The 72,089-nt window shown below is 35.1% G+C and overlaps 4 protein-coding genes and 1 long non-coding RNA gene across 8 annotated transcripts in view; 2 read left to right on the top strand and 3 right to left on the bottom strand.

Moving 5' to 3' along the window:
• LOC125646548 (ATP synthase lipid-binding protein, mitochondrial) overlaps window positions 1-15,933 on the bottom strand; it is a 38,006-nt gene extending 22,073 nt beyond the window's left edge. Inside the window, exons 1-3 of one of the 4 annotated variants that reach the window (XM_048872903.2) lie at window positions 15,697-15,933; window positions 15,417-15,496; window positions 5,730-5,792 (exon numbers count right to left, since the gene is read on the bottom strand). In XM_048872903.2, coding sequence (XP_048728860.1) covers window positions 5,730-5,792; window positions 15,417-15,458 — 105 coding nt within the window. In that variant the 5' untranslated portion in view covers window positions 15,459-15,496; window positions 15,697-15,933. Of the gene's footprint in view, window positions 1-5,729; window positions 5,793-15,416; window positions 15,497-15,620 lie in introns of all 4 variants that reach the window. The other 3 variants (XM_048872901.2, XM_048872902.2, XM_056139581.1) reach the window with 3 other exon arrangements.
• A 21,632-nt stretch (window positions 15,934-37,565) lies between these two features.
• LOC125647148 (uncharacterized) lies at window positions 37,566-48,787 on the top strand. The gene is made up of 7 exons (XM_056139579.1): window positions 37,566-37,687; window positions 38,397-39,731; window positions 44,453-44,920; window positions 45,142-45,612; window positions 45,889-46,015; window positions 46,319-46,449; window positions 47,591-48,787. The coding sequence occupies exons 3-7, from the start codon at window positions 44,819-44,821 to the stop codon at window positions 48,458-48,460; spliced, it is 1,701 nt and encodes a 566-aa protein (XP_055995554.1). The 5' UTR covers window positions 37,566-37,687; window positions 38,397-39,731; window positions 44,453-44,818; the 3' UTR covers window positions 48,461-48,787.
• Window positions 48,788-49,090: 303 nt separating this feature from the next.
• On the bottom strand, window positions 49,091-51,609 carry LOC125646541 (ATP-dependent DNA helicase RecQ-like). Its single transcript, XM_048872889.2, has 3 exons — window positions 51,231-51,609; window positions 50,522-50,681; window positions 49,091-50,099 (listed from the first exon to the last, which is right to left on the bottom strand). The coding sequence occupies exons 1-3, from the start codon at window positions 51,571-51,573 to the stop codon at window positions 49,361-49,363; spliced, it is 1,242 nt and encodes a 413-aa protein (XP_048728846.2). The 5' UTR covers window positions 51,574-51,609; the 3' UTR covers window positions 49,091-49,360.
• A 772-nt stretch (window positions 51,610-52,381) lies between these two features.
• Window positions 52,382-53,588, bottom strand: LOC130046762 (uncharacterized). Its single transcript, XR_008795764.1, has 2 exons — window positions 53,441-53,588; window positions 52,382-52,775 (listed from the first exon to the last, which is right to left on the bottom strand). It is a non-coding gene; the product is annotated as an uncharacterized LOC130046762 (long non-coding RNA).
• Window positions 53,589-69,021: 15,433 nt separating this feature from the next.
• LOC125647147 (uncharacterized) lies at window positions 69,022-70,536 on the top strand. Its single transcript, XM_048873832.2, has one exon. The coding sequence runs from the start codon at window positions 69,022-69,024 to the stop codon at window positions 70,534-70,536; it is 1,515 nt and encodes a 504-aa protein (XP_048729789.2).
• The last annotated feature ends 1,553 nt before the right edge of the window (window positions 70,537-72,089 follow it).

The raw sequence follows: 72,089 nt of genomic DNA, 5'->3' as shown, positions 1-72,089 counted from the left end.
TTTATTAAATGCTGCGCATGCGCAGATAGAAGTTATTTCTGCCGCGGCAGCACTAACCCCTAGGAGGTTATTTCTGCCGCGGCAGTACTAACCCCTCGGAGGTTAGTACTGCCGGGGCAGAAATAACCCCTATCTGCGCATGCGTGAATTAATAGTGCAAGTCCAACATAGATTGAGAAATAAAAATAAAATAACACAGACACAAACAAATGCAACATCAATAGATTACAAGATGCAAATAAATGAAAACTTGTGTGCATTACAACTTTTAACACAGGCATATAGAACTGTCACATTTCAAATAACTGTCAGATTTACTTTAATTTTAATAGGGATAGGCATGCACTGTGCAAATTTCAGACAACCCAATATTAGTAAACAAAAGTTTGGTTAGTTAGGTATGTTACAGTACCCGCAACGTTATTCTTGACATTCCTATCGTGCTCTATCGTGTGTGTATCCTATCGTATCGTGTATCAGGTTTTCCGTTTTCTATCGTGTTTTGCATTTATCAGGTCTATCGTGTATCGTGTTTTGCGTGTATCAGGTTTTCCGTTTATCGTGAAAATCGTTTATCGTGTAGTTTCGGAAACTATCGGGATCTTATATAAAATCTAATGAAAAAGTACGATACTTTCCGAAACCTTTATTCGTTTTGTTAAAGAAGCTATTTTTAGGAATCGAGGAAAGACGGTATATTTGAAGGAGAACATAAAGTTGTCGATTTTAAGGCAGAAGAAGAGCTATTTGTCTGTCCAGAGAGAGAGTGAAAAATTATCACAATTTAATTCTAAGTAGTCTGGAAAGTAGGACAGTAAACCGAGCACAGTAAATCTGAAAGCTCCTTCTGAAGTTCATAAACATTTGTTTCTCTAGAAACAGTTATTTGTAATTAACACTAACAGAAAAATAGGGAGTTCCGATTTGAAAGGAAAAATCAGTAAATTACATTGTTTATCACATACATGTATATTTTAATAATGGTTCTTTTTCTTCCGATTTTTTTTTCACGTGTATGCTACTTATATAGCAACTGCTGAACTTGTACGCGTCCTTATATCTGATTTTGTGTATCACCCGTGTTTTGACAGCTAACATTCTCAGGGACATTGTATTTCACACATTTAGAAGATTAAGTTTTAAAAGGGTGCAAGGGTGTTGCATCCCCCAAAATTCTGCTCAACTGGGCACGATTCCGCTGTCATCGTTGTTTTTTTTTTTATATACCTTGTACATGTACACATGTACCAATACTCGTACGTGTAGATACTGGAAATTTATGTTGGTTTTGATGATTATTTGAATTTTTTTTACACACTAAGCGTTTCAAAATTGCGAATTAAAAACAAGCCGGGTTTTGTTTATGTTTTTTAAACAGTATATTTATGTTTTGTTAACAAAATATCAATTCAAATAAATATATTCCAATTACTTATGACTATCAATTATCAATCATAGTGTAAAAATATCTAACAGGTGTAGTGCGGTTGATTTTTTTTAAAGCGGTCGTTATGAAAATAACTTGAGATGTTGAATGAGCCGTGAACTTAAGAGCTTGATGCAAAATAACCCCCTCCTCGCTACACGCACAATATTACTTGGTTTTATTTCATACTCAAGGTAATATACATTAGCATAAGAGAGCTACTGAAGCATGATATCACTACATTATATTACATTTAGTTAATTCCCTGTATAATCTATATATTAAACATTAGGTGACAATATAAGTTTTAGAATCATTGGCTGATAAAATTCATATAGATATCAAATAATGAATTCAATGCCGTATATATTTTATTATTTTTTTTTAATTTTAGCTGTGATGGCATTAAAAAAAACAAAAAAACGTACGACCGTGGATTAAAGAAATTATATGGTACAAAAACCGATCAATGTTTTAAACAAATGTTACCGCGACGGGGACAGGTAGCTGATAGTCATCCCGCGATGAGAACGCGGTTTTCCTGAGTTACCTATAGAATACCGCGTTAGATTTTTTCCCATCGCGAGAATGCGGGAAACAAGAAATCCGCTTTGTCCGTAATGTAGGTATATAATGAACATTGAAATCCTTCAATATTATTATCAACATAATGTAAACATAATGTAATTATGTTGTAGGTATCAAAATTTCGTTCCGTTTAAACCGTTTCTAAATTTACAACATTTCTATCAGGTTTTCCGTTTATCGTGAAGATCGTTTATCGTGTTTTGCGTTTATCAGGTCTATCGTGAAGATCGTTTATCAGGTTTTGCGTTTATCAGGTTTATCGTGTATCCTATCATATCGTGCGTGTATCCTATCGTATCGTGCGTGTATCCTATCCTATCGTGTGTGTATCCTATCGTATCGTGCGTGTATCCTATCCTATCGTGCGTGTATCGTGTTCTATCGTTTATCATGTCAAGAATAACGTTGCGGGTACTGTAGTTGTGACTAATGTAAATTTACCTACAGTTTAAAGATATTAGTAGTAGTTAGTTGTGACTAATGACTTTTTCCTACAATCTCATAAATTCCAATAATTAAAATAATTCCATATTTCAATAATACTCTGTTTAAAGATTGAGTCTTCAAACTTTCAGGAATGATAGATGGTAAACTGTAGTTGTGTAATAAAAGGTTTATCATTGTCATCCGTCGCTTCTGGCCGTCACCGGAAGTGAACAAAAGAAATGTCAAATTTCAAAATTATGCTTTTGAAACAAAACTTGCATAGATTAATTAGGTCTCTTCCGGCATTTCAGAATATGTTAAACTTACAGGAAGTTTAACCAGCAAGTTTCGGTTTTTAGAGAAAATCTTCGAAAAATTGGTCTTTCTTTGTCCTCGTATATCTTGCTTATTTATCAACATTTTAATACGATATTTACAGATATTATTGACATTATCAATCCCAATAGAACTCTATATTACTATTTCAAAATTTACTTCCGGTCGAAAGTTACGGCCGAATTTCCGTTTTTCAAATGACATTTTGTCCGGGCGTTTTCTCATAAACGATTAAAGATTGAGTCTTGAAACCTTCAGGGATGATAGATGGTAACTTGTAGCTGTGTATAATAAAGGTTTATCATTGTCATCAGTCACTTCCGGCCGTCACCGGAATTGAACAAAAGAAACGTAAAATTTCAAAGCTATGCTTTTGAAACAAAACTTGCATATATCAATTGGGTCTCTTTCGTAGTTTCAGAAAATGTTAAACTTGCTGGAAGTTTAACCAACAACTTTCGGTTTTTAGAGGAAAACTTCAAAAATTGTCCTTACTTTGCTATCATATCTCTCGCTTATAAAGCAAGTGGGTTTTTTTTTTATGATTTTCACATATATAATTGACATTATCCATCTTCAGAGTATAGTGAATTATTGTTGTGATTTTTTTAAATTCACTTCCGTTCGTTAAATATCTACGATTTCCGGGGTTTTTTTTCTCCAAATGTTTTCTCATAAATAATCAAAGATTGAGTCTTGAAGCTTTCAGGAAAGTTAGATAGTGATTTGTAGATGTGACATACGTGTTTCAATTTTTTTGCTGTCACTTCCGTCATCCGCCGGAAGTACCATAAAAATGTAATATTTCATTTTTTAAATTCTAATCCTCATAAAATTATTTAATAGAGTGTAATAAGTCATACCATTTCCACCGGAATTTGGTTGTTCGAAACTGGAAGTTGGTTGTTCGAAACCGGAAGTTGGTTGTTCGAAACCGGAAGTTGTCCAAACACTCAGTATTTTTTATGGAAATTTTTAGTGTAGGTTCCTACGTGGTCCAATTGGAATTTTTAGCCATTTTATGGACTCCCAAGATACTCGAAAATGAATGAAACAAAACCGAAATTGTTTATAATTGATAAATCACGTCTTACATGTACGTGTTTATTTCTTTCATGTATAGTCGTTCTTCACTAATTGAATTCTTCCTGTCAAGGTCCTATCTCGTCAGAAATTAGACGGAAGACCTATTCGTTGCTCGCAACGAGATCATTTCTAGTTACTATTCTTATTTTTCTCCGGGAGTGTTCTCAGAAAGTACAAAAGGGAAGAATATGAAACTTTCCAGGATGATAGTATAGCGTTTGTAGATGTGCAGAACGATAGTCATTTTGTCCGCACGTGCATTGCAATTTTGGTACAAAGTTTACGAAATTCAAACGGGATCGATATGAAGCCTTGGTAGGATGATAGTATATCATTTGTAGATGTGAAAAATGATATTCATTTTGTCTGCACGCGCGTGCATGCGTATGCATCACAAATTTTCATTTACTAACTTTGTAATCAGCCTAACTTCTTTGTTGTTCATCGAAATGGTTTGATATTCATATCATAGGTAGGTATTGAGATCCTTAACTGATCTGCATGATCAAAATTACCAATCTACACGCGCGCTTCATTTTGATTTGATAATACTAAAACGTCTATAACTCTCTTATGAATAAAGTGAATGAGTTGATATTCACGGCATAGGTAGATAATATGTATATCTACATATTGATGTAATGAAAAATGCCAACACACACGCGCATGCATCGTCTTTCAAAACTTAATTTTTTAAAGGACGATAACATTTTTGTTTTTAATCAAATTCTTTTGATTTTTAGGTTCTAGGTGTGTCTTGGTATTCCTTCCAAATTGCTCCCAGTTAGGTTATTCACCTGTATTGATGTCGCTAGATCTATCGAAGCGTGATCAGTCAAGCGTCTCTAATCCCCAAACAGACCAGGAAATTTACGTGGCAACTGCCTCAGGCAGTCAAGGTGTGAATGGCTTATTATTTTGAGAATCACTATTGAATAATTAGGGGTTTATTACGTTTTTGTCGGAATTTTTACAACGCAATACCGAGTCCCGGCATTTTAGGACAACGTAATAACGAGGTCTATTTTATATAGGTTTGTTAAGAAATGGTTTTGTGCTTTGAAATTCCAACATAATATGCGGACTAACGTAATAAAGGGGGAACGTAATAACGGGGTTCCACTGTATCTAAAAATTTTAACCCCCTACTTTGGCCCCATCTTACCCCTGGGGACCATGATATTTACAAACTTGAATCTGCACAATGTCAGGAACCTTTTGTGCGAATTTACACTTCTTTGGCTCAATGGTTCTTTTAAAAATATCTATTAGTTATGTAAAACTTTGATCCCCTATTGTGGCCCCATCCTAGCCCCAGGGGTCATGAGTTTAACAAACTTGAATCTGCACTGTCAGGAAGCTTTCATGTAAATTTCCGCTTTCCTGGCCCAGTAGTTTTGAGCAGATTTTTATAGATTTTCCCTATATATTTGTATGTAAAACTTTGATTCCCTATTGTGGCACAATCCTACCACCGGGGGACATGATTTTAACAAACTTGAATCTGCACTATGTCAGGAAGCTTTCATGTAAATCTCAGCCTTTTTGGCCCAGTGGTTCTTGAGAAGATTTTTAAATGACGCCACCTTATTTTTGCGATTATCTCCCCTTTGAAAGGGACATGACCCTTGATTTGAACAAACTTAAAGGTTACAGACAAACGGACAGACTGACTGTGGACAACAGGCGATCAGAAAAGCTCACTTGAGCTTTCCTCATTTAAGCTAAAAAAAAAAGTTAAATTGTTAATGCATGTCAGACGCAGATCAATTCCAATATGCCACCCGAGTGTCTTACTTAAGGTCACCTGAGTAGATCACCTCAGGTGACCTAATAAAAATTTTGCATGATGTCCTCAACTGCTTACCTCACATCTTTGAGCCACAGCAGCATTGGCCAGTGGTCTTGACACTTGCAGAGATGCAGCTCTCTGAAATCAGAATGAAGTACACTTCAGTGATGGTGAAATACATGGATCATCTACTAGTCAGGAGCAACCACAAGCAGGGCTCAAAATTAGCGAGAAATACTCGCAAATTGCGAGTACATTTGAAAAATATAAAGTAACAAGATGTGTTTTTGAAACATAAATGCCCCCGATAATGGCAAATTCCGAAGATGGCCAAGGTCACAAGGGCAAATATCTTGGTACCATCGTTTCTCAATATTCAACAACTTTCTAATCTAAATGTGTCCTTCCGACGCTCTCTTACAATGGAGGTTAGGTCGTGTGCCACCTGTAATCAAGGGCGAGTAATTTGAAATATTATTTGCCATTACGCGAATGCTGAAATATTTCATTATTGTGTTAACATTAGGATTATGTACAATACTATATTGTTCTATAATTTACTCTTCAGAAACATGCTATTGCTACGAGAAGATTGTTTTGTTAAATGAATTTTATTTTCTTAAAAATTAGATGGGTGCGCACAGTGATTTTTAAAGACCCATTTTAGGTTCGAATATCGACCCTTTCCCCTTCCAAAAATTATGAATTTCTCCCCCAATTTAACTTGCCCTTTTCCCAATTATAACAAGAGGTACTGTGAGCAATGCTCACTAAGAATACCACCCGCTTACCCCAATCTCCCAAAGGGTGTTGGTGTTGTTAATAGGTATAAATTACCTCTTTCCTGAGTGTAAAAATATGGTATGCCTTTGTAGAAGAAAATGGAAGATATAGTCCTAACACAAATCCATGGTATAAACCTATAATTTTGACCTTGAGATCAGAGGGCAAGTACGGTCTGACATTTACTTTTTTGAGCACTAGACCAGTTGGGCTATTTCAAATGATTTTTGCTAGACCTGACCTTAAATCCACTAGTCCTGACCAACTTTCCAGAAAATGATAATTTTTCCATATTTAAATGTACTTAAATTCAAATGACAAACAAAGTTTGCATGAACAAAAACGTACTTAATGAAAATGAATGATGATAGTAACGTAAGAATTTTCGTTACTATCATCCTCGCTGTTTTTTCAACGACGAATTTTCTGTTCATATGAGCCGTATAAAAGATAAAATAACACCTGATCATAGATAAAATAACACCTGATCGTAATTGTTGCTAGTGTATGATAATTCTTACCTACATATCATTCTCAAATAAACAATACAAATAGATATAATAAGTAAACGTGGTCTTTCCGGAATTTCCTTCCGCCATCTTGGGATAATAGTAACGATCGTTACTATCATCAGTTTAATACCAGTGAGATTTCTTAAATTTCTTTTGAAGTGTCAGACATTTGGTCTGACACTGTTAGAAATAGTGTCGGCCCAAACAAAATTTTGTCAGTCCAGAAAAACAAGAGGCCCATGGGCCACATCGCTCACCTGAGTCACCTTGGCACATATCTGAAGACTTTCTATATATATTTGCATGTAAAACCTTTGTCCCTATTATGGCCCAAACTACCCTTTGCAAACTTGAATCTACACTGTCAGAAAGATTTCATGTAAATGTCAACTTCTTTGGCCCAATGGTTCTTGAGAAGATTTTTAAAGCTTTTTCCTATATTTGTATGTAAAACTTTGATCCCCCCCCCCCTCCCCCCCACTTGTGGCCCCATCCTACCCCCCCGAGGGCCATGATTTGAACAAACTTGAATCTGCCCTATGTCAGAAAGTTTTCTTGTAAATATCAGCTTTTCTGACTCAGTGGTTATTGAGAAAAAGATTTTAACTATATATTTGTATGTAAAACTTTGATCCCCCTTGTGGCCCCATCCTACCCCCGGGGGCCATGATTTGAACAAATTTGAATCTGCATTATGTCAGGAAGCTTTCATGTAAATCTCAGTTTTTCTGGCTTAGTGGTTCTTGAGAAGAAGATTTTTAAAGTTTTTCCCTATATATTTGTATGTAAAACTTTGACCCCCCCCCCCCCCTTGTGGTCCCATCCTACCATCGGGGGCCATGATTTGAACAAACTTAAATCTTTCAGGTAAATTTCAGCTCTTCTGGCCCAGTGGTTCTTGAGAAGATTTTTAAATGACCCCACCCTATTTTTGCATTTTTGTGATTATCTCCCCTTTGAAAGGGACATGGCCCTTCATTTGAACAACCTTGAAAGCCCTTCACCCAAGGATGCTTTTGGCCATGTTTGGTTGAAATTGGCCCAGTGGTTCATGAGAAGAAGATGAAAATGTGAAAAGTTTACAGACAGACGGACAGACAGACAAATGGACGCAGGACAAAATGTGATCAGAAAAGCTCACTTGAAACAATTTTATTTATAATCAACTACATGTGTAATACACCATCTCCGCTGTAAGTTCATGAATTCTTCTTTCATACCCTTTCTCATCTTCCTTGCACTCTGAATCTTCCTCAATTCACTGAGTCACTTTCTTGCTGTATTTCTCTCATCCTCCACTTCTCTCTCACTCTCCATTTTCTCTCTCTATCCTATGTATTCCTCTCAACTTCTTTCTCATCTTCCCCTGCAATCGTTTAAACTATTCTTTCTCTCATTTTGGCCTGGGTATAGTTGGTCTCGCGAATTTGAGTAGATGGTGTCACCTAGCAGTAGGTAAAGCCGCATCAAACAAAAGTCATTGTCTCCCAGATTGCCAGGCGGAGATACAATCGGGTTTTTTTCTCCTCATAGTTCCTCACGTTTACGTTTCAATGCCTTGCCGGATTTAACATCGGTCTGAAAATTTATGGGCCACATGGCGGCCATTTTTCCGGTAAAAACGGACTTTAATCCCAATCTTTTATCGGCCATCGGGACCGACAATTAAGTAACTTGCGTCGGACATTTACTACTTTTATCGGATAAGGCCAACGACAAAAATTGTTGAGTTTCCACTAATGTTCCAGGAAAAAATAGGGTAGGTAGGTAGGAAATAAATCTTATTTTTTTTTAAATTTTATTTTTTCAAAGTATGCGAAAACATTGTAAACTCTAACAAGTTCAATGATCTATTGAATTTTATACTTTCAATATAAAATTTTGCTTAAATTGCATTGCAAGTAAACTTTCAATCTTAGCATTTCACCTGTTATTGGCTGAGGATTATTTCCAGATGTTTTAGAAGAAACAATATTTTTCAATGAAACACATAGCATAAAACACAAATTAAAGTTAACTCCTTTATGCCCCTATCCTATACAAGTACCAGATATATATATTGTTTCTACACTTACATTGGTTGTCGGAGCAATACTACTATTGGATATGTTTGACAGGAAAATAATGTGATGATTTTGAAAAAAATATTAAATCATTACCAAACATGAGGCCCAGGGGCCTTATAGGTCACCTGAGTATCATGTAACAACCTTCCAATGTTTGAATTAGGTTTGTGTTTAAATATAAGAATTTTACTTTTGGATGGAAGAAACATTGAATAGCTATGTGGTCATGAAGTACATGTTTCATTTTTATGTTCAATCAATAATCCTTTTTAAAACAAGAGGCCCATGGGCCACATCGCTCACCTGAGTCACCTTGGTCCATATCAGAAGATTTTCCATATCTATTTGCATGTAAAACCGTAGTCCCTATTATGGCCCAAACCTTCCCCTGGAGGACATGGTTTTTGCAAACTTGAATTTACTATATGTCAGAAAGCTTTCATGTAAATGTGAACTTCTTTGGCCCAATGGTTCTTGAGAAGAATATTTTTAAAGATTTTCCCTATATATTTGTATGTAAAACTTTGATCCCCTATTGTGGCCCCATCCTACCCATGGGGGGCATGATTTTAACAAACCTGAATCTGCACTATATCAAAAAGCTTTCATATAAATCTCAGCTTTTCTGGTTTAGTGGTTCTGGGAAGAAGATTTTTAAAGATTTTTCCTATATATTTGTATGTAAAACTTTGACCCCCTATTGTGGCCCCATCCGACCCCCCGGGGGCCATGATTTTAACAATTTAGAATCTGTACTATATCAGGAAGCTTTCATGTAAATCTCAGCTTTTCTGGCTCAGTGGTTCTTGAGAAGAAGATTTTTAAAGATTTTCCCTATATATTTGTATGTAAAACTTTGATCCCCTATTGTGGCCCCATCTGACCCCCCGGGGGCCATGATTTTAACAATTTAGAATCTGCATTATATAAGGAAGCTTTCATATAAATTTCATCTTTTCTGGCCCAATGGTTCTTGAGAAGAAGATTTTTTAATGACCCTACCCTATTTTTACCTTTTCTTGATTATCTCCCCTTGGAAGGTGGCCTGGCCCTTTATTTTAACAATTTAGAATTCCCTTTACCGAAGGATGTTTTGTGCCAATTTTGGTTGAAATTGGCCCAGTGGTTGTTGAGAAGAAGTTGAAAATGTGAAAAGTTTACAGACGGACGCCGGAATACGGGTGATCAGAAAAGCTCACTTGAGCTTTCAGCTCAGGTGAGCTAAAAACCTAGGTCTGAGACATCATAAAGAAAAGGGTTATTTACTCCTTAGATAAAACCAATATAAGAAGATTTTCAAAGAATTTCTACATTTTCACTATATGACCAATAGAGCCCCACCCTAACACAAGAACCCCTGCCCCAGGGGCCATGAATTTCACCTCTTACGACAAGCAAGGGGGTACTGAGGACCTATTCTAACCCGAAACCCCACGGGAATCCCAACACGGACATTGAAAGTTAATGTAAATATATAGTATGTGCATGTATTTATTATATATGCACATACTATATATTTACATTAACTTCCAGTGCCTGTGCCTCCCTATACTTCATACAAGAGGCCCAGGGGCCTTATAGGTCACCGGAGTATCATGTAACAACCTTCCAATGTTTGAATTAGGTTTGCGTTTAAATATAAGAATTTTACTTTTGGATGGAAGAAACATTGAATAGCTATGTGGTCAGCCCCGCCTTTGCACCAGAACCCCTGACCCAGGGGCCATAAATTTCAGTTTTGAAAGAAGCATCCTTGATCATCATTATCATACTATTAGTTTGTCTACTTAATACCCAGCAGCAGAGGAGAAGATTTTCAAAGAAATAAAATGCATTTTCACTATATGATCAATAGGGCCCCACCCTAATACCAGAACCCCTGACCCAGGGGCCATGAATTTCACAATTTTGAAAGAGGCATCCTTGTTCATCATAACCATGCTATTGGTTTGTCTACTTAATACCCAAGGACAGAGAAGAAGATGTCGCCGATGATCGATTGTCGGTCGTTCAGAGACCTACGATGCTATTAATCGATTACAAAATAAAAGTCGCCGACATCGTTGACCAAACAAAATCCGGACATCACTTCAACAGAGAAGAAGATTTTCAAAGAAATAATGCATTTTCACTATATGACTTATAGAGCCCCACCCTAGCACCAGAACCCTTGATCACTGTACCTCTTGTTAAAAATTGTGAAATTCATGGCCCCTTGATCCAACTTCAACTTTGTTCAAATTTTATTTTCTGTATGTCAAACCCGATCAAAAATATAAGCAAACAAAATGGCAAGAGATATGAAGGACGGTAACAACAATGACATTCAACAGTCAAATAAAGGAGCCTATCTCTGATATCTGCGATACATTGAGATTATAGATAAATTCCATTACTTGATATATTGGAATTCTGATTTATTTACCAGTGAATAAATGGAACAAAGAAAAATTCTAATGTTGTTTCCATAAATTTAATTATTCTGTTACATCTAATTTGAGGGGAAAACACTTAAATGCCAATTCCGATTATAATTGATTATTAATCGATTACATGTGTCCGATTATTGCCGGTAATCGATTATGGTTTTTGGTCCGATTACCCATCACTATGTCAATTTGTGCACGATTTCTTGTTTGATAAGATATATTTAGCATATTTACAATAACGACTAGGTTTTCCGAATTTGATCAAAATGTTGACAATTTTTCCCAATTCGAAAGCCTTAACAAAAATGTTGAAAAATCACTGATCCCTTTTCTGCTATTCCTAAGTATGCATTTAGATTTTATACAGTATCAGAAAACTTGCATATAAATACTATATACTAAGTTTGGTCGTACCCTGGGGTCAAAACCCTTACTCTGGGGAAGATCAAATTTACAACTTTGGTAAAAGACTACCTGCTCTATCCATTTAGTTTCAATTTAGGCCATTAAAAAAAATGGTTTCCACTTTCCAGACCTACCCAAAAACATTTCTGCCGACCCCAACACATTTTTTTCCCATTCTCAAAGATTTTGCAAACAACAAAAGTATATTTATTGACTTATTTACTAAGTTATTCATTATGCACTAATACTAGACAGATTCCAGAAACAGTTTTTGTTTACAGTAAAGTGAAAAAATGTATTGATTCATAATCATCATATAACTTTTATTTGATTACTAAATAATCACTATTTTATGCATAGTAGAATACTAAATCCAGGGCTTGAAGTTAACTTTTTATGTCACCAGTCCAGACAGATGGGGTATAATTTCAACCAGTCCGCAGACAATTTTACCAGTCCAACAGTTTTCCAGAAATAATTAAACATGTTATTAAAATGAAATTGAACTCAATATGCCTCAGACAAGTGGGATTTATATTTACGAATCAGATTCGTCTGATATCTAAAGATCGAAACATGCCAAATGTGTGTATAAAATTTTATAAGTATATTTTCCAAAATGATGCTTTAGAAAATTAATCAGTCCCATCAGACTGACTAAAACAAATATCAGTCAGTCCGCTAGACTTTTAACCAGTCACAGACTGACGGGCATATGTTGATTTCGAGCCCTCAAATCATTAGAAAATTCAACCTATAAAATAATAACAAGAGGCCCAAGGGCCACATCGCTCACTTGAGTTACCTTGGCCCATATCTAAAGACTTTCCATATATATTTGCATGTAAAACCTTAGTCCGTATTGTGGCCCCAACCTACACCCGGGGGCCATTGGCCAGTCTTCACGAAAAACTTTGTGAAGCACAGGCCCTTCGGGCCTCCCAGTATAATTTTGCAAGCCCGAACAATATTTTAATGGCCCAAAATGTATTTTTCTAATTTGACCACTTGTCATTTGCAAGGTGCTGCATGCTGATTCTACACTATAGATACATGCATGTGCTACTGTAGGAGAATACACATCAAGATGATCATAGTTAGAGAACAACTGACATTAAAAGGATTATATTTTATTTTTCAACATATTAATCTCGCAGATGACATCAGCAGCTCATGTTCTACTTTGTTTTGTAAACACCACGTACAAAACATTTTGTTTTCTGCAGAATTAAATCTTAGCAAAGGCCCACCCTCGGTCCATTGGGGCATGAATTTTCGTTCTCTTTTGTCCTTGTACGACCGGTTATTTTTTTTTATTTGGATCTGATGTTTGTGACTGCGAAATACGCTTCTGAGGTTTTGAATTTCACAGACGAGCCCCCTCCCAACACGGGCACTGGAAGTTCACTAGTGTACTATATGTAAATATATAGTATATGCATGTATTTTTTATACATGCACATACTATATATCTACATTAACTTCTAGTGCCCGTGCCTCCCTATACTTCAGAAAAGGCAGCATGGTTGATCTTTTTTCGATGCAAAATTTCACTGCAAAGTCATGACAAAGTCCGAGTCAATCTCATGCTTTACTTGTAACATATACAAAACATACAATAAAACATTTACAGGCCCAACGGACTCCTGGATTCAGTGTTTTCCATTCATTTCATTTGAACAGGCCCATTTAGAATTGTAACAGGCCGGGAGGGGGGGGGGGGGGGAGAGATGGGGGGATTCCCCCCATGAAATTTTGGAAAATTAGACACAAAATCCTGCATTCTGAGGCATTTCAGGGGGCAAAATGACCCTTGTTCATATGCCACATTTTAACCTACATTTTTAAATATATACCAAAGGCTTGAACATTTTTAGCTCAGACAAGTTAGTCACAGTGGTGTTAAATACACACCTTTCCGATGTTTTGACTGGAAGAAATCATGTAATGTATTCGTTCGACGCTTCATTATTTTTCACTGCCATGTGCTTCTCACGCGCAAGGTGAGAGTTTAAAATATCGTCCAATCAAAATCGCCGTTTCAAAAAGCTCTCAATAAAAACATAAACAAGGAAGAAATATAAAAAGATATTTATAGCCAACCAATTGCTACCGCATACATTCTTTGCAAAGATCGATCGTGTAAATCAACATCACTGAAATTGACAACATATTATTTTTTGATTTTTTTATATTTGAACCGGCCAGAAAATCGTTTGAAACGGTCAATTTGGCCAGCAGCCGGTTCTTAGGGAAAACACTGTGGATTAAATATTTTTAGAAGCCCGATCCCAATTTTACTTGCCTCAGGCCACCGGTTAACGTCGAAGACTGGGCCATGATTTGAACAAACTTGAATCTACACTATGTCAGGAAGCTTTCATGAAAATTTAGCTCCTCTGGCCCAGTGGTTCTTGAGATGAAGATTTTTAAATGACCCTACCCTATTTTTGCCTCTTTGTGATTATATCCCATTTGAATAGGGCATGGCCCTTTATTTGAACAAACTTGAAAGCCCTTTACCCAAGGATGCTTTTGGCCAACTTTGGTAGAAAATGACCCAATGGTTTTTGAGAAGATGAAAATTACTGTGAAAAGTTTACGACACCGACGACAGACAACGGACAAATTTTGATCAGAAAAGCTCACTTGAGCCTTTGGCTCAGAAGATCTAAAAAAGGCATCTTGGAAATTTAGATGCAATGCAGTAATATTTCATGTTGTTAAATTTGATTGAGATCAAACTGTAAACTGTATTCAAAACAATTCCTGCATACTCATAAGTAGTTATTCCAGCATACTTTGTTTAGAAAGACTGCAACCAACCAACCCCCATATACCATCCTATTAAGATGGATTTTTCAGAGTTAAATTTTGGTCAAAAACTCTATATTTCCAACTTATATGAGTGTCCTAAGAAATTTTTAAACAACAAAAACATGGATGAAATAAAATAAACAAAATAGTAACTGTTTAATTTGTTGAGAATAAAAAGTGAAATATCAATGTCATATCCCAAGATATTATAGAAACACAGATAAATACATAAGGGTATTGATATAAAATTGATTTGTTGGGGGAAAATATCAAACATCGCAGCATTTCTCAAAATATTTGAAACACAGGTAAAAACATTAGAGCATCGATTTGAAATTGTCAACCGATTCTTGAAAAAAGTTATACGGACTTATAAATGGGTCAATGGCAATTCCCTCCAAAATAACCTAATAACTATACAACAGACTTACAAGCAAATCGACTTATAGGCGAGTATATACGGTAATGATTCTTAAATGTACGGAGAGGACACTCAGGAGAGTGTCCTTAAAAACATACCAGACGTCCTTGAAATCTAGAAATCACTTTGAAAAGTATATGCACAAATTATGTCACAAACAAAATAAATTTTCAAGTCGAATTTTAATTTGATGGTCATTAGTCAATAGTGTTAGTCCAAAAAATAATGAAGTGGTACATAATCTATCGATGTCAAATTTCCATGTCAAATGGACTTTTTATGTCGCACAGGACGTAACTGAGTAACACACATGTGCACAGATTACTCACCATACATCTTGCACTGCATGTAACCAGTCTTGTACCATTCATCTTGATGATCTTTTTGAAAAATACAAGCTTGCCGGTCTCTGTAGCAGAAAAACAAATGTCATTTAGACCCAAAAATCCTTCTACATCTGCTGATCATATTCAAACTGCCACGTTAGCACTTCATTTGAAAATACAATTCCCATCACCAAACCACACTATTACCTTAGCCTAACTGTACAGATGCCCTTAAATTCTCAAAAGTTTATTTCGATTGCATTCGCCCTTGAATCTTCCTTACCTGTTAGCTACAACCAACACTCCTTTCCACGCATGTGCAATGTAACGGAAGTCAGTGCGTTGTTTTGGGGTGGAAGTCTAATCGGCACCTGGTCATTTTAGCACTCACCAATACAGTAATTCGACACCTTGCCAAATAACTCTCAGCATCAAATGTTCATTTTGGCTCTTTATTCGATATAGGGATGTCTTTCATATTTAACGACACCACTGGAGTGACAGCAATGCTCAATCTTTACCCAGAGTTATCGTTCCTTACGCTCACTTTACAACGTGTAGCGAGTATGCGAGCGGATCTAACATCTAATTTTAATTAGATTGACCTTTTTCACGTGCAAACGGTTAATAAATCAAAACTAAGAACTGGTTCATAAAATATCAGCAAAAATGTAGGACCAAGTTCTCAATATAAGAGCTCAAACACCAAAAAGATTTACTAAAAATAAAAGTTAAAGATATGAATGATACTATTATGCATAATGAAAATAAAATGTCTATACACTCAAAGTCAATAAAAGCGTGCAATCGATGTCGCCGGCACTTTATTAGAAAATAAGCTATACCAAATCATATATTTTGTGTGCTATACATTCTTGGACCCATAGCCTCCCTAGGCATGGTATACTTTTTATTTCCCCTTTACTTATAAACTTGGTAGGAAGCGTATATACCCTAATTTTGTAACGTACGTGACTGTCGCCGACTCAATTTTTAAAATTGAACAAGCAAATATAAAAATCTGAGAGCGTGTTTTTAAATTTTCTTTGCGTTAATATCATTTGTATTTCCTAAATTTTCATTCAATAAAAGTTTAACAACTTTTGCGTATGATTTTAAGTAGTGGTGTATATATTACTCCATGTCGCCAGATTATATTATGTGATCATAGGGTCAATTAAACACCCAATGTATGGACAAAGATTTCGTATTATCTTTATGTTTTTGATCTATTTTGGCGCTAAAATATTCAAAAACTGTGTGAAAATATTCATCAAGCGATATTTGGATGTGACATTGAGAAGAAGTCATCATATTCTCAAAATTTTGAATTCTGATTTTAGAAATGTAACATACGATACACTAATTTTTTTTTATGAAAACGTATTTGCAGAGCAAATGTTACCCCTTTTATGAAAATCTCGTAGTGTATAGAGAATGAAAATATAAACATTTCTTTTGCAGAAGTCATTGGTTGGTCTGAAATTTGACAAACGTGTCAAGATGTAACATTCGTGATGTAACATTCGTTACCGAGAAATTAATTAAAGGGAATGAAAGAACAATTTCCAGCGTATTTTTGCTCTCTCTCTGCATGATGTGGTATACGACATGAACGTCTACTATGAACATTTGAGTTTGAAAGTCAATACGTGTTAAACTTTGAGAATTAGGATTAATTTTCTCTTACGGTAAGTACTGTTACAACAACTGCAATGTTTGATATACAATATTGATTAAGCAGATGAAATGTTTTGGTCTGAATTTGTTCTTCTGATATCAAAGAATGTATATCGTATTCCAAATATCTCGAAATTCTTCTGGTGTAAGAATTACATTGAGTAGAATGCTGGTAACATACGTTACTCAAAGTAACGTATGCTACTTAATGAAATGCTTGATTCGACATCAAATATTGAACTACATATTGACAAAATATCATCATTAATGATATGTTTGTTGAATATCAACTATGTTATGAAGAAACAAATGTGTTATTGTTCCCGTATTCACTAGCATATATACAGATATCCTCTGCAAGAAATACAGGCCATGTTTTCCTCTGCTCCTGTCCTATTTATGATACATGTAACTATGCAACTCTACATTTATCAATTTGCTAGAATTCAGCATCTTTTCATAATATATCTTAGAAATGAAGGGACTAATCTCTGATGATTGTTCTATGCAATCTTATAGAGAAATCATTCAAAAATATTTTATCTGAGTGTAACATGTTACCACAAATTCCGTTACGTAATATTATTCTACTTGTTTTTAATTTTTTATTTATTTTTGTCAGAAATGGCGCTTGTGAGAGTAGAAGTACAGAATAACTACCATGAAAAAAAATGTATTAAAACATAAGAACAACCATGAAAAAATGTTTTAGAAATAATATTATATGCTCCCCTTGTGGCAATACTGAAAAGGTAGAATGTCTGTATAGACAGTGAAAATAAAGGTTTAACTACCGGTCAAAGGCTACCATAATGTTACATGTAAGTTTTGTCTCTCAAAATACTTATAAGCAACTGGTCATTTGAGTAATTTTGTATGACCTTTGACCTTGTGACTTGGAATCCAATGGGGGTCATCTATTCATAAGGGGCACCAGTGTTTCAAGTTTGATGTCTATCAAGGAAAGATTTCTCAACGGACAATAGCGTATGTCCAGAGTAGTTTAACCGTTGTCCTTTTGACCTCAAAATTAATAGGGGACATCGTTAAATATTCATTCATAACACCGCGTGGTGGATTATACTGACAGTTTCTATGGAAAGGTATTCCAAAATAAGCAACAAAAACATAAGATTCGGTATACATTTAATTAAAATGTTGGGAAATTAAACATTTTCTTTATATTATTATTGTAAACAGATTGTTAGAAATGGGTACATATGATTCTTTCCATTTTTTGAATAGAAATGATGTGTTTATAGTAATGAAAGGAAAAATAAGAAACATACGTTACTTTCATTGTTTATTATAACAAAGAGCAATCCAGGTTTCAAAACATGTGTCTGTTATTTCTATAAGAATCATGAGCATTTAAATAGCGAAACATCAATCTATCACTTTTGTTTTAATCGCATATTTATTGCAAATTAACAAATTCAGAAGAAAAGACACATTTGGTAAAAAATTTTGCTTGTCTACGTTATATTTCTATTAAAATTGGTATTTCCATTGAATTAAGTGATGTCGTTATGATTTTGCAACATCAATCGTAAAGAATAACTGATGGTGGCATCGTTTTGGCACAATATTTTCATGGATGTACTGTTGTGTAAGTGTTGAAACATACGTTACATAATTATAGCGCTACTTCATTTACATACAAAAAAGCTATCGTTCTATATCTATTGCTAGTCTTTTGTTTTCATGTTTCATACATATTGAACTGTTCGAGAATATTTGTTAATCAATTTTATTTTTTGCCATTTCAAAGATATTGAAAGTGATATCTAGTCGTTTATTTTGCGCTCTTAAAATCTTATTGCTGACTTTTACAGCAGATAATTTCTTGTTGTGTTGATTAAATATTTTCTTTGAAAACCTGTATTTATTGTCTTTCGCAAATTAGAAAAATATATGCTCAGTCAATTCCAATACAAATTATGGAATAATACATGGAAAATTAATGTTTATCTTAAATATTATCATGTCAAGGACTCAGTAACGAAGGTTACATGTGAGAAAAATCTTGAAAAATATACCATACTTTGACCTACTGTAAAAAAAAATCTGTCATACTTAACTTGAAACAATTTTAGGTGAGTGTTCAACAGATATTTACCATTAATAAACGCATGTTACCATATATATTTTGAATGGTCGATAAACTATGATTTTGAAACCCTCAATTGCACGCTTTTATTGACTTTGGGTGTATAGATTTGGTCTCAAATTTTCTTTTTATCAAATCTAAATACATGAAATAATGAAAAAGTGTTAAGAAAGAGGTTTTATATTTCAAATACACTGTATGCACGAAAAATGTGTCATACAGACACTTCGAATTCATGCCAAGAAATTCCTAGCAAAATCTCCGGTGTAGAAAAACCGTTATAAATCAGTGACTGCAATTAAGAGATAAGCGACGGCTACTATTAATCAGCATGTAATATGGTCCCATTGAAGCCAACGAATTCAAACCGGACGGGATTTCTGTAAATAACTTAAGAGTTAGACCTCTGTATACTAATAATAACACGTGCTACTATTAGTATACAGAGGTAGTAAGTTATTTACAGAAACAAGTGCCTGTGCTGTATGATCAAAATAGGTCCACAAGTAAAGCTTTTTAAAAAAGCTTGCCGTCTTTAGCAGCAACTCTATAGAGCGAAGTTGAATTAAATGCCCCTTGTCTTCATTATTGAATTGAGCTAAAATAAATAATCTCACGGACATCATGCCTACAAAGCTGTGTCCTGACTCCCTTTGTAAAAGTTTGTATTTATGAAGGGTATATGTCTGGAAATCAAAATCACTGTTCCCTGTATTAGCACTGATTAAAGCCTCTATATCAAATGAAACTGAGATTTTCAGTGTGTATATCAAAATATTTATTTTTTAACAAAGTTATGAAACAAAACAAACTAAAAAGATTTAAATTGCTCAAATTTGCATAAAAATTATTCTTGCATATTGTACAGTACAACTGCTTTAGAAATTAACCAGGATAAAGACCTGAGAATATTGTAATAGTTTTGCCAAAAAATATAACATAAAATACATAGAGTTTGATGGAAAAGATTAATAATTGTTATTCAAATTTGAGCAATTGTAAGGGAAAAAAATATTCTGAAGGAATAGGATAGTTTTAGAACAGATGTGTTGAAAAAAACAAAAACTTTAAGTTTACCTGATACAGACAGGGGTAATTTTAAGCAACATAATATGTAATAAAATGTTACTATCCTATTCCTTCTTAAGATTAGCAAAGTTCTCAAATGCCACTGATAATACAAACAAAAATGGTTGCATTCGAATCACTGATTGTCAATTAAAATTATCCCAAAACACAAGCAATCAAAACATAAAACGGCGAGTTTTTCTGTTTGTATGCAAAAATGAAAACATTGCTGTAAATGAAGTAACCATAGAAATGCTTTGTATTAGTTGCTTTAAAAAAGTGATGTGTCAATTTCATGAATTGCATTTTTCTTTTGTTCGTTTTGTCGATTTTTTTAAGATTGAGGTGGCAGGGGACAGTTTCTTTGGTTTTGAAACATGTGGATAGGGGGTATACACCAAAGTCAGATTATGACAGACTAATGAAAAATCATATTTCCCTTTTATGTCAATACTTGTATTTCATATTAGTGTAGTTAATAAATTATGACCCTAAATTACATGTAATCTATAAATACTGGTGCTGGTGCACAAAACATGCTCTGAGCAGGTTCCCCTTTTTTGCTTTGATTTTCCCTCATTTGGGCTAATCCGCACCACCCCCACACCATCACAGTACCAAACATGGGGATTTAGACACTGTGCACAATCAAGAACCCTATCTGCCCTTCTCAAAAATCTATCTCTCATATGGGGCCATCCACCTTCCCTCACAGCTACAGACCTTTTGCTAGACCCTGCATGTTTTCACCGGAATTTCTTCAGTAAATGACCACGTGTCTTAGTTTCGTATTTGCACCCATCTATATGCTAGGAATCATGGTGACACCTACATGTTGTATATCAACATTTTTACTAAGCACTCAGCTACATTTGACATGCATCCTAAAATTATTGTATACATTTTTACACATGTAATATCACTTCAAATACGGGGTAATTCCATTTTTTGAAAAAGTTGACCGGGCCGATAGTGCGAAACTGTCCCCTTCTACCTGAAAATCTTGAAAAATTGTTAAGTCGTACGAAAATTAGAACACCAGAAAATTATCTCCCTTGCCTTGAAGAGCATTTCAACCAATGAAATAATTGAAAATTTTCACTTCATGCACTTTCTACCAATGAAAAAAGAGAGGAAGTGCAAAGTCCGAAGACTGTAAAACACTTCAACTCTGTATACCGTCTTCCTTGGAAGACGGTAATAATTAAGAGTGTTATCGAAGAAAATTATGTTTTGGGTTAATATAGTTTTGAGAAGGATCGACATCGTAATATATCAGCTGGAAGAAATACATAGACTATTAAAAAATCATTTTCTTTGTGTTTGACAAACTAGTGTTTTAGTTTTAACTCCAGTTACAGGCCCGTCGTAGGAAGCAATTTCACTTTGGGGTGGGGGGGGGGGGTGGGGGGGGGCACCACACCAAAGTAATTTACGACAACAAAGTGATATCGACAAAACCATTAGTAAAAAGATAACCGCATAAATATGTGCAAGCATTGAGGTGTACGTCATGTACATAAATCTAATCATGTACATAGAATCTAATTAGTTTCCCAGAAAACCCCTCAACTTTAATTTTAGGTTTTGTTTGTTTGGGGGGGGGGGGGGGGTTGGAGGGGGTGTTAAGGATTTTTTTAAAATCTTTTTTTTGTTTTTTTGTTTATATCTTTATCATTTTGTTATCAATCATTTCTGAGTCCTAAGTATTTAGTACTCGGTAAACTTTCCAAAAATCGCCAGTCTGTGTTCACTTTCACTTACGAACTCCTCAACTATTTTTTCTGGATTCAGTTCATCAGTCTCATTTTTTATGAACATGCAATAAAAGCAAATTGTTTGTTCGTATTTGGCTCATTGTTGATCTCAGTGATGTTTTCAATCTTTTCAAGGCGCTGAATGAGCGCTCACTGGTAGCGTTAGTTGCAGGAAGTACCAAAATTAGTTTGAGAATTTTGAGGATCTCGGCAAACATACTTTTTTCATTTGAATGTCTGAAAAATTCAACCACACTTGGTATATCTGGCGTAAAGTCTTTTGGCAAAACAGTCTTTAACATTATAAGCTGACAGTGAAGATCCTTTGGCTTCAAATCTGTATTATATAGGGTCGTGACAAAATTGAATTCTTCTTTAAACGTTTGACCTGTGCAAGCCTTAAATACGAGGTTTTCAAGATTAACATAAGCTTTGTAACCTGGTTGGTCAAATCTAGATTTTATGCCAGCTAAAAGCAGATCTAATGCCTCGTAGAAATCTTTCCTATACATATCTGCACACGATGAAAAAGTATGTGCTGCTGTCCCATCTTCAAGTTTACGAGGAATTTTGCGTTTTCTAGGAAGAACAGGATCATCGATGTTCATCTGGTTTGCTTTTTCAACAACTTCCTCGTAAAACTGAGTGAAGATTGTCTCATCTCGGAGACTTTGCAAAGCACTCATTGTCGTTGATGCCATTTTTGACCATCACTCGCCGAGAGATTTGGAGCCTGCCAAATTATCACTATAACGTAAAAGTTTTTCACTCAGTAAACATCCAAAGAAGAAATCAAACCTGCACATATAAGCAGCCACTCCCCTAATTCTGTTTCTCATTTCTACCTCACGCACGTATTGGAGGCTTTCATCCCAAACATTTCTTAGAATTTCATAGTTTGACAAAAATGCTCAAAAATGTGTCAGCTTTTATTGTCCATCTTGTGGGACACAAAACCCTTATTCCCGCTGACGTTTTCTCTAGATTTTGGGCATTTTTTAATGTATTGAAAATCATCTCCCTTCTTGGAGATTCTTTAATCAACTTTGTTATATCCTTTACAATGTCCAGGGTGTCTCTAAGCAACTTACATCCCTTAATAGAATCACTGCAAGCTAGGTTAAGAGCATAACCATAACAGTGTATGTAAAGGACTCTGGGTTCAAGTGCATGAATTTGTGTTGCAACACCTGTCTTTGAACCAGCCATAGAAGCAGCCATGTCATAACACTGGCCTCGTACTTTGTTGATAGGCAGATCGAACCTCAAAAGGGCATCTTTAATTGCTAGGGTTATTGAATTAACCCCAATGTCAGAAAGACAGTACGTCCCTAATAAATCTTCATGAGCGGTAAAATTTTGATCAACCCATCGAATGCATAAAACAAGTTGCTCTTTGTTGGAAATATCTCGTGTTTCGTCTGCCATTATTGAAAAGAATTCAGACGATTTGATGAAAGCAACAATTTGTCGCAAAACCTGCAACCCCATCACCTGCAAAATTTCATTTTGTATATCTGGAGCAACATACTTATTTGTCTTGCGTTGTAGCCATTCCTGAAGCATGAGAAGTTGATTAAAGTTCGAGTTTTTCTCGTCTTTGTCACCCCGAAGAGCAATTCCTTGTCGAGCAAGAAACTTCAAAATGTTTGTGATTTTAAGCAAATTCTCTCTGTTAGACTTCTTCTCGACTTCGTGCGTCTTTGAAAGACATTCTCCAACATCTTTAAACTCCTCCTTTATCGTAAACCCCCTTTCCATTGCCTCTTTATCGCAATCACTTTTCTCGTGTGCGGCGAAATTTGTGGTTGCTTTTTTCCAGTTTTTAAAACCACTTGATATGAAAGCTTTTTCTTTCCTGTGACAACTGAGAGTCTTCTTTTGAAATGATTTTATGCAAGGAAAACAGAATACAACATCTTTGATTTCTACATAATGTAACCAAGACCACCGATCAAACCAGGAGGCATTGAAAGATCTCATCTTTTTACCAAACTTTTTTGCTGGAAAGAAAATATTCCGTGGCTGATTTGGGGTACTACCGATATCTGGTGTATGCCATTTTTCATGTACAACCTGGGCCTTTTGAACTGGTATTTCTGAGATACCATCTTCTGAAGAAGAAGAAGAATCAATAAAGGAAGCAACCTTAACATGTTTGTCTGTTTCTTTGTTTGCAGTTTCCCCCAATTTACCTGTTTCAATAGGCTCCTCATTTGTGTTAGACTCCAAGAGTGGGGAAGGACTATCTTGTGATTGTTTTGGTTCAAATGAGCGATGAGGTTCAGAATCCTCAAAGGATAACCTCGAACGCTTTGAAAGAGGTTCCTCATGCTTGTGAATACAGGCAACAAAATGATTAGGTGTCCAACCATCTATTTTTGTAGCAATTGTTTGAGTCCACATGATGTGGATAGCATCCTGATATTCTTTAGCATCAGCACGGTCAAGAGGAACAATAAGCTGATTATGATCTTGTCTGTTTACACCAGGGTTTTGCACCTCAGGGAAAATCGACATGATTGGTTTCTGCAAAACGTTAGAAGCTACGAACATATGTAAAAGGCTTGAATAGTAACCCTTCTGGGTTGTTTTTATTGTTTCCTTTTGTAACGAAGCAATCAAATCACCAGTAATTAAACACTCTTCTGACAGGGAACTTTCAAAGACATATTGAAGTGAACTTTTGTTTGTGGATATGGTCACAAAAGTGTTTTCATTCGTGTAGCGCTTCAGGTTTGAAACAAGTTCAAACACAATTCGTACTCTCATTTCCTTAAAATTGTCTTCGTGTCACAACACAAAAAAAGGAGAGAGTTCTGAATAAACAATTCCCATCACCATGTAACTGAATCGGGATAAACTCAGAAGGAGCATCATTTGGATAAAACTCTGAGGAAACGGCATCTTTTCGAATATTCGAAGTTGGGATATTAGGTATGCTTGTTGGAAGAGGATATTTCTTAAAAATTTGCCCTTTGAGTCTAACAAGAAAACTTAGTGCTCCCCATCCCTTTTTTCCTGCATTCCTTGCTTCTTCGTGCACTTTTTCGAAAAATGCCTTTCTTTCGTCCGTCTGGGCATACATTGTGAAATATAATCAAAGTTAAAACTGTGCGGAAGGTTGATCTTACACTGAAACGATAGTGTCTACTCTTGGACCAAGAATGAAACAGGTCTTGACAGCCTGAGATTTTACAAGCTTTGAAAAAGTTGTTACACGTCATGACCTACGTCACATTGGGGGTGTTACGTCACTGATAAAAAGTATTTCACACATTGTCGGGTTTACCTTTACCATGATAAAAAAGTCAACAATTCATCATATTAGCTTTACAAAAAGATTTTAAATATATACAAACGTTGAACTGGTATTAGGGCAGTTGGGCATAGACATTTTTGTATCAAGACGAAGTTCCTATGAACAAGCTATCTAATGAATTATTAGACCTTGAAAGTTAGTCAAGGTCACACATATTAGATACCTTTTGATCAGTCGTCCCTTGCGAGCTTTTTTCACTCGTATGAGTCGTCAACAAATACCGGTAAAGGACTTTAAACGACACTAGTGCCGGGCACTTGGCAAAGGAACAGTCACTACATATCTTAAGTTTGACGCCAGATGCGGAGCTGGGAACGAGAACCGAACCATTACCTCATGATTACGACCTTTTGGATGATGCCCTAAGAAATGTTAAGGCATTAAGTGCTTTTCATAATATTTTTTTATTTAAGCTAAAGGACAGTCACACTGACTGACTCTGAGTCTCATTGAATTAAATGAACTTTCTGCTTAAAAATAATTATACATTACACTATATGTGAATTTTACTATATGAATCGTGCCCCCCCCCCTACCCCACCCCCCACCCCCCCCCCCCCGGTTCCTACGGCCATGAGTTAATTTAAACCCGATAAATTTTTCCTATGTTGTATAGATTTTTTATTCCAACTCGAAATACTCGAGATTACCCTAAAGTGGGTCGGTGTAATGACCTGATAAGTGTAATGTCCTGATTGACCTGATGGGCAATAATTCTATTTACTCTAAAGCATATTTTAAAAATTTGATATTTTAAAATTTGATCTAATTAAATATACGTTTTTCTTTCACAAAATGCTATTATTTTTTTAAAAAATATATGCATTTTAAAAATGTTAAAATATTTAAGAGTTTTTTTATGACATTTTTAAAAACGGTTTCTATGCGAGATTTGTGTATTCCATTGAAATATATAAACTCTGAAGTTACATATTTTATCAAAAATACGTCCGAAATACCCAAGGAATTGAACATTTAAAAATACAAGAAGGGGGGGGGGGGGTACCGGAAGTCCTGTCCACAAGCACCTGTGTTTGATTCAAGTGCGTGCATCTTCCACATATTTTTTAAACCATTCAAAAAGGACATTCGGAATTTACATGAAAATGGCGTACATTGAAGTAAATATCAAACCACAGGCAATTGCATCGCTTGGGGTCGAATTTACTAAACCACAGGCAATTGCATCGCTTGGGGTCGAATTTACTATATAAAGACTCTTTATATAGTAAATTCGACCCCAAGCGATGCAATTGCCTGTTGGTTGCTACCTATACATAAACGTAACTTTGACGTCACAGTCGTACGTTACACTATAAAACGTGAACTTTCAAATGCATCTAAGATATAATACACCAATCTCTCACCAGAGGGCGTTACGCTACGCTCCACAACACCTCTGTTATCGTCTAATTTACAAGAATTTTGTAAAACAGAGCGTCTTTGAAAATAAAATAAATCTGCATCATTTTCATAAATAAAACATACATTTATGAGTTAAAAACACATTGGTAGGTATCGAAACGTTGTATTACGTTAGTGCAGCCTCCATATTTATGGAACTATTTTGTCTTGTCAAATGTATTATTTCACTTTCACTTAGTAACTATGGACTCTACATTAAAAAAAAAATAGCGAGATTATAATGATGAAAATCTGACATTGCACAAAGAACAGAAACGTGCCTTTCTGTTGGAGTCAAAGACGTCATTTTGTCCATGCGAGATCATATGGTTAGCCGAACTATTTATCAAACGATAACAGAGGTGAAAGTGAAGCTTGCGTAGCGCGCCCTCTGGTGAGATAATGATTATACACATCTAAGGTATTGCACCACTATCAATTTCCACTTACATGTTATGTATTAGAGTGAATAGGACGTTAATGATACCAAAACTGAATCTGTGGTGGAAATATAAATAACATATTATTCAGGGATTCGGTTCTGGCCTTTTAACACTCATCCACGGGCGCGCTTCCGGCGAAGAAATGCATCGATTTGATGCAATTCTTGCGCCGATCCACGTCCGAGTCTTCTTACCGGTTACGGAAAATGACGAGCGCGTGATCCGATTGGCTGACGTTATGTTGATTCCATAGTCACGTGACACGGCAGAAAGATGGCAGTCTAGACGGTCGTCTGGGTCGACTGCAATGTTGTTTACAGATTTATATGGTATGTAATAGTTTATAGAGGTTAGTAGGGTTATGAACTTATAGAAACTACTTGATGAAACATTTCTAACATTAAGATATGTTGATATTTATTGTTTTCCGATGTGAAAACGGTCCGAACTTACAGTTACTAGGCATCACGCGCATACATGCCAACTTTTGAAAATTCCCATGGGGGATTTTGCGCGGTTCGACATTTTCAAGATCGTAAAATTCACGACATTTTGTCGTGAACCTGAATTTTATGTCATTTCCTTTGATTTCTGTATCATTCTTTATCATATATGAAACATGATCCTGAATTTTACATTTTTCATCCTGATTTCTCTCATTTTCTTTTAAATACAAGCACATGAGCCTGACTCAGATTCTATAATAAAAACAATTATATAGTTCAAACAGTTTAATAATAAATTATATGAATAAATAACAGTGGCATATGGTACATGAAAACAATATTACAATGTCTAGCTACTATTGTAATTCCAGCAAATAAAAGGTAATCATCACAAATTTATATAAGACATATCATGTAGTTACTATTAAAATTCAATTAATTTAAATAAGTCTGAAACAACAAGAACATGCAAAACAAAAACAGAGGATACTCTTCAAATCACAGTAAAGTCACAGTCAAACAGTTTGTTACTATTTAAGAACATAATACATTTTTATCATCTTACCCTCATCCTGGTCGAGTTTTGAACTGGAGAAGAAGTTTCTTGCAGACGGTGTAGAATTCTGCGACTTCAATGTACTCTGGTGCAGAGCTGTGTTCATATGCTTAGTCACGTCATTCAGTCCACCATGGTAAACTTTGAAGTCTCTGTTGCAGACTCTGCAGAATGCGTGAGATTGTCCTTGCTTTGACTTCGTCAGCCACCCTGTAAATCTAGCGTCAGCCTCCCATTTCTCCAGGTATTTCGATGCTGCTTTACTCTTCTTTCGTGGTGGTGTTGCACCCATGTTGATTGGAAAAGTGAAGATTCCAATTGATCTCCCCCATACTCCCGATTAATTACTATCAAAACATCATTCCTGCTCGTAATTAACTTAAACAAACATCGCAGTGCACCACAATACACACAGGTAATCATGTTTCCGATCGTCCATGACACGCGACTTAAGCTTGACGAATTCGGGATATTTCATTGGTTGATAATATGAAATCTCACGAGATTTCACGATTATCCCGCTTTCAAACTCGTTTTCAATCGTGAAATCGGAAATTTTGGTCGGAAAAAATTTCAAATCGGGATTTTAGGGTAATTTTGCTTTCCCGATCGGGAAAGCGGGACCGGAGGGTAAAATCGGGAAGATCCCACCTAAATCGGGAAAGTTGACATGTATGCACGCGTAGTATTGTATGATGTAATTGATAGAATTTTCATCATTACACCCTTTGAATGAACTCAAAGTTTCGATATCACGGAAGTAACGTATCTCGTTCTTATTCGGGAAGTGATCAGGATCCACAGATTTGCTTCATTTGATGTTCAAGCGCATATTTGGTAGCAATGAACGCCTATTTCATGAACACAGAGCTCAATATTTTGCAATTTAAACACTAAGTATTTTGCTCTTAGATCAATGACCAAGTTTTTTATTCTTTAGAAAGTAGTAATTTTCAGGCTAGGATAACCAAAACTCTAAGAGCATAAATAATTTAGTACAACAACGTTGTGAAAATAGGACAGATCACAAGGTTATAGAGTATCTCGTCAACAATGTAGGCCTAATATACTATGTAGATACAATGTAGTCATTAACGTCATTTGTTAATCGAATAGCACTATCTTTTCAAAGCATAGTTTAATATTACTTGAAGAAGAAGAAAGGGCAATCTAAAATACATGGAAAAGAAAACAAACCCATTAAAATTTTATTTCATGTTGGTTTCATGATAAACTTCAAATGGCTATTTGTTAGCTCTGCACTGCAGCTCATTTCATGGGACATGCATCCTCAAAATATTGAAATCTGGTCAAGTATCATAGTGGCATGTAAGTACATGCAAATCAGCTTAAAGTGGCTAAAATAATGTTATTTGGGTTACTTCATGTACCTTGTATTCTCTATACATAGATTACATGTAGTTTTACATGTTCTACATTAGTCCGAAATATATTGACGTTTTCCTGGCTTTTTTTAATGATTTTGATATTTACTGCACCAGGAAAGTAAATATCAAAATCATTGAAAAGGCCAGGAAAACGTCAGATATTTCGGACTAGTTCTACATGTAATTAACAAATTGTACTCATTTACAGGTTTCAGATACAGTAGATCACGCTTCTTCTCAGCACCATGATACATAATTATGGAAAAATACTTGCAGATAGAGAAATAAGTCATTTTAGAGACATCTTTTACACAAAAAACACAGTTAACACCATTTTTGTGTTTATGGGTAGGTACTGTTAAACAATCCACCTCCCTTTGACATTTGGCTGAATTGCATGGATCCTTTGTTTTCACTATTAGGAGGGCATATAATAGAATATAAGAAGAGAACAGGGATTCAAAATCTTGTTGGGTAAGTTGTTTACTTAATTAGAGCATATTTCAGGTCTATACATATACAGTATGTAAAGAAGTAGACAGTGAAGTGGGAAATTTTCTTGATTTTAAGAGGGGTTATGTCCCTTTATCTCTCTTTAATCTATATTTTTCTACACAGGTTCTCATGATTACATGTACATGTTCAGCATGTAGCACTATGTATAAGGTCACTTCTACTATGGATACAATTTACTTGTAATATTATTTGTTAGGCACAGGGATCTTACTCGAACGTCTCACATCACTCTAAGATGACAACATAATACACAGAAATGTAGGGTTTCTAAATAATTGCATTACGTACACATTTAGGGCAGTCGACATGATGGACTGGTATAGTTTCACTCAGAATAAGTCAGATTTGTCAAAAATGGGAGTTGAGGTCAATGAAAATCCCATATTTGAAGTGATATTACATGTGTAAAAATGTATACAATAATTTTGGGATACATGTCAAATGTAGCTGAGTGCTTAATAAAAATGTTGATATACAACATGTAGGTGTCACCATGATTCCTAGCATATAAATGGGTGCAAATACACGAATTCTGGTATGTGGGACACATCAAAGACTTTGTATGTTTAAGAATATAAAAGCACACATAATAAATGTGCGAGTATGTGCACACACACACACACACACACACACACACACACACACACACACTTATATAAATGATACTGAATGATCAACAAAAATCAAAGTGCTGAAAGTACTGAAAAGCGCTAAGCTGACTTCATGAATTCTGTATGTAATGTTAATGAGCAGGAACAACATGAAAAAAGGTTTATGCATTATTCTTTATTTTCGCATAACTAAGTAGTACATTTTCTGTAAGAAAATAACAAATATGGAGTGGAAGCAATGTCCTGACACTTTTCAACACGTTGAAATATAAATTTTATATGATGTTGTTAAAACAATGGTCACTATCATAATTTTGATCCCACCCTAAACTAAAAGCCTGTCCTTGGATCATGAAATTTACAATTTTGGTAAAGGACACCTGTTCTTATTAAATATCTATAATCAGAATTTAGTATCAATAGCATTACCACCGCTGCGGTGGTCCAGAGGTAAAGTGTTCGCTCTGTATGCGGGCGGTCGGGGTTCGAATCCCGGCCGCGACAGACCTAGTTCGTTAAAGAGGTAGTGACAGTTCCATCACCAAACTCTCGGCATCAGGTGTGAATGTCACGGGTCCTCGGAGATGGCCTTTAAAACGGGTGTCCCGTGTCACAGTAGGTGTGACACGCTAAAGAACCCTCACTGCTCAATGGCCGTAAGAGCCGAGCATAGGCCTAAATTTGAAGCCCTTCACCGGTCTTGGTGACGTCTCCATATGAATAAAAAATTATTGAGAAGAACGTTAAACAAGATACAATCAATCAATAGCATTTAAGGCTATGTTATTCAAATATTTGACAAATGAACACTTTATACCCTGTTTAGCTCCCACCCATCTTCCCAAGGCAAGGGTTTCTGATCCGCTCTGCTCCGGTCCCTGGATCATTAAATGCTCTACATGACTATGGGTTTTTTCTCTTACAGATGTGATGTTATAGAAAAGAACATTTTTGGTAGAAAATGTGAAAACAGTTGTAATGGTAGTTTTCGGTATTAAGTGTTCAATTGTTATTACGCAACTAACTTACTGTTGTGTTCCAGTTAAATAGTGTATGAAATATTTTTAGAATACAACTGAAATGAAACAAATCAATAGTTTGATAAATATATGTAAGTCACTTATAATAGAAAGGAACAAACAAACTGGACAAAAAAGAAAATTACACATAACCACATACACTAACAAATGCCACATGTCAAAACACACCAATAATGCAGGATTATAAAACGCTTTACATCCATTTCATTACCTTACCAGAAATCATTTAAATACACACATAAACATGCATCTGTATGACTTGTACTACAGAATCCAGTGCATAATTATCTGTAAATAGCAATCAAACCATGAAAGTGGAATTATTAATTAATTATCAATAATGAAGTTATTTTCAATTCAAAATCAGGTTGGAGAGAATCTGAATCCAAATAAGTCCGATAAATACATGTAAATACATGTAAAACTGAAAAGAAAATTTAGGAAGTTATTTAGAAAAGAGGTTCATCATACATGTGCAATATTACTTTGAAACTGAATACTGCGTCATCAACAGTGGAGATAGTTCATTTTTAACATAAAAGTTAGTGCAAAAGGATATACTAATTCAAATATGATGATGAATTAGACTAACATATAAGCATGGATTTACATTTAGCAATCGTAGTGATTGTTTGTTATACGTAAATCTAAAAAAAAAAAAATCCAAGAGTTTGTACACAGGTACATTAAACGCTGTACTCATCAACTTGTGTGTATTACACTTCTTGTGTAAAAGCTCATATTCATATTGCAAAGGAGACTCATCCGTTAGTCTGAATGAGACATAATACACATTGCTATTGTTTTAATTTCATAAAACAGTTCTTTATATGAAAATGCTAATAACCTTAGCAAAAAACCATAAGATTCGAAGCTTGTGTAGGAGTTCTAATATGAAAAAAAAAAAACGTAACAGAAGTGACTCGCAATAAATATGCAAGATTTACACCATGTAAATGTAGCTAAATGAGAATCCCAAACTAGGCACTGAAAAGTTACAAAAGTAATTTTCAAACGGTAATATTCAAACCGCTGTTAGAAATAATGAAGAGGCATCTCACCAAAAAACTAAATGCATCTTTTTTATATGAAAAGATCGTTCAGCGAAAACAAAATATGGGGACAGGGAACAACGACAGTACATCCATGCCCCTCCCCCTTCTTCATCATTTGTACGTTCGGAAATACATGTAGCATATGCATGTCATTGTCAATTGTTTGTTTGAAGTACAAAGAAATTGAAAACACGATTACTTTTCGTTGTATGTAGCGTGCTGTGGAGCGCAAACCATTTCACATTCATGCTTGACACAATGGCAATGTTTATCTAACACTTGTTCTAAACATATGTATTTCAGCATACAGCCCTCGTAAAATGCCACGCGGTGTTTTGAATACTTGAAACCTGGGTATTGTCTTCCATAGTATAATATAATATAATATAATATAATATAATGTTGTACCTTTTATCTTTTCCTTGCCCCAAGACTATCATTTTTAGTCTCATTTTTGAAACTAAATCAGGAAATCAAATTTGATTGTGTTGACGATGATTCTGAAGAATATCTTGGTCGTTTAGAAATGATAAAGTAAACTTAAGTTACACCGTTGCATCCTCTAAATTTCTGCATGACCGACTTACATATTTGATCGGGGAAGGTGTAAGCAGTTACACAATATCATCCTTCTGAGACACCGATCTCTGTCCTTCGCTGTCAAAGCATAATCGTGCACAAATTCTTTCTCGTTCACAATGGACGCGGATCAGTTAATTTTTTACTGTGTTGCACACATTTTTGCTGCGTCGGACAAAAATTTTACGGAGTCGGAACAGCAGCCAAAACACACGTGGAAAACCCTCCTGACTCGTGTATAGCTTAATGACGTGGCTTCTAATTATAGATTGCACCATGCAAATTGATTTTCCTGGCCTCTAAGCGCCATGCGAAGGTAACAATGCAAAGACACCCTAGCTAAAACGGTTTCATATACATATTCTTATTCAATTAATTTTAGATTTTGAATCACTTTAATTATTACAGACGCAGATTCAAATGGGAATATTAACTGAAGAATGACCTGCATCTGTGTCTCACTTTCCCCAAGAATGAGGACAGTAATATCACCCTTTCTATACATATTTTATTCACTGTTCAACGAACTGTATTTCCGGGGGGGGGGGGGATGCAACTGCATATATGAATGTTATCCCCGTGCTAGATCGGTTGCAAAATTACGACTACTTTAAACACGACTTCACTACAGCGATGCATAAATTCGCCTATAGGTGACGATAAACCGGAAACATGATGACGAAAGCAAAATCCAACTGGCGGCAATAAGCGCTGAAGCTACGCTTAGCGCTTAAAAATGATGTATTGTTAAATTTTTGACATGACATGTCCCTTTCCTCAATTATTTCCAATATTGAAATCGTAAAAGAAAAGTAATAAACTTGTATATATAGTTAATTGGATCAATAATGTCAAATATATTTCCATCTCCCACATACAGATGCTCTTGTCTTGTCTTTGTCAAATACAGTGACTAATATAGATATTGTATTTCATTGACATTTTAATGGCATCAAACAATCTGCATTTTGTCCACAAAAGTTTAATGTTCCTGTCATCATTTTCATCACCAACTTCTTATGAAAAAGTGCAGCATCATAAGTTCATCATCATGATTGTTCATTTAAAGGTTGAAGTATTTGAATGTATATACTGTGAGAAATTATTAATTATTTATTTGATGACAGAATTTACATTTTCATCTTCCTCTCCAGAACCACTCGGTCAATTTCAACCAAATATGGTACAAATCATCCTTGGGTGAAGGGCTTTCAAGTTTGTTGAAATAAAAGGCCATGCCCCTTCAAAGGGGAGATAATTACAAAATGCAAATATAGGGTGGGGTAATTTGAAATTCTTCTTATTAAGAACCACTGGGCCAGAAAAGTTTACATTTACATGAAAGCCTCCATCATGCATTTTCTCTTTCAGAATTCGTATTGCAACACTTACTCCATAACCACACCATTTGAGTATGATAAACAATCGTCAAAGGGAAGTTTTGTCGATGGCAATAAAGTTCAATGAGCAGTGGTTTGATGCAAGCCTCAAATGATTTATGAACACTATTTTCTTCTCCAGAGGATGCAGAACGATGTCTTATAGTAAGGCAGATATTGTCATTTATATTTGTTCTTACCCCAATTACATTCAGGTTTTTTATTCCCATAAGTTTTTTTATTTCATGAATTCCTTTTTCAGTCGCTGTTGCAGTTAGAAATAAGAAATTGCAGTGAAGAAGCGTTCTCAGGGAGCCTATGTTCTGAAAGATTGGACGAAACGCCTTTCCTCAATCTAGTATACAATGGGCTTCATCCACACACACAATGACTTCCTCATCTCTGTGGATGATAGATGAAAGACAACCAAATCCCCCTTTTGAAACAATTACTTCTATATGACCAAAATGTACTTTACACTTGAAATGTGTTCTGTGCTAGCAAAGTCATCTGAAAGCGTAATAGTTAGAGAGCCTAACTTTTCAATTGCCTGATTGATGAAAGAATTTAATGGGCTAATAATGACATATATTTGGAATAAATTTTTTACCACAATGTATTGCGTTGATGTAATATTTCTGGTGAAAAAGTCAGTCATATCTGATGAAGGTTGGTAAGGGACGAGATCAAAAGATCAATGTCGGATAAAATCTAGATTCATAGTTAAGGAAGGGGAGATCAAATCTCCCATAAGTTTCTGTCATCCGACATCAATTACACCTTACTGGGAAAAGAAAAATGGCAAGCAACTTTTAAAACCACATACATTTTTATTAATAATATTACATGTTAATGAACATTTAACAGTTTTAATTTGTAAATAAACAGTAGAAAGGGTATACAAAGTGTTATTTTTAATTTATTTGTATGTTTTTCTTTTTAATGGATTAGTTTCAACATTCATCATGTTTAGATTTTAAGGGGGGGGGGGGGGGTTGGCTTGGTGAAAACTATGTGAATTTAGTTTTTTTGTCAGACATTGAACTTTGATCTTGCCCCGTAATGTACAATGCCTGTCAACTGAATTTGTATCAATATTTTATATGGAGTCATATTAATAAGCAATGTGTATTCATTAGGTAGTTAACATTCAATTTCAAGTCTTTTAAATTCAGGGGATAGGGTAGGTCCACAATAGGAGATCAAATTCATATGGGAATACACAGGAACATAATTAAGATAAATGCATTTTGTTTTTGTTGTGTCTGTCTATCTGCAAAAGGAATTGTGAGTGATATTCATAGGATATGTTGTCTTGGATTGGAGTTTTAACCTTGAAGTTGGAGCTAAACCTAACTTTCGTAATATCTCTTTATTTTGTAAATAACTGCTAAAAATCTTGAACACCCATGTCAAGGTGAATCGGATGAATGTTGTGATCCATGGGCCTCTTGTTGGTTTCAAATGAAGAATAATCCTCAACCTCTACATATTGTTAAAAGTGAAAGCCGAGCTTGATCATTGGGGAAGGTTTTTATTTTCCAACAAAATCTCAAGACCATGCAAGGGATTTGTTCTTGAGCAATATTGAGGACGGCATTTCATTTCAAATATGTCTTGCATTAATTTGCAAAGTGCATTTGTAATTAAAGAGATATACTGATATTCTGCATGCTGTACTAGGTACAAAATACATTTTCCATTATCAAATCTTGTAGAGACGCCATCTTAATCAAAATCAGATGGCCATATTAGGAAATTGGATTTTAATTGCAATGGAATTCCACAATCGTAACAAGGACATACTTCAATGGAAAATTAATTAATGTTATGAGCCATAGCTGAAATTTTAACACAATATCTTGATTCCATGTGTTAAAGGAACCATTATCTATGAAGAAACAACAAAATAAAGGCTAAATTTAGGTGACCCACCTATGTAATGCTAAAAGTATGTCAATTTCTATTTTTGAAGTTACATGTTTCGTTTACATCCAAGCAACTATTTAAAAAAATAAATCTGTTGTTAAATTTTGTCTGACTTCATGGGAATATATATAGTGACATCAATGGATGCAGATATTGCTTACCCTTTTTCAAACCACAAAATATATAATATTCAAATTTTTGACCCTCCATGATCCCTGAAATTATTCTAAATATTATTATAACTTTTACAGTCGAGACATTTAACATTTTGTTTGTGTTTTAAATGTCACATTTAAATGAACATACATGTATATGGTAAATTTCGAATAGAATTGACACTTTTTGCACTTTAATTTAAAAAATTAAATAATAAATAATTAAAAAAAAGAAGAATAAAGTACATGACACCCACGATTATAAAATCTGTCAATTTCAAATACATGTACATTTCTGGAGTATATTAATAATGGAGCTTATTTATGTGTCCACATTATGTCCCGGTCATCGTCCATTCCGTATCAGAAACTCGATTTCTATTGAGAACAGAAATCTTTTGCAGATATCAGTGTATTCTGTAAATTGTATTGGTACATTTTTTACCATTTAATTAGACAGCATGATGTTCATTTGCGGTTACGGAAATAGCCGAGTAGTTATGATTGATGCAGCTGCTGTAGACATTGTTACTGTTGCATTATGGGTTGATATATATCTAGGGTAAACAATATGGCGGGAATTTCGATAAACTTTGCAGCATATGGTGAACATCAATCGGATCACGCGCTCGTCTTTTTCCGTAACCGGTAAGAAGACTCGGACGTGGATCGGCGCAAGAATGCCTCTCTTCCGCAACACCCCGGAATCTCGGTTATCAGAGTCCGCTCCGGGTTTTACTTTATACCCATTTTTCACTTCCGGGGAGTTCATTGAAGTGTTTAGTGTAAACAACGCCTCAGGTACAACTTTTAAAGGCAAACAGTTATCAATAATCGTAAGTATTTTCAGATTTTATTCTTATTTATATAAGTAACAACCATTATCAATGTATTGTACACTTAATGCCAGACCCTCGGTGCATAGGCCTCTAAATTTCGCGCAAGATGTGTAGGTATAGCTCTAGATAGTACTATACTACGAGTAGTCCCAAATGGTCTTACGGCGTATTGATAGAAATTCAGAAGCCTATGCTTGGTGACATGTTTCCCCTGCAGCTTTGGATTAGTTTGGTTAAGCTAGGCCTAGTTTATATTGAATTTCTTAAGTGCAATGGCATTAAAGATTATTTATTTGGAATGGAATGATAAAATACAATTAAAGGAAATTAAATGATTGACAGTATGATAGAAGATCTTAATATTGATTTATGATAGAGCTGTCATATTTTGTATATAGATATCTTATGATAAAATTTCATACAATATGGAGATTTTAAAAAAAAATCAGAGACTAAAGCTCGATTTGTAAGTATAAAATCTTTTTTCAAATGACAACAGCTAGTCCTCTAGCATTTGTAGACTTTTTACGTTAAATTATTGTTATACGACACTTTTCTTACATGGATGAAAATTATTCATCAGGGGTCTTGTGCTTAGATTTATGGAAACAATAACTTCCTTAAGCACAGCATTGTTGACAAATGCTGAAATTGTATGATTATTTGTTTTAAGTGTTGTTAAAAAAAAATATGCATGTTTTAACAGGACATGTCTAGTGACAGGGATTCCTCAGATGAAACGGACAGAAATGAACTCCTTCCCAGTTTAGCAGATTTGGAGAAATGGTGTGTTAAGGACTTGAAAAATTGGCTACAGGAAAGGGATCTAAAAAGAAGTGGATCAAATTCCATTTTGGCTAAAAGGGTCTACTGTGCACTACGTACTACATGTAATTCTGACTCAGACGATTGTGATTCCAGTTCTATATATTCGAACCGCCAAATATTTAGTTCCAAGTACAGTGAGCTTGACTCCTCATGGGAAACAGCAACGCAAGATGTCTGAAAAGGGGGTTGAAAATTACTTCATGTTTCATAAAGACCCCTTTTCTGCAAGAAATGCCAAATTTATTCGCCATTTCCAGAAAGGAAGAAAACTGTGCAATGAAAATTATGTAAGCAACATAATGTACCAATCTGATTAAAACCAGATCTTCAATCCGCTCCTCTATTCGCCATGTCGCGTTGAAGATCTGGCGAAATGCTATAAGGGGTCATGTTCTGATGAACTCTAATGACGTTAGTTTCAGCCAATCGTTATCTTCCTATTCAGCCAATCAATGAATCGGCTCTAGAATCTGTGGACTGCATTCGGATATTTTCGACCATTTCCGCGCGTTAAAAAAATACGGAGAAATCCAATATGGCGGCATCCTAGAAGAACAATGTTTACTACGACTGATGCATAAAAAATGTTCCTAACAGCTGCCTGACACGTATTCTTTGGAGAAATTAGCAATTGAAATGGCAGCATGTGAAGTTGGAACGCCTAAACGACTATATTGTCTGTCAAATGTGTGTGTCTTGTGTTGTTTTTCATTCATTCAGACGGAAATAACTTCTACTGGGCAACGCGTGGAAACGAAATTTTTGAAGAAGAAATTGAAGCTAACTGATGAAAGGGTAAATAAAATTAAACTTGTGGTAGACAGTTTTGAGTTGGATAGTGCTCGCGATGAACGAAATGGTGTCTGTCTTAAGTGTTTCAACAAGGTTGAAAGGGTTCTCCATTTACAGGAAGAAAGGTGTAAACTGAAAACTGAACTGAAACAATCACGTTCAAAAATGGAACAAGTTTTCTTAACTTTGCCATCTCCAAATAAGAGATCGTTTTCTCAAAAAAGGCTGCTTAGATCGCCAAGTATTTCTCAGCCACCTAAGCAAGTTAAACCATTTCTTACGACAGTAGTTATGAAGTCCCCAGTTCGGATACCTCCTTTACAACATGCACAGATTCCATTACCTCTAAGTCAACCATGTGGGCAAGTGATTTTGGTACCAACAGTTACAGAATTGCCACCTGTACAGCCAGTAATGCAACGTAAGTAACTGATCAGATATAACATAATGTAATATGCCACAAGAAGCAATTGAAAAGTGGGGTACTTAAGGTTAACAAAACCTTTGAAAAAGTGTTAGGGGTAGGGGCTCTTACATGTAAATATATGGTGTGCTTTGTCATAATTTTAGTATGTGAACATTCAAAAGGGTGGCTTACCCCCACCCACATACCCCCTCCCTTCACCCATGATATTGTCATATTAATTAAATCAAGATAAAATCAATGTTTCACAATAGCCCTCATTCCTTGTCTAGGTGCTGTCAAGTTTCCGGGGAGATATATTTTATAAAATACTGTGTCTGATGTTTCTCGTTAGCTTTTATCTACCACTGGTTTTCTCCCATTCAGTATATCAAGATACTGCTCATGAACATGTTGTAAAGTTGTTGAAAGTTCACCAAGAGGCAGTTTTAACCATTGGTTTTAACCGCCCCAATCAATACTCCCCAAGTGGTCAATTGTGATTTAAACTCCATTTTCCTACTTTTGTACATTTCTTGCAAAGACAAAGATAAATTAAGTCTTTTCATTATATGGATCAATTGTTGATTAATATTTTTCATTAGATAATCAAATGTAATTTCATAAGTTTAATATATTTGGTTTGCTGAAACTTAACAGAAATATCTTCAGTACATGCCAGAGGGTCAAAGTTCTATATATCATAGCTTGACAATTGGAGACAGACCTGTTTATATGTGTACCTGGACAGATTAAGAATAAAAGGTAACAGGCCATTACCTGAGCACAGGAAGCAGAGTTGACAGGTGTTAATAAGCATAGGCTGGGACCAGAGATGACCAGTGTGCATGTTATTGTTATGAAAACATCACCAATGCACCTCCTCGACTGTTTATTTAAGGTATTCCATGTATAATGAAAGGATAATGAACAATTTTGAAGGATTTAGATCAACATAAAACTTTATTGTTAAATAATGATGGAAGTGAAGCAGATGAAATTTACATGACTGGTAAATGATTAGAAGCTGACCTTTTTGCACTTAAGACTTTTTGGAAGAGTTGTCTGCCCTTTGTAAAAATAAGAAAAATCTAATTTTCTAAAAATGTGTCTGGTCAATGATTAATTTTATTTCATATTTTCATAAAAAGAAAGTGTATGTAACTTTCTACCAAGAGATTAGTATGAATATATAATTTGTTTTTAAAATATTGTAATAAAAGATGCTTTTCCCATATACTTCAATGTTAAATTTTAGGTGAAATATATCAAGCAGTAAACAAAATTTAGAAAATTCCTACCGTGGGTTATTTTTATTTGCTGAACCCTTCAAAATGATACCATGATTACAAATATTCCACCATCCATTTATTAGATATGAAATATGGTCATTATACATTGAATACCTTAACAGTTAAAATGAAAATTTGAAACAATAGGTAGTTCTTGTTAACTAAGGAATTTGAACAGAAACTTTTACCTCTTCCCCAATTCAACAGATTCATTTGCACATTATTTATTTAATATTATGACTTATAAGTATATTATAAGCTGATAGTGTATGTTATGAATTACAGTATTTACCATAATGGTCACTTAAACATTTAAAATAAATAACACAGACTATAATGACCAAATAATTTTAAATTGACCAATATTGACCGGTTTTAACCAGTATTGACCACCAACCCGGTCAATACTCATGTTGACCACATTTTTGCCAACCCTGCCAAGGGGTCCAAGCATGTCATAAATATTTGGTTCCATTGGACTTTTCAGAAAGTTTATTTCTGGTGAGTCACAACACCATATAAACTCTTATTCATGTGGGCTCCAGTGTTTCATGTTAATTAATAGAATTTTATCATTTCCCAAAAAAAAGAAGCACGGAAGTCACTTAAGTTCTCTGGTGATGAAAAGGAAAATTTTGCAAAACCGACATCAGACTTACTTCTAAACGTATTAGAAGGAGAAGTAGAGGTATTGTTTGAAAATGTTCGGTTACTTGTATTTCATTGCATGGTGTTCTGTTTTGCGTTATTTTTTAAAATTTTATTTTTTGTAAACTTTGGCTGTTTTATATATAAGTTATAGAAATATCATCTATCTGCATACATGTACATGTATGAGGAAATCAAATCATTGAACTCACTAAAAAAAACTTATTAATATCACAAATAAAGATTAAGCCCAAATATATAGAGGAGGTTATGTTATGCAGTTGGATGTTAATTTATTTCACAAGTTAGACAGGATTTTTAAAATATATTTTCATAAGTACTTTACACTCTTGGAAATATACCAAAAAAATATTGTCTCACAATCAAGTGAAATAAAATCCATATCTAATGATAGAATGTTGAATTTTCTGTTTATTATATTTTCCTTGATGTACATTGTAGCCTCTTTTAAATTTTCTGCACCAAAACAATACTTTACAATACTATACAAAACAATACATGTATTGCACATTGAATGTAGTTCTAGCAAGTCAACAAGATACTGAGCAAAAACACTAAATTAAGTTACATTAACTTTACTTGAACAAAATAAATGTAATTAATTTATGGGGGGAAAATTATGAATTTGAAATGAATTAAACAGCAAATTGCATATATGGCTTAGTTTGACACTGTGAAGAAATGAATTTTGATACTTTCACAGTGTGAAGATAATACCAGTGAAAATATCACTGTTATATGTCAGATACCTTTTCATATTTCACTACTGAAAATGCAAAAGGTTGAATTATGTTTACATGTATTGCATAATTATGTTCCAACTTCAGACATAAAACATAAAACAATCATGCATAGATCTACAAATGTTCTAAGACTTACTTCACCTTTTGTCATTCTGCTTTTATGCAGTTAGTAAACATAGCTGATACATGTAGTTACCATGGTTACTCAAAAATAGGGCAATATTATTATTATTATACTGTATTTATATACATGTAGCACCTTATATAATGAAATAATTACCCTAAAGTGTTTTACATGTAAAACAAACTAAAAGAAAGAAAATAAATAACTACATAAAGAAGGACATGATGAAATAAAATATTGTTAAACTGAGTAACTAATTTTTTTTTGTTTTGAAAAAGCAACTGTTTACATAAAACCAAATTACAATTTAAAGGTAAGTTTTTATCAAAATGCATGTAGAACAGTACAGCTTTAAAATGGATTCATGTAGCCTAAATAAAGGGGGGGGGGGTATTTTAATTTAATTTTTGTTGGGATGAAAGTTTCATTTAATAACTTTCATGTCATAGAGTTTATTTTAATTTCAGACAGTTATGTTCAGCTTTTTTTCAGTTATTATTACTATTCAGTTATTATTACTATTTCTATTACTAGTTAGAGTTTGTTTTAAACACATGAAAGCTCATGTGATCATTATATTCTGAACAAAGTTTTGTCATCTGTCTGTCTGCCTGTTCACTTCATGACTTGTCACATTTTTTTTACTACTCTGTTGAAACTGCCAGGTCAATTTCAATCATGTGCCATATGATGGTCATTATTATCATTATAGGATGGGAATTCAGGTGTTTTCAATTGCTTACTCTGGCCCCCAGGTTTTTGTACTTAGGTTCAAAATGGGGAAAATGTACCTTTTCTTTCAAAGAAACATCTTCCTCTCAGAAGATAGTAGAGAGAATGATTTAATATTGGGCATTGCTGAGACCACAAGATTCAAGTTTGTTTTATAAGAGAAATTGATCTGCAAATGTAGGGGTTCATTATGGGGGTTCAAAGTTTGACAGACTTTTAGAAGAAAATCTGCTCTGCTTAAAAATACATAATAGAATGACTTGATATTTTGCATGAAAATCCCTTACAGCAACGGAAATCAAGTTGTTAAAGGGACATTGATGTGTCGACTCTAGGGACAATAAAGGAGTGGATCAAATTTTAACATGGTTATCAAAAAGTTGTGTGAAAGTACTAAGCAGAATGTTTAGATATTTTGAATGAAGCTTTTTACATGTTGCAGCAAGAAATACTTGGTCAAATTCAAGGGGTATAATTAAATTAGTTAAGTTTGAAGCATGTAAGGTGGAATAAATGTTTACCATGTATGTTGTATCAAACTATTCAGCAACCTGTTGATTCAGCTGAGTATTGTGGCCCAGGGACCTCTAGATATTATTCGAATATGTTGAATTTAAAGTTATTTGTTTTACTGACATGTTTATTTTTCCCTTACAAGATTGGATACATTTATTATAAATTGTTTAAAGAAACTGTTGGAACTTTGTTCAGACCCCATTTTCTTTAAGTGAAAGTTCATAAAAAGTGAGTTATGTGGTATTAATATTTAAATAGTTCAATTTAACTATTGCATTCTTTTACATGCATTTTTACAGACAAAATTATCATGGTAAACTTTTTTGACATTCATTTAGTAAATGTATGTATCTTGTTCATGTGTTATTGAAGAGGTGAAAATTTTGTTTCACATAAAATAAAATCTTAAAATTAGCAGGATAGGCTAAGAATAGAATGCAAGATTCTGGATATAATCCTATACTGCATCAAACATTGCGTGTCCTATATCTTTTAATTTGAAATATGCATATGCAATCTGTAATTTTGTTTTACTGCAACTTTTGAATGAAATTTATTTTTAAGCTTGATTTTCAACTTTATGATGCCTCTTGACTAATGTCTGTACATGAAAAATGTACAGAAATATGTGTTTTAAAATCCTGAACTATTTTATATCCATAGGTTTCAGTCTATTATCCCAGCGGGAAAAAACCCAGCTTTATACCAAAGGAGAGCCATAAGCAGATTTGTAAGATAATCCAAAGGAACAAGAATGTGGAGAAGTGCATAGTTAATATCATTTGCAAATCACACCCAGACCTTGTTACATCGGGTGCAACTGATATTGTATCAAAGGAATGTAAAGATCTGTGTAAACGTGGTTCTGGTTCTGTGTTACGGGAAAAGTCATATGACGGCATATTTACTTTCAACTGGAACAAGTTTTATGACGAGATACACATAAAGGCACCAAATACCTTTAAGATTGTATCTTCTGCAATCAGTGATTTTACAGTAATACCAGGACAAAAGAAATTCCTGCATTTGATGCACTCAGTGGCAACCCTTTTACAAAGCAGAAATGTTGAGATGTCCTCACTGCACTACCAGATCGGGATAATCCTTGCACATGGAGGATGTAAAAAAAGGGTACATGATTTATGATAACACAAAGTTAAACAAATAGAGTGTTGCTTTCCTAGATACAAGGGCACACAAATAAATATTGTGTTGCTTTCCATTTACATACATGTAGATACAAGGGCACACAAATAAATATTTATCTTAAAGATTTCTATTTTTGTTCTTCCAAAAATCTTGTCATGAGATTAATGTGTAACTGAACCTTGATATCTTAATTTAATTTTCAGGATATTGAGAGACTTTCAAAAATTGGTCTTTGTACATCAGAGCGATCCGTTCAGCTGAAACTATCATCCTGGATGGATTTTCTTGATTTGGAAATCCAAGAGATAAAGAAGGGGTGGATTGAAGGCAATCCTGTGAAATATCAGATTATAGGTGACAAATGGGACAAAAATATTCTTCCATCGTACAGAACCACTCAAAATAAGACCATTTCTTTGCATCTCTTTAATGCTATAGTGGTGGTGGATAGAATCACACCACTGGTACATGTAGATGACAATTACAGAAATTTAGAACCAGCTGACTTCATACCATCAACACAAGAACAAGAATTACTTTTAAAGGAACTTGCATTTATTGTGGCAACATCTCTAATTAGTAACTTGGATCAACTGCAGGAAGTGTTTGAAGCAATATATCCAAAACACTTGCAACACAAGTACATCAATCAAGTTGGAGAGAAAACAAAACAAGTAATCAATAGTTTACTTTTTTTTATACTGAACTTGTATGAACTTAAATGCTTCTATATATAATAGTGCCACACTAAAATTGTACTTATAAATTTATACTTTTGTTCACATGGAATTTTTAAAACTAACATATTTACTTGAAATTTACTTTAAACTTCATGTGAACATTTCACATTAATTTAACATATCGTGTGACTCTCAAGCTGTGTTGCCTGTTTACCATTCTGTACTTTTATTATCATTATCATTTTTAAATTATGGTGTACATTCTTTCAGTTTCCTATCGGATTATTTGATTGTAACGAGACCAAAACTGCAGAAGTCATCAGACTCTTGAAATACCTGACTGAGAAATATGTTCCAGTACAGGACGGGAAAATGGTAGAAGAGGTTTTTTTTGGAGGTATGTGCATCTGAACTAGTGGTGGATCCAGAGGGTTGGGTTCAGAGCCAGTGGCGAATCCAAGGGGGGAGGGGGGGTCAGAGGGTTGCCCCCCCCCCCCCCCCTATCAGATATTTTGGTAAAAGTTATAAATAATGTATTTTGAGGTTGGACCTCCTCCCCATTGAAAACCAAATTCACGTGTGGACCCCACCCTCCCCCCCCCCCATCCCTTTCAAAAATTTCTGAATCCGCCTCAGTGAACTTTTGACAGTGTCAAGTGCAATTTATTTAACACAAATTTAATGATTAATTTTTTTTAAGGAGACCGGTTGACAGATGAAAAAATTCAAGGGGCTCAGCAAGCTATGCGGAATGCTGCAACAGAACTCCAACGACTTGAAGGGTTTATTTCAAAGATTGAGGATTGGCATCGCATGATGAATTTTATGGAGGTACAAATCCAATTGTTTATCCTGTAACATGTCTGAAATTGTCAAAAAGAGTCTTGCTAACTATCCATACGATCATAGAAGATTTAATGTAAAATTGGAATGTTGTCAAAATTCTTCTCATGAATATCCAATCAAATTGCTAAAATCATTTTTTTTAAAAAGCCGATTCCACAATTTTTAGTACCACTTAAAAATCTATCAAAGAAATTGTGTAAAATAGCATTTTGAAGTGTATTTATGCAAACTAAACAACCATAACTCCTATTTTTGCACTATAATATTTCTTTACAATCAATACAATGTATCCTCAATAGTTGTAACAACTGCGACATGATTATTATGTGCCCGTCTATATAGATGGGTTCTATAATGATATGGCATTTGCAGACATCGGTCTGTTAGCTTTTTTGTGTCTGGGCTATTTCGCAGACATTTATGAGTCTACGATCTTTTCTGATCACCCGCTGTCTGTCGTCCATCTGTCTGCATTTTTTTCTTCACATTTTCGACTTCTCCAGAACCAGTGGGCCAATTTCAACCAACATGACAAAAAGCATCCTTGGATGAAGGGGATTCAAGTTTGTTCAAATGAAGAGTCGTGTCCCTCAAAAGAAAAGATAATCACAAAATGCAAAAATAGGGTGGGGGTCATTGAAATGTCTTATTCTCAGGATCCGTTGCTGCAGAAAATGTTCAAATTTACTTTAAACCTTTCTGTATCCTCCGTGGCCGAGTGGTTAGACCATCGCACTCCAAATCACACTGCCTCTCACCTCTGGTCGGTGCGGGTTTGAATCCCGCTCGCGCTGGTAAGTGCGAAAGTTTCCCAGTTTACTTGTGGAAGGTCGTTGGTCTCTTCTCAGGTACATTGCATCTGGGTTCTCTTTTCCACCAATAAAAACTAGGTGCCACCAGATAACTGAAAAATTGTTGAGTGCGGCGGAAAACAGCAAAACCATCCCATTAAAGCTTTCTAACATACTGCAGAAAACCACAATAGGGCATCAAAGTTTTACATGCAAATATAGAGAGAAAATCTTTAACTATGGGTTAAGGTGACTCGGGTGAGTGATGTGGCCCATAAGTCTTGTTTTAATTATGTAAACGAATAAGGATAATGCAAGTCTTATTTTATTTTTAGGCTATCTGTAAATTAACATATAATACAACTTCACAAAGAGACAGAGGTACAGCTCACTACTTCAGGAACATGCTGAATGCCAGAAATGTGAAAGGAGAAGTAAAAAATTCCTTTCGAGCGTACAAACATCTATACTATTCCATTTTTGATGGAATATGCTGCATCTTATTCCTGAATGAATTTGGTGTGCATAATTTAGAAGAAGAAGTAGAATTTCCAACAGATTTTCATCAGAAAAGTGATGTGGATAAAGTATCGTGGTTGAATGATATATGTGAAACTATTGTTAAGAAATGGTTTTTTGAGGACAGTGATGATATTTGTCAAGAAATACGTGACGTATTTGAAAACCCGGATCACGAAGAAAATTACTATGTGGTCAATGCAAATGATGGTCGATTTCCATGTCATTTTTGTGAGAAATCTTTCTCCTATGTAGGCAGCCTGAAATCACATGAACAAATCAAACATCAACATACAGTCCAGCCAATGAAGAGGAAACCCAAAGTGAAAAATACTGAAGATGAGCTGTATAATTATATGTGTCTTCTGTTTAAGCTAACAGCTTTACTCAAGAACCTAGACACAGCTATTGACATGGCAGATGGTCATAGATCCGTTCGATCTTGTAAATATGAGCTTCCGATCTTTCATAAAACGCATAAAACTAAGTATGTTATTGGGTGCATCCATCTTACAACATTAACTGAGGAGATTCTTCCGGAGCAGCAACGTGAAAGACTTATTTCAAATCGATGTGTAAATATTCAAGGGGGAACAAACCAAAATATTGCATTGGACGAATACTTGGAGATGCTGAATAGGGACAGCAAAGACATTGCAAAAGGAAATCAAACAAGGAAAGCATAATTTCCCACTCAAAGCAATATCCACATTTAATTAATTATGTGAAACATTTTGACATTATCGCAGAGCTGAAAGCAAGAAAGGGTTTCCATAAATTGCCTGAATACAAAGCTGATGTTCACAAGGTAGTCAAAGAGCTCATAGAAATTGAAGCTTTGAGAAATAAACTTAATCGGAAATTAAACTGCACACAGCTGTCCACAAACAGAAATCCATTTCTGAATTGTTGCCAAGGGTTGGCAACAATGATTCGGAGACATAAACCGATGCTACCATATGGACGTTTACGTAATAAACGATTCTAATTATAAATAAATATGAAAGCCGCAATTATTTTTTAGTTTTATGCTTTATATGGTATTGCTTTCCCTGCTTTGGTTTCAAATATTTGTGGTAACATTTACCCAATTTCTAAATGTGTGTGGAACAAATTTTTCCTCCTGTAATTCAAAAAAAATTCTGCATACTTTTCCCAATACATATGATAAATTTTATGCTCTAAAATGATTTGGAAAAGGGTAACGTGCTAATATATTTTGTAAATAAAAGCAAAATAACAATACTTGTGTTGGATAAGGGCATTTAAAAGAAATTTTAAAAAGATTTGGTAATTTGAAATAAACTTGCACAAAATTTAAATACCAAAATATTTTATTGACCAGCACATTTAATTTGTATCATCACAAGCTTTCAACATTTCCTCACGATCACTTGTGAAGGAGTCACTGTTTACATCACTTGCTTCTAAATCACTGTAGTCCACTGTGTTGCTGTCACTTAAGCTGCATGTTTCAACACACTCAATATTTTCCAACAGTTTTTCCACTGGCAGTTTTTCACACTTTCCACATAGGCATAATTTGGCACAAACGTCACAACAAGTATGCATATTGCATTCAGCTTTCAGTTTAGTTGTGGTTCCTCTAGAAAATTACCCATTAATACTTGCCTCCTACAAGTCTCTGATTTAAACAAGGTTTTTATGTCTTTGTCCACATTTCTCAGATGATAAGAATTGTAGAGCATGATGGCAACTGATGACTGTCCATCACGCCCAACTCTTCCAATTTCCTGAACTAAATCAACAACACTATGAGGTGGACCATATAAAACAACACTTTGGCAATTTCCTATATCAATACCCATGCCTAGGGCACTTGTTGCAAACACTACTCTCTTTGTGCTGGTATTGTCACGCAAAGCATTTAAAATTGTTTTTTTGTTTTCCTCAGTTGTTTCAGAATGAAACATATCCACAAACTCGGCACAGTCAGGTAACTCATTAACAACATAGGTATACAGTTTTGCGACATCACTTATAGAGTTAGCATAAATTAAAGTCTTGGGAAATGCATGTCTTAAAGTTTCCATTCCACTGATCAGCCAATACATTCCCTCTTCAATTGTATTATTTGTTTTTGATATCACAAGTTTAATGTTACTTCTGTTTGAAGACTTTGTTATCATAATGTTTGACTCTTCACGCAAGTCCAGTACATTGGCAACACGTTTACGAATTTTTATGGTGCATGTTGCACTTAGTGCAAGTAGGGATGCTGATGGGAACATTGATCGTAATTCTCCAATATGGGGAAACCATTTCCTGAAAACAGCCCTCTCATTTTCATTTTCATCTCCTCCCCTAAAATTATAGGAAATGGATCAAAAATATGTGTATACCCTCACCCTGATTAAATATAAGCAGAGTCAGTTAACTAGATTCAGGATACTTTTGGGTTGGGGTCGAATATTTATTTCATAATAAATCGAATTAATCTTCTCTGTTATTTTTATACGGGATGTATTATGGTATTATGCCGACATATGTCTGTTCACGAGTGTCTGTCTGCATGACTTTTTACTCACTTCTCCTAAGACACCATTACATATATAAGTGATCTGGTGGTGGTATATGAAAGGGTTGACTTGTACATGTTTTAGTTGTGCACTTGGGTTTCAATAATTGTTGAAAATTTTTAAAGCACCAACATTCATCCTTTTCAAATGCTTGTAAAATATACTTAATATTTAATGTCCAAATAAAATATAAATTAATGATATTACCATGTTGCTATAGTGTGGAACTCATCAACAACTATCAAGTCAACTTTCAGTGTCTGAAACTGGGCTCTCCAGTCAGATTCGCCAACCAAAGTCTCAGGTGAGGCAAACACAATATCTATTTCTCCGGTCTTGATCTGTTCATTCACAGCTGGATCAGTACCTAGTTATGTTAAACAGAAAATATTAACATGCATATTGTCTGAAAAAAGAATTTAATCAACATTTTTTCCATGTTGACACTATTCAATTTTAATGATCTGCATCTGGAGCAGTTGGTCATGGGATAAATTCATACAATCATGTTTAGATGTGCACATTCACTTGCACTTGCAGAAAAACAAACAGCACAGCTACTTTTCCAAGTTATCAAATTGTTAAATTACATTTTGATTTTTATTTGTACAAGTTAAAAATGTTCCCAATTGTGTTTAAACTAACAATGACATGAAAGAGACAAAAACATGGCGCGAGCCTTGTTTACATAACACAGTCAGAATTGTGAGTGCTGTATCTCCCATGTACAAATGACATTCACAGTTTTGCTTATCCCATAGCATATGATAAGATATAAATAAACATTGCTTGAGTGTTGCCTATTTCAATATCCAAACACTTAGCATTTTTGAAAAGCAAACTGGTAAGCATCTATATATCATCTATAATAATGTAATTGTCTGACTCTTATTCCCCTTGACTCGCGTCTACATACCTTTAAACACAACACGTAGATTTGGAATAGCTGAAAGACGTTCCACTTGGTCCTGCATCAGTGATATCAATGGACAGCAAACCACAATTGTCTGATTATCAAAGTGTTTCTTCACTTGTTTCTGAAGGTCCTCTTCAAGTTTACTCGCAATCTTTTTCAGTTCGCGGATAAAGGGTACCAAAATTTGATATGGCAATGACTTTCCGAAGCCGGTGGGGAAAATTGCAATACAATCTTCTTTCTTCACCAATGCATTTATAATTTCTTTCTGCTCGGGCCTCAAATTGTCGATCGTGAACTGTTTACATATTTCAGAGAGACTATACTCAAATTTGGACGCCATCTTGGTTACTAAACCGAAGACTTATAAGCAAGGTGTAACGTGATTGGTTGATAGGAAATCCGACGATTGGCTGACCGACTTGTAAATCTTGCGTCATTAGAGTTCACCAGAACATGACCCCTTATAGCATTTCGCCAGATCTTCAACGAGACATGGCGAATAGAGGAGCGGATTGAAGATCTGGTTTTAATCAGATTGCATAATGTACCACCCTGTTGATGATAGTTCAGATATCTGTTACCTGAAAGCAAATTGCAAACCATCGATGCGGAGTCATGTTCAAGTTGGTAAGGAGAAAATGGCTTCCACATACTCGCTTTACATCTGCCTATCCAAATCAACCAGACATATAATATTTGCTACCTGAAGAATGTGCTACAGATAAACATTTTTACTGCATGTTGGAAGATGGCAAATTAAAACTGAAAACGGACCACAACTACATGTTCCAGATTCAAGGACAACTTGCTATTAGTGAAAAACCTTGGGTAGATTTTGTTGTATGGACAAAAAAAAAAAAGGAATATCCATTGAACGGATATCATTTAATGATGAAATGTGGAGTGAAATGCTTCCTAAACTTAAATTGTTTTACATGCTATCTTTTGTGCCAGAATTATTCTCATAGAATACCATGTACTTTAGTGGCCAACATTTGTGATTGATATCAAGTTATATCGCCAGTTGTTTCTTAAATATAGAATGGCTATTTGTGAGTTCTCTGTGAAAACTACATGAACATTTGGCATGTTCTATATATAATATAGTAGTAAATTTTCATATATTGGCATAATTCTTAAAATTCAAGTTTGGTAAACAATTTATTAAAAGGATCTTCATATTTTATTTAACACTTGTATAAATAAATGTATTGCTGAACATAATCAAGACATATAAAGAAGAACACAACAGAAATAGTACTTGCATAAAAAAAAAATGTACATCAACCATAAACACAAATTCTATAAAATGAATACAATTTTGTGAATGTTAACAAATGCAAGGTTGTGAAAAATCTCTAGTACTGTCATTAACAATTAAATTTGCATGCACATTTCTCAGCATGCGAATCCATTCTTGTTTTAGTTTGGGTTTTTTCCTCTGACATAGGTAACCGATGGAGAACAATTTTTATGCCTTCCGGGGTAACTGTTGATGATGTATTTGAACATCCTGGAACACAGCAGTATTTCCTTCCCATGCTGCAAAAATGGAAACAAATTAAACCTTCATTGCAAAAACTATCTGGGCATATTGATGTGTCATAAAACTTTGCTGAAATGGGACAAAACTGAGACTTGAAGGGGGGGGGGGGGGGGGGCATAAAGACCCTATTTTAAGTTAACACCCCCAAATTTTACCTGTACCCTAATCGACGGTAGGCCGCCTGTCAATCAAACTTTTAACAATAGATCTCAGGTGGAGTGACATTGGGAACCTAGGCCACCTGCCGTTTTGCAGACTCTAGCCATTTTTACGCCACCCTCCAACTCAAAAGCTGAATATTCCCCTAGTGTTACATGTATCATAGATAAAATGGCGCGAGGGGGGAGGGGGGTCCGACAACAGAGGAAGCCTATGATTATGTACTATTGTGGCAAAAAGTACTGTGCATTTTTCTAAGACCCTGTTACTCCCTTTCAAACTGTGCACAATAAATTGTAGGTTTTAAAAGTTTCCTAAACAGTGAAACGGCGACTGTGATTTCGCTCAACGTTGACATAATACAGTAGGGGACCCCCAGATCCCGGTGCTTAACGTAACGATTCCAGTTGAAAATATGATACACAACATCTTTTTATGTAAAATAAAATAACTATATATCGTCGCACAACACTATAAAACTAAAACATAAATACAACATTACCTGAATTGGTAGTTCCGCACGATTAATAATCTCAGTTGTTTGCTTTAATGTCGTCTACGCCTGCTTGAACTCCCCGGAACTTACGATGGAATTCTAACTATTAAAATGTTGACGGAATTATTGTATTCCGCGGGGTTGCGGAAGAGAGGCATTGCATCAAATCGATGCATTTCTTCGCCGGAAGCGCGCCCGTGGATGAGAGTTAAAATGCCAGAACCGAATCCCTGAATAATATGTTATTTATATTTTCACCACAGATTCAGTTTTGGTATCATTAACGTCTTATTCATTCTAATACATAACATGTAAGTGGAAATTGATAGTGGTACAATATACATTTATTGCATGATAGTGAGGGAGATATGAAGATTTATTCACCCAAGAAAAATCATATTCCCCGAGGGCAATGCCCGAGGGGAATATGATTTTTCTTGGGTGAATAAATCTTCATATCTCCCGATCATTTATGCAATAAATTGTTTATTATACCGAAACAAAGCAAGACCACAAAATTGCATTTGAGATTGGAGTCCGCTCATCTATACATTGTACATGTATGTAGCTGAGATTGCCCTAACGGTAACACCGCGCCTCAACGAATTAGAAGGTACAAACAGCGAAATACAGTGATATGATAACCAATTCTTGTATTCCCATTCTCCTTGAATGCTGATTTGCTTGCTTGTTTTGTATCAACCCAAACCAGGCGATTTAACTGTGTATCAGAGACCCGCATATTTTGTGCCTTACAAATTATGGAAGTAGAATGACTCGGACTTATTGTTACGTCACAATACATTTCGTTGTCTTTGACGTTAAATTTATGGAAAATGCACGAGGCTGCCCAAGCGGTAAATATTATGGTCTTGCTTTGTTTTGGTATAATAAACAATTTATTGCATGAATGTTCGGGAGATATGCAGATTTATTCACCCAAGAAAAAATCATATTCCCCTCGGGCGTTGCCCTCGGGGAATATGATTTTTCTTGGGTGAATAAATCTTCACTATCATGCAATAAATGTATAATGTGCTACACGGGCAGATGAAAACAATCGGTATTCTCGCGAGATTATACTTACTTGGGTGAAACATCACCAATAGATAATATATTTCCGGAATAATTGTTGACGTATAATACGCCATATTCAAATTCGAAAAATTAATCTTAATAAAATATTTTCTAATAGATATAGAATACCTTACATATCCAATTATATGACAAATTTTGCTAGGTATATTTGGAATGAAATTACACGGTATTTTTGATAGGCTTTATATCAGACTGCGGATAACTCCGTTTACCTGATCAGGATATAGGGCTCACGGCGGGTGTGACCGGTCAACAGGGGATGCTTACTCCTCCTAGGCAACTGATCCCACCTCTGGTGTGTCCAGGGGTCCGTGTTTGCCCAACTATCTATTTTGTATTGCTTGTAGGAGTTATGAGATTGATCACTGTTCGTTATCTTCACCTTGCATCAGAGACATGTATAAAATATATTATTTTTTTTCAATCTAGGGCTAATATTGACTAAATCATTTTCCCCCATTACAATATGCAAGAAAGTTGCCAGAAATTTTACCGAACTTCCATTTTTGTTGCACATAAGAATCTTAAGAGCATCAGACACATAGCGTGTTTTTTTTAGAAGGGAAAAGGGGGGGGGGGTTAGCAGAGAATAACTTGCGATCGTCTACAATTCTTGACTATCAAACGAAAATAAAAAAGGGACAAAAAAAATCCATAACAGATGTTCTCTATTCCAAACTTCAACAGCATACATGTAAAGAAGGGGACGGATTCGTCCTACAATGCAATGTAAGGGGGAGGGGGCGTTGTCAGCCAGAATATCATAATATGCAAGGGATGATAATTTACTATGCATGTGAATATATATATATTATTACTACAGTAACTTGATCCGAAGAGTCGGATCACGTCGAGTTGACAGGCGCGGATCATCAGATCACACGAGACGCGAAGCGTCGAGTTTGATCTGATGATCCGCGCCAATCGTAACTACTCGGCTAATTCCGTAACCGCAAATGAACATCGTATGTGGATCGACGCCATCAGAGTTGGTTGTTACGTATACATAAACGTAACTTTGACGTCACAATCGTACGTTACACTATGAAATGTGAACTTTCAAATGCATCTAAGATATTATACACATCTAAGGTATTGTACCACTATCAATTTCCACTTACATGTTATGTATTAGAGTGAATAAGACGTTAATGATACCAAAACTGAATCTGTGGTGAAAATATAAATAACATATTATTCAGGGATTCGGTTCTGGCCTTTTAACTCTCATCCACGGGCGCGCTTCCGGCGAAGAAATGCATCGATTTGATGCAATTCTTGCGCCGATCCACGTCCGAGTCTTCTTACCGGTTACGGAAAAAGACGAGCGCGTGATCCGATTGGATCCGCGCCTGTCAACGAAACGTGATCCAACTCTTCGGATCAAGTTAATGTAGTAATATTATATACCCCCTATGCATTTTAAATCCACATTTATATGATACTAAATGTAATCCAAATTATCAAAAATACAGACATACAGTGAAATTATGTTTTGTGTGCAGTTTTGTTTGTGACGCGGCCAATATTTTAAGCAAAAAAAAAACAAAAAAAACAGGTTGCGTTGATGCATTGTGACGTCATTGTGACGGCATCAGTTTCAGAGGATACTGATACGGAATCAGAAAACCACAGTGTGGTGATTTGGAAAACCGGATCACACGCTGTGAAATCCACAGTATCAACAAACGATACATTGATGGGTATATAATAAAACGGAAAATCAACTTTATCAAAATTAAAAGTGTCCCGTCTCTGATTTAAAGCGCCTGAGCGTAAAGGATATCAAATTGGAATGGGACGGTAGTAAAACGGCATCTGTACACGTACACTACCCACACTTCGCCTGTCTGTGCACTATGCAAGCACTAGTGTTTGCACAGCTTTATAAGACACATAAAAGACTGCATGGAAGATAATGGCAGGGATGTCACTAAGAATTAACAAGCTCCACTTTTAATTTGGTGCCTTTGTGCATCAAATAAAGTATTTCTCATCTCCCACAAAATCTTTAAAAAGGAACACTTTAACAAGAGATGGGATATGTTCCTAATTATTCATGGAAATAATTGTCATTAACACTGTATTTTTTCAGCCCCTTAACTGGCCCTGTGAAATGCAGAACCACACAACCTCTATCCTTACCCTTGGTGACTAAGTACACAGACTTTTGAATAGCAGTTGACCTTTGTTGTTCACTACAACAGTCTTTTTGAAGACCACCAATTCTTTTAACACAACTTTTAAGAAATGCATTAAAATGGGAAAGTCTAATAGATTGAAACACACAAGAGTCAGTGTACTATAATCATGATTTTATGTTTGTTTATAAGGAACTCTTTGAGAGAAATTAAAAATATTTTTAATATTTATGATCAAGATTCCTTATAGCCAATATTCTTTCAAGCTAAACAAGGTTATTATGATGTGCATTGAAGATAGTTATTCTTAAAGGGGCATTAGCTGTCATTTTGATACCAAAAATTGAATTAAATGAAAATTGCTCCATATCATACATGTATATTTCAGTAATAACACAAGTATTTAATTATTTCAAACACCTTTTAACCTCAAAACAGGCACATGAATGTGTATGAATATCACATGAATTTAGATCGGTAAAGTTGGCTACTAGTAACCAGCTACTAGTAACTGGCTACTTAAGAAAAGTTGGCTACTAGTAGCCAGCTACTTGAACCAGGAAAAGTTAGCTACTAGTAGCCAGTTACTAGTAGCCAGCTACTAAAAGTAAGAAAAGTTAGCTACTCGTAGCCAGCTACTACAAAATATAAAAGTTATAATTACTGATAGCTCGCTACCAGATAAAGGTTAATGCGTTTGAAAATTATTATCTATCAGATTTATTTCTAAAGAGGACGAGGAGTCGTATGATATTTCATGCTCAATTATCCCCAGTTACATAATGTTGCAATGCAAAATACGAATAAACTTTTTCAACTGAGCGTTTACTTTAAAAGTGATACGGATTGAATTCAGACCTTCAATCATTTGATATATCATCCATTTTGAGATATCTGCTACTTTTACAATTTGATTCGAGTTACCCTGAAATTTCAACATAAGTGTGAATACCGCAAAAAACTTTATGTTTGTATTAGATATCTGACGAATTTACGACTATACATATGGCAAGAAGTGATAGATGGTGTTTTGGTACGCCACGAATATTCAGATATCGCTCTTTAGGAAATCAGTTACTTATACATTTTGGTTATCGGTACAATGAAAATTTCAAGATCCGTGTGAATACCATAAGGAATTCCGTGTTTATATCATATATTTAACTAACTTACAATGATACGTATGGCGAGTAGTGATATTGGGTATCGTGATATGTCATCAATTTTCAGATATCACGCTTAAGGAAGTCAGCTACATATACCTTTTGATGGCAGGTAAACTGAAATTTCAAGTTTTTCGCAAATATCTTAAGGAACTCTGAGTTTGTATTAGATATCTGACTAATTTACAATTATCAAAGTGAAGACGAGTGATATTAGGTATCTTGATATGCCAACAATTTTCGGATATCATACTTAACGAAGTCAGCTACTTATACCTTTTGATTCCAGCTAACCTGAAATTTCAAGTTTTTCATAAATATCTTAAAGAACTCCTTGTTTGCATTAGATACCTGACTAATTTACAACTATCCATGTGAAGTGGAATGGTATTAGGTATCTTGATATGCCATCAATTTTCAGATATCACGCTTAAGGAAGTCAGCTACATATACCTTTTGATGGCAGGTAAACTGAAATTTCAAGTTTTCTACCAATATTTTAAGGAACTCCTTGTTTGTATTAGATATCTGACTAATTTACAATTATCAAAGTGAAGAAGAGTGATATTTGGTATCTTGACATGCCATAAGTTTCCAGATATCACCTTAAGGAAGTCAGCTACTTATACCTTTTGATTCCTGGTAACCTGAATTTTCAAGTTTTTCATAAATATCTTAAAGAACTCCTTGTTTGTATTAGATATCTGACTAATTTACAACTATCCATGTGAAGTGGAGTGGTATTAGGTATCTTGATATGCCATCAATTTTCAAATATCACGCTTAAGGAAGTCAGCTACTTATACCTTTTGATTCAAGGTAACATGAAATTTCAAGTTTTCTACCAATATTTTAAGGAACTCCTTGTTTGTGTTAGATATCTGACTAATTTACAATTATCAAAGTGAAGAAGGGTGATATTAGGTATCTTGACATGCCATAAGTTTCCAGATATCACGCTTAAGGAAGTCAGCTACTTATACCTTTTGATTCCTGGTAACCTGAATTTTCAAGTTTTTCATAAATATCTTAAAGAACTCTGTGTTTGTATTAGATATCTGACTAGTTAACAACTATCCATGTGAAGTGAAGTGGTACTAGGTATCTTGATATGCCATCAATTTTCAGATATCACCCTTAAGGAAGTCAGCTACTTATACCTTTTGATTCCAGCTAACCTGAAATTTTAAGTTTATCTTAAATATCTTAAAGAACTCCTTGTTTGTATTAGATATCTGACTAATTTACAACTATCCATGTGAAGTGGAGTGATATTAGGTATCTTGATATACCATGAATTTCCAGATAGATATGTTAGATATCTGACTAATTTATATTTGCCGATATTACAGGGCTTTAAAAGAAGTGTCTTGATATGCAATCAATTTTCAAATATCACGTTCCACGAAGTCAGCTACTTATATCTTTTGATTCCAGACATCCTGAAATTTAAAGTGTGTTGTATATAGCTTAAGGAACTCTGTGTTTCTGTTAGATATCTCACTAGTAAACTACTATCCACGTGAAGAGGTATGATAATAGGTATCAAGATAACTAATATCACTCCTCTTCACGTGGATGGTTGTAAGTTAGTCAGATATCTAATACAAATGCAGAGTTCCTCAAGATATTTACGGAAAACTTCAAATTTCAGTTTACTTAGAACCAAAAAGTATAAGTAGCTGACTTCCTTAAGGGTGATATCTGAAAATTAATTGTATATCAAGATACCTAATATCGCTCCTCTTCATGTGGATAGTTGTAAGTTAGTCAGATATCTAATACAAAAGCAGAATTACTTAAAATATTTACGAAAAAGTTGAAATTTCAGGTGTCGAGTAATCAAAAGGTATAAGTAGCTGACTTTCTAAAGAGTGATATATGAAAATTGATGGCATATCAAGATCCCTAATATCACTCCTCTTCACGTGGATAGTTTGAACTAAGTCAGATATCGAATACAAACGCAGAGTTCCGTAAGATACTAACGAAAAACTTGAAATTTTAGGTTACTTGCAATCAAAAGGTATAAGTAGCTGACTTCCTTAAGCGTGATATCTCAAAAGTGATGGCATATCAAGATACCTAATATAACTCTTTGTCATATGTGCACTGGTATATTAATACGATATCTAATACAAACACAGACTTCCTTAGACTATTTGCTAAAACCTTTAAATTTTATCCTTCTTGGAATCAAAAGGTATAAGTAGCTGATTTCCTTAAGTGCGATATCTGAAAATTGGTGGCATATTAAGATACTTAATCTCACTCCTTGTCGTATGTAAGATGGTAAATTAATGAGATTTATAATACAAAGACAGAGTTCCTTAAGATATTTGCGAAAAGCCTGAAATTTTAGGCTACACGGAATAAAAAGGTATAAGTAGCTGAATTCCTTTTGGTTGATATCTGAAAATTGATGGCATATCAAGATACCTAATATTCCTCTTCACATGGATATTTGTAAATTAGTCAGATATCTAATACAAACACAGAGTTCCTTAAGATATTTATGAAAAACTTTAATTTTCAAGTTACCTGCAATCAAAAGGTATAAGTGTTTGACTTCCTTAAGGGTGATATCTGAAAATTGATGGCATATCAAGATAACTAGTACCACTCCACTTCACATGGATAGTTGTTACATGTAACTAGTCAGATATCTAATAAAACACAGATTTCTTTAAGATATTTATGAAAAACTTGAAATTTCAGGTTACCACGAATCAAAAGGTATAAGTAGCTGACTTCCTTAAGCGTGATATCGAAAAATTGATGGCATATCAAGATACCTAATATCAGATTTTGTCATATGTGCATTGGTAAATTAACCAGATATTTACAACAAAGACGGAGTTCCTTAAAATATTTTCTAAAAACTTTAATTTTCAGGTTACCTGCAATCAAAAGTTATAAGTAGCTGACTTCTTTAAGGGTGATATCTGAAAATTGATGGCATATCAAGATACCTAGTACCACTCCACTTCATATGAATAGTCGTAAACTAGTCAGATATCTAATAAAAACACAGATTTCTTTAAGATATTTATGAAAAACTTGAAATTTCAGGTTACCAGGAATCAAAAGGTATAAGTAGCTGACTTCCTTAAGGGTTATATCTGAAAATTGATGGCATATCAAGATACCTAATACCATTCCACTTCACATGGATAGTTGTAAATTAGTCAGATATCTAATACAAACTCAAAGTTCTTTAAGATATTTATGAAAAACTTGACATTTCAGGTTACCTGGAATTAAAAGGTAAAAGTAGCTGACTTCGTTAAGTATGATATCCGAAAATTGTTGGCATATCAAGATACCTAATATCATACTTCTTCACGTAGATAGTTGTAAATTAGTCAGATATCTAATACAAATACAAAGTTCTTTAAGATATTAATGAAAAACTTGAAATTTCAGGTTACCACGAATAAAAAGGTATAAGTAGCTGACTTCCTTAAGCGTGATATCTAAAAATTGATGGCATATCAAGATACCTAATATCAGATTTTGTCATATGTGCATTGGTAAATTAACCAGATATTTACAACAAAGAAGGAGTTCCTTAAAATATTTTCTAAAAACTTTAATTTTCAAGTTACCTGCAATCAAAAGGTATAAGTAGCTGACTTCTTTAAGGGTGATATCTGAAAATTGATGGCATATCAAGATACCTAGTACCACTCCACTTCATATGAATAGTCGTAAACTAGTCAGATATCTAATAAAAACACAGATTTCTTTAAGATATTTATGAAAAACTTGAAATTTCAGGTTACCAGGAATCAAAAGGTATAAGTAGCTGACTTCCTTAAGGGTGATATCTGGAAACTTATGGCATGTCAAGATATCTAATATCACTCTTCTTTACTTTGATAATTGTAAATTAGTCAAATATCTAATAGAAACTCAGAATTCCTTAAAAGATTGGTAGAAAACTTGAAATTTCATGTTACTTGCAATCAAAAGGTATAAGTAGCTGATTTCCTTAAGGGTTATATCTGAAAATTGATGGCATATCAAGATACCTAGTACCACTCCACTTCACATGGATAGTCGTAAACTAGTCAGATATCTAATAAAAACACAGATTTCTTTAAGATATTTATGAAAAACTTGAAATTTCAGGTTACCAGGAATCAAAAGGTATAAGTAGCTGACTTCCTTAAGGGTGATATCTGGAAACTTATGGCATGTCAAGATATCTAATATCACTCTTCTTTACTTTGATAATTGTAAATTAGTCAAATATCTAATAGAAACTCAGAATTCCTTAAAAGATTGGTAGAAAACTTGAAATTTCATGTTACTTGCAATCAAAAGGTATAAGTAGCTGATTTCCTTAAGGGTTATATCTGAAAATTGATGGCATATCAAGACACCTAATACCATTCCACTTCACATGGATAGGTGTAAATTAGTCAGATATCTAATACAAACTCAAAGTTCTTTAAGATATTTATGAAAAACTTGACATTTCAGGTTACCTGCAATTTAAAGGTAAAAGTAGCTGACTTCTTTAAGTATGATATCCGAAAATTGTTCACATATCAAGATACCTAATATCATACTTCTTCACGTAGATAGTTGTAAATTAGTCAGATATCTAATACTAATACAGAGTTCTTTAAGATATTAATGAAAAACTTGAAATTTCAGGTTACCACGAATAAAAAGGTATAAGTAGCTGACTTCCTTAAGCGTGATATCGAAAAATTGATGGCATATCAAGATACCTAATATCAGATTTTGTCATATGTACATTGGTAAATTAACCAGATATTTACAACAAAGACGGAGTTCCTTAAAATATTTTCTAAAAACTTTAATTTTCAGGTTACCTGCAATCAAAAGTTATAAGTAGCTGACTTCTTTAAGGGTGATATCTGAAAATTGATGGCATATCAAGATACCTAGTACCACTCCACTTCACATGGATAGTCGTAAACTAGTCAGATATCTAATAAAAACACAGATTTCTTTAAGATATTTATGAAAAACTTGAAATTTCAGGTTACCAGGAATCAAAAGGTATAAGTAGCTGACTTCGTTAAGTATGATATCCGAAAATTGTTGGCATATCAAGATACCTAATATCACTCGTCTTCACTTTGATAATTGTAAATTAGTCAGGTATCTAATACAAATACAGAGTTCTTTAAGATATATTGAAAAACTTGAAATTTCAGGATACCAGGAATCAAAAGGTATAAGTAGCTGACTTCGTTAAGTATGATATCCGAAAATTGTTGGAATATCAAGATACCTAATATCACACCTCTTCACGTGGGTAGTTGTTAACTAGTCAAATATCTAATACAAATACAGAGTTCCTTAGGATATTTGCGAAAAACTTGAAATTTCAGTTTACCTGCCATCAAAAGGTATATGTAGCTGACTTCCTTAAGCGCGATATCTGAAAATTGATGACATATCACGATACCAAATATCACTACTCGCCATACGAATCGTTGTAAGTTAGTTTAATATATGATATAAACACGGAGTTCCCTATGGTATTCACACGGATTTTGAAATTTCATTGAAATTTCATTATCAAAATGTATAAGTAACTGATTTTCTAAAGAGCGATATCTGAAAATTCGTGGCGTACCAACACACCATCTATCACTTCTTGCCATATGTATAGTCGTAAATTCGTCAGATATCTAATACAAACATAAAGTCAAACATAAAGTTTCTTACGGTATTCACACTTATGGTGAAATTTCAGGGTAACTCGAATCAAATTGTAAAAGTAGCAGAGATCTCAAAATGGATGGTATATCAAATTATTGAAGGTCTGAATTCAATCCGTATCACTTTTAAAGTAAACGCTCAGTTGAAAAAGTTTATTCGTATTTTGCATTGCAACGTTATGTAATTGGGGATAATTGAGCATGAAATTTCATACGACTCCTCGTCCTCTTTAGAAATAAATCTGATAAATAATAATTTTCAAACTCATTAACCTTTATCTAGCAGCGAGCTGTCAGTAATTTTAACTTTTATATTTTGTAGTAGCTGGCTACGAGTAGCTAACTTTTCTTACTTTTAGTAGCTGGCTACTAGTAACTGGCTACTAGTAGCTAACTTTTCCTGGTTCAAGTAGCTGGCTACTAGTAGCCAACTTTTCTCTTTTTAAGTAACCAGTTACTAGTAGCTGGTTACTAGTAACCAACTTTACCGATCTCATGAATTTTGGTAATTAAATAATTATTGTCTTGCAAGACAATAATTCTTCCTTATGTATTTCTGTACACTAAAAGTGACAATCTATCGTCGTTTTATTAGGTTTCTCTTGTTTTTGTACAAAATAAATGTTTTTATTTGGCATTAATATATATTCCTATGCCATTGAGAGATTTTGAATAAAAAGGTTGCCATCACTTTCACAGCTAATGCCCCTTTGACAAACTACATAGCATATCATAATTAACTTGCTGTTAATGACTATGTAACTCTTAAATTAAGTGAAGGGAATTTGATACCACAGTGCAGAATATTATATTGTAAAATGTACAATTGTGTAGCCTTGAAATTTATTAAACATAATAATAATATGATTTCAAAAAGTGTATTAATCAGTAATTGACAGGATCACTTATAATATTCATAAATGTATTTTAACATAATGCATTTAGTACTACTGTGTGCTGGATTATTTTTCAACCCCATGTAAATCATGAATTACATTCAAGGGCAACAGCTCTTCTAGACACATATTCTGTTCTGAACACATGTTCTTCCATAGTCATAAGATATACATCATCATTTAAACTAACATGTGCCTACCATAGGAAATAATTTCACACATATATCACATTCCATTGTGAAAATGTACATGGACTCCATAGTTTAGATATCGTATGTCTAAAAATATGTTCATTTGAGATATTAATATTAAGTGCAATGTCAGCTACAGTATGAGTTGAGGATTTTTTGAAGTTTTTCATAGTAAAATCATGATGGTATGTAAATTTATCCAAATACATAAGGGTCTTAGTGCAGTTTCCCGCACATCCAATCATTTTCCTGGTCATCCTATCTCCAACAATCTAGACATTACTTAGTTCTCTCCATGCCAAAACACATGGGGCCGAGACTCTCTCCAATCCACTCTGTTCTATTGCTACCATCTTGATCTCATTCCAGTTTCTCTATTCTGCAATCTTTCTTTCTTTCTGTTTCTACTGTTCTCTCCAGGTTGTTTTTGGTCTCTTAAATGCCCTCTTCCCTTCTGGTGTCCAACCTAACACCATCTCACTGTCATTGTCACCTCCCCTCCATAGCACGTGTCCTATATAATTCCATCACCGTCTCCTCGATCAGCTCATTGTTCATTGCATTCATGTCAGCCCTGTCTGCCACTTCCATGTTTTTCATCATTTTCTGCTACTTTATCCCTAGTATCCTCTGCAAGCATATGATCTGGTAAGCAACTATTGACTTCCCACCTAGTCACCTTCAAAAACATGGACATGCAAACTTTCTGAAAAAATTAATGCAAATATACCCCATGATAAATTTTAAATACATGCATCTTAAACAGTACAAAAGGCCAAAGAGCCACATCGCTCACCGAAGTCACCTCGGCCCAGCCATTGTACAGCTGTTGTGATTTTAAAAAGATTTCAATCTTTATTCCCATGAAAAATGTTGATCCCATATTGTGGCCCCCAGCCTACATGAGCCCCAAAGGATCACAACATTACTGAAAATGAATTCACGTAACATAGAAATGCCTCAACACCAATATGATTGACATGATCTTGCTGTTCTGGATAAGATCAAGGTCACAAGACAATTGATCATGGTATGATACAAAAGATCTTGCCATATAAGAAATCTATGCAAAATATGAAAGCTCTATCTTAAATAGTTGAGATATTGAATAGGTCATATTTTTATCAAAAGTAGGTAAAACGTCCAGGTCAAAGTCGCAAGATCAAACAGCGTTGCATCACATGAAAGAACTTTTTGTAAAGAATGTATATACAAAATATAAAAGTCCTAGCTTAAATAGTTCAAGAGATATTTTTTAAAAAGATTTTTTCTATATACTTGTATGCAAAACCTTTATCCTCTATTGTGGCCCACCCTACCCTTGGGGCCATGATTTTAACAAAATTGAATCTGCACTATGTCAGAGAGCCGTCATGTAAATTTGAACTTTCCTGGCCCAGTGGTTCTTGTGGAGATTTTTAAATGACACCCCCCCCCCCCCAATTTTTTTTTTTTTTTTTTTTTTTTTACATTTTTGTGATTATTTCCCCTTTGAAGACATTATGGCCTTTCATTTCAACAAACTTGAATCCCCTTAACCCATGGATGATCTACGCCAAGTTTGGTTGAATTTGGCCCAGTGGTTCTGGAGAAGATGAAAATGTGAAAAGTTTACAGACAGACAGCAGATAAAAGGTGATTAATATAGCTCACTTGAGCTTTCAGTTCAGCCAGGTGAGCTAACAATATATCTTTTAAGAGGTTTCAGCATATATTTATCTTTCGTTAATAAAAACTTCTTACTCTGTCCCTTTTCTTTTCAGTGGAATGAAATCTGGGTTGTAAGATGTTAGTTACATTTTTATCCATTCTTCAGCTTTCTGGAAATGTAATTTTGGAGTTTTAGGCAGGCTTTGTTTCCTGAAATAAACTTTAATTAAAAAAAAATGTTTATAATTTCTGACTTTATTTTGAACTACATGTATTTGGAATAAGTAAATACTTGTAATGTTCAAGGGACATTATATGGAACGAGTGTGGGACTTTAATATCATTTATATGTATATACTAGCTGTTACCTTCCCATTGCATGTGTCATGGAAGGATGGTTGTATAGGACATCATCTGCTGATTCACAATGGCCTTTCTTGATTTTCCTTGGTATTAACGTAGTTCCACACTGCTGTGACGTCATAGGATTTTGCAAAGTCAATGATATAATGACAGGAACATAAATTTTGTGGGAGCCTTTTTCAATAGTTATTATAAAAAAACCTTGTTAGCCATAAAATATTTCAAAAGTCTTAATTATATTTGAAAAGTCAATGATATGTTTCAAAATATTGAATCCAAGGACAATAACTCTGTTTTCATTAAATTATTTATCAAGTCCATTATGCGATAGATTTCCTTTATTTTTGACAAACATTTTATCAAGGTGAAAAGGAATCATTATCTGTGTCTTTTCATGAAATTACTTACGATTTTAATACCGAGTGATTTTGAATAGCTCAACTGTATAGTGCCAGACACTTCGGTTTTTTATGGGGGTATACATACTCTGGAAGCTATAGATTTGAAATTATTAAGGAAAGGTATAGATTTTTTTTCATAAATAACTATAACAGATGTACATCTACTAATATAATTAATGTTTATGCTTGCATAAACAAAGTTTGTGTCAGCACACAGCCCCGGAACTTACAATTCCACCGTCCCGGTTTTACATAAATTCTGTCTCCTGATTGGTCAATATAAATAGTCGTCTATTGTTTTAGCGTCACTTGACCTTTGTTCATGTTATTATTTACCTCGTGTTTTTCTGGAAGTGTGCTATCTTACTATTGGCTGTATTACGTGATATAAGGTGTTCTGACATTCCTTAAACTCAAGTGATACGCTCTGTAACTGGATATTTTATCGTGTGCTACTAATTGTGACAGTGCAGTGCTTTAGGACATGGCCGAGAGACGCGGCCGGTCCCGCCCATAGGGCAAGTACACGTACATTCGACTCGACTATTCCACAGAACTGGACTCTTACAAAACTGAAAGTGGAATTGAAAACTATTGGAATATCGGTTCCATCATCTATGGACAGGAACAATACACTTAAATTGTATCTGGAGAATACCAACACAAGAAACCGTTCAGTGAATAGCCTCGATCCAAACAGGCACATTGATACCATAACGGCCATAGCAAACCCTACAATAATTTCAAACTGTCCTAATAGTGCCAACGATGAATTTGACAACAGTCGACCATTCACAGTCACCGAAGCACTCAGAAACACCGGGGACGCCAATCTGCGTAGTGATAACAGTACTTCCACCCAGCAGTTTTCCAATATGGCGGCTCCCGAGCCCGACAACATCCAGGCTACTCCACAGTCTCTTCAAAAGAATCTAGAGACCCTCCAGAAGACCGTTTCCGAACTGGTAAAAAAGGATCACGAAGAGAAGTCCTACACTTTAGAAACGGCAAGAGGTAGTTCAACTACCGCAGTGGGAAGCGGATTCACAGGAACGGACATTACGTTAGGTGGGTCTTTACGCACTACGCAATTCGGTGTTTCTGCTGAATGCCTACCTCAAATAGATATTGTATCAGATTCTCTCAAACGAAAAATCTGGGAAGGCAGGGACGTAAACTTAGCTAGTCTACTTATCCCTAAATACGAAGTAAACAAATCCGTGCCAGAGATTGCCATGGGCCTCAATGTCTTGGAGTCCGTGGATCCACGCCTCCACAAATCCCTGACTATTAGCGAGTTTATAACTGCTTTTGGCAAATACAAAAGGATTATGTGTACAAGATTTCCCGAAAGGAGAGTGGAGCTGGATAGATACGAAGGGAATATCGCAGAAATTTCTAATGTGTATGGCCAAAAATTCTACGACTACCATACACAGTTTTCAGCTAGAGCAGCCGCTGCCCTACATGATCTAAATATAAAGGTTGATTGGTCCATCAAGGATAATGCGCTTCTGAGCATGGTCATGGGAAATGCCAGAGTTTCAGCTTGCAATCTGTGCAACTCCACATCACATTCAGGCTCATTCTGTCCCCTGTTACGAATCAAACCAACCCAATACCAGATGCTAAAAAACACTCAATCTATCAACTCCGCCAAAGAAGACAAGTATGGTAGACCCCGAAAAATGCATAATGGTACCGAAATTTGTAACAATTTCAATGCTGGGAAATGCGGCAGGAAGAACTGCATTTTTTCGCATGTGTGCTATGTGTGCAAGGCAAGCGATCACGGAGGCCACTCATGCGAGGAGTCCATGAGAAAAGGCAAGTGACTAGATAACACAAAACCGGCTACCCTTCCATCTTCTGTTTCAACCCCAGTCAACGTCGACCGCCTAGAATTAGAATTAAAATTACATCCAGACTCTAACTTCGTGAAATATCTATGTGACGGCCTTCGCCACGGTTTCGATACTATGATTAACAATACTGATATTCCAAGCAAAGAATGCCGGAATCTTCTGTCAGCTATTTCCAATCCCCATATAGTAGACGACCTTCTCAACAAAGAGGTGGAGAAAGGATTCTTACAAGGACCATTCGACACGCCCCCATTTACAAAATATAGAGTGAGTCCCATTGGAGTTAGTTTCAAAAAATATTCAAATAAAGGACGTCTGATAATGGACCTATCAGCCCCTCACTCAGAAGCTTCAGATCCCAGCATAAATTCTCTCATCGATAAAGAAAAATGTTCACTTTCATGTGTTACAACTGATGACGCCATAAAAATAATTCAGAAACTAGGTTTGGAAACCACCATGTGTAAAACAGACATATCTGATGCTTTCAAGTTAATACCAATTTCACCATCTCAGTGGCACTTGTTTCTTCTTAAATGGAAAGGTCTATATTATTTCTACACAAAACTCGCTTTCGGCTGTAGATCTAGCCCCAGAATATTTGACTGCCTCGCCCAAGCTATTTGTTGGATAGCCACCCACAACTACGGCATCAAGCATATTTTACACCTGTTGGACGACTTTATCACCTTCGAGGAGCCAGAGAAGTGTGGAGAAAGAAACATGGCCCTACTCATGCTCATCTTTAAGAGGCTAAACATACCTATAGCCAAACACAAGACAGAAGGTCCAGACACCACCATTACCTTCCTCGGCATCACATTAGACTCTGTTAAGATGGAAGCACGACTGCCTCCTGAGAAAATCTCCAGAATCATATCGTTCCTTGACGAATTTCTCCAAAAGAAATCTTGTACCAAAAGAGAGCTTCTACAAATTTTGGGCCATCTTAGTTTTGCGAGTAGAGTCATAGTTCCAGGGCGCTCCTTCGTGTCACAACTCATTACACTGTCCACATCAGTTAAACAACTCCATTTCCACGTCACCTTAAACAAAGGCTCCAGAGAGGACATGAACATGTGGTTAATCTTCCTCAAACAATGGAATGGCATATCTATGTTCTACAACCAAATAGAAGTTAGCTCCGATGCCCTGCAACTCTATACAGATGCTTCAGGAACCCTTGGTTATGGGGGGTTCTTTCAAGGACGCTGGTTCTCAGAATCCTGGCCATTGCCCTTGCAACGTACATGCAAGGACAGTGATGAACTCTCTATAGCATTTCGTGAACTTTACCCGATCGTTGTGGCGGCACTGCTGTGGGGTCACTCGTGGAGGAAACAACGCATTGTCTTCTCCTGCGATAATCAAGGCACCGTGGCTATCATCAACAAAGGCCGTTCTAAATGCCCAAAAATCATGGCACTCGTTCGTCGTCTAACACTATGTGCAGCTAACAATAATTTCGTTTTCAAAAGCAAATATTTTGAAGGCCACAAAAATGTTATTGCTGACTGTCTGTCTCGATTACAGATTCCCAAGTTCCGACAGCTGGTCCCAGCTGCCAACAAGAAGTCCTGCACCGTTCCAGGATACAAGGAAGTTCTGAAAGACTTGACAGTATTGTAGACAACCTCCTCGATGCGGCTATAGCTCCCAGGACTAAACAGTCATATATAACAGGATTCCAAGCCTACACCCGATTTCTGCTCATGTGCAATATCATTCCACAGACACGCTTACCTGACGTTCCAGTGTCACAGGACTTATTATTGTATTTCGTTGCTCATTGTTACTCTAGATTAGAACTTAGTCATGCCACAATCAAGTTGTATATATGTGGCATACGTTTTCATTGTATAAAACATAACATCATGTATCCTAATGTTAATGAAATGCCTAGGCTATTCGCTGCTCTTAATGGGGTTAAACGAAGCCAAATAAGGCCAAAAAATCTGCGACAACCTGTCACTTTTGCTGTCCTCAAAAAACTGTGTACTTTTTTGCAACAATCCAATCAATGTACCGCATTCAACAATGTTTTGTTACTGGCCACTTGTTCAGTAGCATTTTTTGGCTTCCTGAGATGTGGTGAATTTACAATTTACGCAGATTTCGACCCATCCTCTCATATTTGCATGTCAGATATACAAATTTTTGAGGACATAGTGCATCTGCATTTAAAGATGTCAAAAACTGACCCATTTAGAAAAGGGGTCGTCATCAAACTGTTCAAAAACAACTCCAACGCTTGCCCCTATAACGCATGCTCCAAATATCTCAAATTAAGACTAAGGTCCAACCCCTCTCCTTCCGAACCACTATTTATAACAGCAGACGGCATGCCACTGTCTAGGAATGCATTCATTTCATTGTTCAGGGACACTTTAGTCAAGGTCGGCATCAATCCCCACGCCTATAGCGGCCACTCTTTCCGCATAGGGGCTGCTACTTCAGCTGCCTCAGCTCATATTGAAGATCACCTAATCAAAGTATTGGGTAGATGGTCTTCGGATTCATATTGTAGGTACATAAGAACACCATCTTCTGCAATAAAACAGGCCCAACAGGCCCTCATAGCAGAAAGTCTTTGAGACCCTCAGGACCTTGTATATACTCACCGATCCCACTCGATAAGACAGGCCCTTATAGCAAAAGCCTTGAGACCCTCAGAACCTTGTATATACTCACCAATCCCCCTCGTGCTGCATTTTGTTTTGCTCAGGTTGTTTGTTTTACCTGCCTCGGGCATGTGCTACGCTATGTTTTTCCTTCATGCCTCGCTAATACTGTCCCCAGCTATTTTGGCGCAATGCATTATGTATCAACATTTTACTCTATTCCCTCTTATTTTGGGGCAACTCAGCTATTCAATGTTTTACATTTATACCTGATTCTTGGGCAACTTCTTGCATGTCGTAGCTCTACATGCAAGAAGTTTACCCCAAAATTCTAAGGTATCGGACTCTGTATCGTTCAGCGGTCAGGTCTTCTGCCACCATACGTTAATGTCAGCAAGAAGCTCATGAGTTATCGGTTTGACACCTCAAACACTCATGCTCACTGAGTTGCGGAGTATGCCAGCTGGCTCTCCACCGACATGACCTCGACCTCTTTCTCAGCTCAACTCCTGGTTAATGCAGTAACTGTTTGACACCTCAAACATCACATACTCACCGGGT

This window comes from Ostrea edulis, chromosome 6 (assembly GCF_947568905.1).
Source record: "Ostrea edulis chromosome 6, xbOstEdul1.1, whole genome shotgun sequence".
NCBI classification, from domain to species: domain Eukaryota; kingdom Metazoa; phylum Mollusca; class Bivalvia; order Ostreida; family Ostreidae; genus Ostrea; species Ostrea edulis.
Note: the sequence above shows the minus strand (reverse complement) of the source record. Positions and strands in the feature narration are given on the sequence as shown.

Coding starts and splice junctions, on each gene's coding strand:
- LOC125647148 (XM_056139579.1), top strand. CDS start 44,819: ATGCACTCAGTGGCAACCCTTTTACAAAGCAGAAATGTTGAGATGTCC. Junction 45,613..45,888: donor TTGGAGAGAAAACAAAACAA/GTAATCAATAGT, acceptor ACATTCTTTCAG/TTTCCTATCGGATTATTTGA. Junction 46,450..47,590: donor GCATGATGAATTTTATGGAG/GTACAAATCCAA, acceptor TTTTATTTTTAG/GCTATCTGTAAATTAACATA.
- LOC125646541 (XM_048872889.2), bottom strand. CDS start 51,573: ATGGCGTCCAAATTTGAGTATAGTCTCTCTGAAATATGTAAACAGTTC. Junction 50,682..51,230: donor TCTACGTGTTGTGTTTAAAG/GTATGTAGACGC, acceptor TAACATAACTAG/GTACTGATCCAGCTGTGAAT. Junction 50,100..50,521: donor TTCCACACTATAGCAACATG/GTAATATCATTA, acceptor CTATAATTTTAG/GGGAGGAGATGAAAATGAAA.
- LOC125647147 (XM_048873832.2), top strand. CDS start 69,022: ATGATTAACAATACTGATATTCCAAGCAAAGAATGCCGGAATCTTCTG.